At 33.6% G+C, this 72,089-nt stretch overlaps 6 protein-coding genes across 8 annotated transcripts in view; 3 read left to right on the forward strand and 3 right to left on the reverse strand.

The window, feature by feature from the left end:
* Nucleotides 1-981, forward strand: part of LOC113734632 (kinesin-like protein KIN-12B) — a 9,784-nt gene extending 8,803 nt beyond the window's left edge. The window contains exon 15 of the mRNA XM_027261244.2: nucleotides 493-981. Within this exon, the coding sequence (XP_027117045.2) occupies nucleotides 493-798 (306 nt within the window). The 3' untranslated portion in view covers nucleotides 799-981. The remainder of the gene's footprint in view (nucleotides 1-492) is intronic.
* Nucleotides 982-6,885: 5,904 nt separating this feature from the next.
* Nucleotides 6,886-9,864, reverse strand: LOC113734633 (transcription factor bHLH78). Its single transcript, XM_027261245.2, has 8 exons — nucleotides 8,774-9,864; nucleotides 8,453-8,689; nucleotides 8,286-8,351; nucleotides 8,097-8,165; nucleotides 7,923-7,994; nucleotides 7,602-7,829; nucleotides 7,429-7,507; nucleotides 6,886-7,312 (listed from the first exon to the last, which is right to left on the reverse strand). The coding sequence occupies exons 1-8, from the start codon at nucleotides 9,713-9,715 to the stop codon at nucleotides 7,275-7,277; spliced, it is 1,731 nt and encodes a 576-aa protein (XP_027117046.2). The 5' UTR covers nucleotides 9,716-9,864; the 3' UTR covers nucleotides 6,886-7,274.
* Nucleotides 9,865-20,162: 10,298 nt separating this feature from the next.
* On the reverse strand, nucleotides 20,163-23,275 carry LOC113734635 (UDP-glucose iridoid glucosyltransferase-like). 2 transcript variants are annotated; one of them, XM_072084731.1, is made up of 3 exons: nucleotides 22,279-23,275; nucleotides 21,545-21,844; nucleotides 20,163-21,282 (listed from the first exon to the last, which is right to left on the reverse strand). In XM_072084731.1, the coding sequence occupies exons 1-3, from the start codon at nucleotides 22,394-22,396 to the stop codon at nucleotides 20,411-20,413; spliced, it is 1,290 nt and encodes a 429-aa protein (XP_071940832.1). In that variant the 5' UTR covers nucleotides 22,397-23,275; the 3' UTR covers nucleotides 20,163-20,410. The 2 variants fall into 2 exon arrangements, with proteins under 2 accessions (XP_071940832.1, XP_027117048.1); XM_027261247.2 differs by having other exon boundaries at nucleotides 21,545-22,175; nucleotides 22,279-22,439.
* A 15,437-nt stretch (nucleotides 23,276-38,712) lies between these two features.
* On the forward strand, nucleotides 38,713-40,769 carry LOC113735600 (geraniol 8-hydroxylase-like). The gene is made up of 2 exons (XM_027262594.2): nucleotides 38,713-39,687; nucleotides 39,950-40,769. Exons 1-2 carry the CDS (start codon nucleotides 38,794-38,796, stop codon nucleotides 40,559-40,561), a joined length of 1,506 nt encoding a protein of 501 aa, XP_027118395.1. The 5' UTR covers nucleotides 38,713-38,793; the 3' UTR covers nucleotides 40,562-40,769.
* Nucleotides 40,770-52,879: 12,110 nt separating this feature from the next.
* Nucleotides 52,880-56,085, reverse strand: LOC113735601 (UDP-glucose iridoid glucosyltransferase-like). The gene is made up of 2 exons (XM_027262595.2): nucleotides 55,418-56,085; nucleotides 52,880-55,246 (listed from the first exon to the last, which is right to left on the reverse strand). The coding sequence occupies exons 1-2, from the start codon at nucleotides 55,908-55,910 to the stop codon at nucleotides 54,375-54,377; spliced, it is 1,365 nt and encodes a 454-aa protein (XP_027118396.1). The 5' UTR covers nucleotides 55,911-56,085; the 3' UTR covers nucleotides 52,880-54,374.
* Nucleotides 56,086-71,238: 15,153 nt separating this feature from the next.
* Nucleotides 71,239-72,089, forward strand: part of LOC113734637 (DNA topoisomerase 3-beta) — a 15,970-nt gene continuing 15,119 nt past the window's right edge. The window contains exons 1-2 of one of the 2 annotated variants that reach the window (XM_027261251.2): nucleotides 71,239-71,372; nucleotides 71,473-71,529. In XM_027261251.2, coding sequence (XP_027117052.1) covers nucleotides 71,352-71,372; nucleotides 71,473-71,529 — 78 coding nt within the window. In that variant the 5' untranslated portion in view covers nucleotides 71,239-71,351. Of the gene's footprint in view, nucleotides 71,373-71,472; nucleotides 71,530-72,089 lie in introns of those variants that run through there. The other variant, XM_027261252.2, reaches the window with a different exon arrangement.

Here is a 72,089-nt window from a genome sequence, read left to right on the forward strand (position 1 = left end):
TGGATGAAATGCCTCTCAGTTTCCCTGGAGGTACCAGAACTTGGCATTGTCAATTGTTGTGATGGCTTAATGTGCACAAGTGTCTGATTTTCAATACCAGTTTAGCAAGGAAAATAATCAGTTGGTAGTTAGTTGTTCATTTTGGGCTTGGAGGTTGTTTTCTGGGGACGAGGGAAGGTTGAATTCGTATACTGTTACATTTTCATCTTACAGGATTGTGACATATTAAGTACCTAAGCTACATAGTGTTTCCTTTTATCATCAGAATCATTACGCATGTTGTTAACTAGACATGTTGATTTCTTTTTTGTGCTGGTAATTGATATTTACCTCCTTTGTTATATTTGTTGGGTGTTTGACCTTACTGATGTTCCCTTCTAGAGAATACTAAGCTAACATGCTGCATGTTTGAGCTCTGAACTTATTATCATTTATTATTTGTGGATTTGATTTACATCCACAATCATTCTAATTAATTTTATGAATGTGCAGAAGCGAGCCACAGAGGCACAGCAAGAAACTGAGAAAGCTTACCAAAAGATAGAAAAATTGATGAGAAAACATGAAGAGGAGATCCGTGTATTCAATCAGTTACTTGCAGATTCTCATCTACCTAAAGAAGCAGTAAAGCCTGTCTATGATGTATCTGAACTGGTAACAGGCGATGCTGGAGAGACACAGAGTACCGGTGAGCAATGGCGTGAGGAGTTTGAACCATATTATAATGCCAAAGAAGAGGAGTTGTCTAAATTAGAACCATCTTCATGGTTCTCTGGGTACGACCGATGCAATATTTAGGCATCTTACCTTTGCAATGCCAATGTTGTATGTAGTAATAATAGCTTTGTTTATACAGATCTTAAAGTGTGTTGTTGATTTACACATGTAATTCAAGTTGTCTCACCAAGTGTGAAGTCAATTACAACTCTGTTGGGAAAGAAGATATAATGATATATTCCATTTCATTCTTTCACTCTTCAACTCTGTAGCCGAACCATTCTTGCTCTTACATTGCGTATGTTCTTAGTGTCACACGACAGAGCGAAGCTAATCAGCAAATGTGTAGCTGCATCTGTGACTTTAAGCCTACATTCAACTTTTTACCATTAGAATCTTTACAAAGTTCAGCTCTCAGTGAAGGTGAAAATGGAGAATTGGAATGCTTCAAACAGAATGCAGTGCTAATACGGACGTGGGAAAGCAAGGCCTTCTGCAATTTTTGTATCGTGGCGATTTCTATAGTAAAAAGGCCTAAGTTCTGAACCAACAAGCTTTGATTGCACTCTAATTATGTGGTCGCTCTTCTCTTACCTATACCAGGGCTTTTTATGATTCCCCATATGAAAGGAAGAATTTTGTAAAGAGATTTGAATGGATAGGGTGGTCCTAGCAGTACAGGTAAGTGGGCCTGTGGAAAGATCTCAAAAGCAAAAACTGAAGTTTGCTAGTAGCTTAGATCATTTATTTGTTTGGTTTATGTGTCAAGAGGATGGGGGGCAATCTTCAAGTGGATGATAGGAGTATTCTTGGCTTCTAAGCGTGAAGAAAAACTATGGAAGCCAAATGCAGACAGGCCACAAGTACTTGTTCACTTCGGCAGCCTCCTGATTGTAGGAGTCTATCATGTCATGACGACCATAAGACAAGAGGCTTGTGGCATTGTCTTCTATGACTAGTATCTCTCCCTACCAGTGGACCATCTGATCAGAGGCAAATTATAACTAAGAGAAGATGGGAAAATGAAGCAGACGAGGGCAATTCAACCCGAGCCATTCAATTCTTGGATGGGAATGAAATATATCCAATTTTCCTTTATTGCAGGAGGACAAGAGAATAACCTGTTATACCCTAATTCAATGGTAGAAATGGTCTTGAAAGTGATATTCTCACAATGCCAACCATTACACTCGAAAGGAAGGAAGAAAAAAAAAAAAGAAAAAAGTGTTTTGTATATAGAGATCTTTGGTGAATCAAATTCTGGCATACCCCACATATGAGTTAGGTGATGCAAATAATGAATGTAACGAATATCTGTCAAGGCGAGGTTCGTCATATTGGTAAGGGCCATTTTCGGTCTACGGAGGTAACCAATTTAATCTTACCAATTCCCTGCATCTGAATATCAAAAAGTTTTGTTCACACTCTTGGAATTTTAATTTTAGACCTTTCAACTTATGATGTACATGCACACAATACAAAAGAAAGAACATTATCGTGTTTATACTATCACGATTGGATACATGACACATGAGCTAATTTCAAATTTTGTACATGTGTTATATATCGAATGCTGATAGTGTGTACACTTACAATGTATATAAAATTAATCGATACAATTTTGTGAAACTACTAATCTGTAGAAAAATTTACTTTGATGGGTTATTCTAATGAAACCCAGAACTTGATTCAAAAAAAAAATTCATAAGAAAGTCATGATCTTTATCTAAATGCCATTCAGAAGATTTGATAAAAGTACATTGCATATTTGCTGTAATTTCAGACTTGTTGTGGGAAAAAAATTTGCATGCCTATTGTATAGTATTAATTAGCTGATGATATCAATAATGAAGACTGAGACTTCTTCCTGCACACAAATGATTCTTGCCAAAGGACAGCAAACTGTACAAGAAAATGATATATAGTATGGTCCAAAATCGTCCTCTTTTGTAGCTTAAATGTGCATTTGCCATGCCTTTGATATTATTTAGCACAAAAATATCATATCCCCTGTTTAGTACTTATAAAATTATCTAATTTTTTAAACGGGCCATGTAATCACTATTTCTAGAGGGTTTGAAGATGTTGGTGAGATTTGAAAGATTTGACAGAATATAGCACAATATTGTATAAACTTGTGTGATAATCACATTACATTACTGATTACACAACACTGTAAGATAATTAAACGCGGTAATTTTATAGTAAAAACAAAATGAAATAACACATCATTGTTGCAAATTCACACACTAGTTAAACATGATGATAAAGGAATTACTGCAGCAAATCACACACTAGTAAAACATGATGATAAAGCAGTTTACTCTCACCAAAACTTCAATTATGGTCTTTTCAAGGCATCTATTTGTTAGTTAGAGGCAGTTAATTATTGTTGAGTGGGGGTTGCATGATCTGATTTGTGAAATCAAAATGATGAATGGTTTTTCACAGCCTGTCTTTCCTCTCATCCTAATCAAAATCATACCAACCAATATATGTTAAGGCCAAGGCTTCTTAAGCTGAAAGAAAAGGACATAAAGTGAAAAGGGTGGGTGTGACATGTACACCAATGTGAAGAAGAGTGACAGGCTGGTAATTGGACCCCCTTCTAATGATAAGTTTATTTTTAACCCCACCAAGAAAACACATTCCATCATGCCCTCTATCAATGTGGACCAATTTTCTTCATAATGTCAGGAGTAAAATCAGGGAAAACCATAAGAAAATACAAGTCCTTGATGTTGAAGTCAAAAATCAACTGTTTTTTGCTCTGTTGATTTGTTGTTAGGTTGACACCCTCAATAAATTTGATAAATTGACTGTAGATTTTCCTATTCTGTTTTTGTTTTCACCAACCATATTGACTTTTTTTTTTTAGGATTCTAAGAGGAGATTCATTACCATACTTGCCATCCTTTTATTGCCTTTTTACCTTGACTTTCTTGTTGATGGGAATCTTGTCTAACCAATCCACCAGACTCTTACAAAAGTTAATAATTACCTGTGGGTTGAGATTAGAAAAACTTTAGGAAAAATTATCAAAGAGTATGAAAGAAAAGAATTCACTTATTCTCTTAGGTTATATAGACATCATACACCAATTACTTCTTTCTGTATAATCTTGGGAACCCCAAAAACAAAAATTTGTTAGTCCAAATTGCTGTATAGCTGTCTTCCATCAGAAATTTCTATGCTGGGCTAAAAACAATCTTTTCAAGGTTTAAAGAGAAAACACATACTAAAAGGAAACTTCTGGTAAATCATTGACAGTTGAGATGTATTTATCAAATGTTTGGACAACTTTCTATCTAATCTGTCCTCAACAAAATTTGGATTATCATTCCACTTGAACAAACAATTACTGATAGTGGGCGTAAGTTTTCATTGTAAATAGCTCTTTCAAAATCGACTTAGCAAAATGGCTTTAAGATACGAAAAATACGTTTGACACTAAGAATAATTTCATGCTCTTGGAAAATTTTTTCACTATTTTTCTTTCGTTCACAGAAATTAGATCATTTAAGGACATTTTTTTATATTTTCTGTAAACACATTTTCTAATCACTTTTTGATCTCATATATCTCAAATCGTTACAGTATATTTTTCTGTAAAAACTTCAAAAAATAGCAATCCAAACGGGATCTCACTTTTTCTCATTTTCAGTTGGTAATGGTAAGAGGGTAGAGAAACAAAAAGGAAAATTGAGTACGTGATTAACCACAAAAAAAAAAACCAATAAAAAAGAGTGAATGGGCTGGAAAAAGATGGGAATAAACGAACACAATAAAATTTCACAGAAAATGTGCAAATTAGTAGACTCTGTTTTTTTGGGGTTTCTTCAAAACATGGTATCCTTTTCTTTTCCTGTGGTACAAAATGCAATTTTCATACAAAATGCAACTTTGTAAGAAGAACATATTCATCAGCCTCCAAAGAAGTCAAGGTAAAGGCTGCACATTATTTTTCTTGTCATTTATAAAAGTTTTTTTTGGTTTCTTTGGCAGCCCCTTAATGGAGGAAAGGTTTTGTCTAATCTTTAAATAGTACCTGTCTCCATCTAAAATCCACTGCTTTATTCTTCTACTTATCCACTGAACTTTCTTTTCCATTACTTTGTAAAGTAGATTGGATTTCAAATGTTCTCTGATTCCTTGGCCAAGTCATAACTTCATTACTGCCAACCTGGATTTACAATGCTCCCATCCATCATTAAGGTTACTTAGGAAAAAATCAACTATCTTTGCTGTCTTGTACCATTTATAATGTTCTTTTATTCTCAGAGGGTGAAAATTCCCCTCCAAGAACTGTCAGAGGTGTGCACTAAATTAACCCCTCAATCATGCAAAATAGAATAATCATGCAGAGCCATCACAAAGAAACAAATGTTCTTGGCATCAATTGTCCCAAGAATGTCAAAAGTGAATGATTGAATTCAAATCTTCTTTTCACCATTTCAGTATCAGTAAAAGATGGGCTTCTTTGTCTTAATTATGGGCACAAACACAAGTCCAAATGGACAAAGTCTCCACAATCAACGAGATTATACGAAAAACCCATGTATGTCTTTTTTTTTCCCCTTTTAACCTTCTCCCCTCACCTAATCCCTCACTGCCTCTAAACCTGACAGTCAAGTTCGAACCCTGATCAGTCAGATGAGACGAAATCCAAGTATGTTAATAGGTGAAAACATTCTAAATTTCTACGAGATCGAGAGTGACTAAAAACTAATTGACAAGTATGGTTAAATTCAAGTACTATTAACTCTTAAATAATTGAGTGTGTTTGGGTACTATTAACTCTTAAATTCAAGTACTATTAGCTCTTAATTAAGTTAGGAAAGTTGAGGGACTAGATAAAGAATAAAGTCTGGTGGGCACATATGAAAATGAATAAAAGCCACAAACTTGTAGGGTACTGGCATATAATTTAGCCTCTCTTCCTTCCAAGATGATACTTGAAAGTTGAGGCCAGTACACTAAAAATCTTCATCAGATTAGACTATAAACAGTGAATTAGAGGGGTTGTCAAAGTGCCTTTTGGGTCCAGCTCAAGTGTAGTACAACTATTACAACTACAAGTACTGTCAACATATACTTAAATCAACCAACTGGACTCAAGTGACAATTTGTCCCCACTAACAGCTGGTTACAAATAAGAATCCAGTCCTCCACAAGTCACGCGATTTAAGGTTTAAATCATATATTATTATGTCCTACAAGCAAAACTTTTCTTGATTAAGACATATGCTGGGGGAAAAAAATATTTAAAGCAATACAGGAATTCCAATCTGCACCTATCACCACTTAATTCATATTGACAATAATGAAATAACGCTTTTATGATGATATCTTTTGTGGTTTATTTCCATTCGAGGATAAGGTCCAAAAAGAAAGCTTTAGGGGTTATTCAAATAGGCTCCAAATGGTCTGTTTTTAGTGTGCCAATTTTTTTTTTTAACTTAATTGTTTGAATGCAAATACTCACACCTATTATCCATTTATATTTAGGCATTTTGCCTAACTTAACTTTAATTTTTTTTTAAAAAGGTAATAATAATGTTCATTTACATATCCTCAAAATTCTTATATATCCCACTAAAAAAAATTAAAAGTTCTTGCACATGTCCTCAAAATTAAATTTTTGTCCCCCTAAGATATTTGAAACCATTTTATGTCCCCTTAAAATGTCAAAAGTTTTCAGTTATATCCTTCTAAATATTATGCTTTTCCCCTGAAGTTCTTTGCAAAATGTAAGGATGCCCCCCATTAAATACAACTTCTTTACTAGTTTTGCCTTCCCAAATTTCAACCTCTAGTTTTGCCCTTGTTGACAAACTAGCAAATAACTCTGTCAATTTGTGATTAATCTCAGTAATTGCTATATTGTCAGTTGGTTAAAAGTAACTGATTACTGCTCCCAAATGGAGGTAATTAGTAGCATTATTCAAAACATGAGCCTTTGTTTAATTGTCTTGCGAAATTGGGAGCAATTAACAAAGCAAAATCAGAATGGGGATTTTCTTTCTTCTTCTTCTTCTTTTTTTTTTAAAAAAAATTGACCCTCTGATGAGACTAGTGATTTTTCAAGACTGAAGAAATAAATGAAGAAATGGAAAAAAAAAAAAAAAAGAGCAACAATCAGGAAGAAGAAAAGGAGGGAATAAATGATACATTACAATAATAAGGTTTTTCAATAAATAAATTAGTCATTAAATTCAGAATGGTAAGAGAACATGTAAAAAAAAGGTTGCAATAATAGGATACATAATCTAGCTCCCCTCTTATCAGCCCTTCAACACAATTCTCACCATGCTACAGCATGTTACACTGGACACTACAGTGCAATTAGTTCTTGAATTTTACAAGGGAATGTAAATATTCTCCAAAAAATATATATCTGCTGAAATAAATAGCCAGGTACAAAATCAGAATGGAGGAGAAAAATTGATTTTCTCTTCAATTGGATCCAATTTGTTTGAACTGCCACATACGCCTATGTACAGAAGCCTCTCTCACTCGGGGCTTCAATTGAAATCAGTAATGCTGATAAATATCTTTCATAGCTCAACCTTCATTTGAGCTGTGGGCATTATACCTGCAATTTAACAAGCCGCAGATTAAGAATTTGCGTTCAAACTATTCAATCTTGACATGACCATGTAAATTTGAGATTTTGTTTCTTAAAGAAAAGCATCAAATCAATTAACTAACCATGAAAATTCTGTGTCTGATTTTGGCCAAAACCCATCTGGACAACAGTATGGAGATCATCCTCCCAGAAAGATGGAATCTGAAAAACATTAAATTGACCAACAATTTTTAGGAATCAAGATCACACATTTCTTCATTCTCTTTGATGATCAAGTGAAGAATTCCTTCATTACCTGAGAAGCTGCTTCACCAAAATTATCCAAAGGTGGCAAATGAATGCCTTGATTTCGACTGATAGCAGCACTCAGATGGTTCATTGAGAAGGGAACATCTTGGCCATTAGGAATGGCTGCACTTGGCAAATTTGTCCCATTTTGAGATTGCATTGGATAAGGGAATCCTGCTGCTGAGGCCTCTGATGAATACATGTTATGAGGTAAAGATCCACGAGGATGTAGGACCTGAAATTGTTATAAGATGAAGATGTTTGAGGCCAGATTCTAAAGTTGAAGTTTACAAATAGAAACTATGTACTCAAAAATTGTACAACTTACATCCTTGGATACAAGTGCTTCTGCATTAAATTCCATTCTTGGATTGATTGTTGCTAATTTCATTGAAAGAAACTGCAAGATCAAAACCAGTTCAACAAGTTAGTAAAATTCAAGAAAGATCTTATTCAGCAAAACTCAGGATTATTTAGTTAGGAATCAGGATATATAATTCACCTCAACTTGGCGTTGCAGAGATTGGACATAGTTTATGATCTCATCAAGCATAACAGCTTTTCCAGTCACCTATAACAGAAGTTCAAGAAACTGTTTAAAATTCTGCACTTTTACTGTTTTTGTCAGAAAAATCTCATGTACAAGTGATTTGTTTCCAGACAGCTGCAAAGTTAGCATCCTCTGAAGTACCTTATTGCAACCAGGCACAAGATCTTGTAAGAGCTTCATTCTTTCACTGATTTTCTCTCTTCTAACCTGCAAGGTTAAGATCCAAAAAGTGATCAGTAAGTTGAGATCTGACAGCAAAAAGATTCGAGTAAAAATGGTTAAAATATCATTATTGGTATAATTCATACTCTTTCAGCTAGGCTATGTGCATCAGTAGCCTGGCCCCTTCTGGCTCTAACATGAATATAGTCCTTAGGGGCCTCTGGTGGCTTAGAATTCTCCTTGTTTTGTTTCTGATTTCCATCCCCTGCAGCTTTGTCAGTGCCATTTGTGTCTGCCATGGCTTTTGTGGCATCTTTTTCATCCGCATTTTCTTCACCTGACTTGCTTCTTTTTGCATTTGATTCATTACTATCAGATGCACCCTGCATTTGATAAACTCTATTTAGTTTCCAAAAGCAAAGTAAAATATACAAAATTGAAGAATTCAGTAAAGAAGCTTTCATTACATTGGCATCTTTGGCAGAGTTGGAGGAAGAGGGTGGTTCTTTTGCTTTCCCCCTAGAAATTGACTTCCTCTTCCTGGAATTGGCATCATTTTGGCCATTGTTGCCAGTTTCCCCAGTTGTGATCTGCTCAGAGACTGAAGAATTCTCCCTGGAATCACCAAATTCTGTGTTTTCAGGTGTCGAAGACCCTGACAATTTACTGAATTTCCTATCAGAAGCTGAGATACCATCCTGCAAAGAGCCATCTTTGCTGTCCTGAACATCCAATTGAGATCCAGAATTAACCTTGAGGGACTGATTACTTGAAACTCTGGAAAGCTTTCCAGAATCCAACTTCTGCACCACTCTGTTTTGCAATTCAGAATCATGCAGTGGTCCAATTTGGCTATTTAGGCCACCTAAACTCTTGTTGGCAAAACAAGAGAATCTTGCAGCCCTCTCAGTAAATCCGGGATCCGTTGGAAATGGTGTAAAACTTGAATGAGAAGGCAAATGGTGGCCAGGAATTGGCAAGTTCCCTCTGATCTGGTGATCCATCATTGACAGATTGAGCTTAGGAGGGGAATTCAGAGGAGTACTATAGCAAGAAGTATTAGTACTATTATTTCCACCTCCCATATAAGACTCAGGTGAAATTTCACCAGAGTTGCAGATGCTGCCTAATCGACCAATTAGTTCTCTCAGCACAACATTCTCGCCTCCATTACTACTGCCAGGAACTCCTCCTCCTCCTCCTCCTCCGGCAGCATTCGACGCAGCTGGAGACGACACCATTGAGCTCAATGCAGACTCAAAGGGATCATTCTGATCCAATGAATTGTCCCAACTGGGATTAAAAAAGCAATTCTGAAACTGCACTTCTGAGCTGCTGCAATTCAGCTCATTGCTGTGAAATCCTCCAATTCCACTCCCATAAGGCATTTGAAGATTCTCCCTCTCCATATCAAGAATCCCAAACAAAGACAATCCAGCAGTTTGTTACTTATTATTAGTACTTCAGTTAAGGAAGAATATAAGGCATAAACTGTGTGAATGTGATGTTTTCTTGGAACGAACAAGGTAACAGAAAGTGATACTAAAGCTGAAGTTGGAAGGAAAAAGTTGACAACTTTGTTCTTTAAATCCACTCAAATGAGAAAAAGAGTAGTAGTAGATGGTTAATATGTGCTGATCAGAGAGCAAAAAGCAGGGGAGAGAAAGCAAGAGAGAAAAGGGAGAGATTAATGGAGGAAAGTGAACGGGAAGCGAGAAAGAAAGATAAAGAAAAGATTTGTCTGTTTGACCTTTCTTATTTTAAGAACTAATTAAAAAAAAATCCTACAATTAATGCATTTATGTGTTCTGTACAAAGTATTCAAAAGAAAAAAAAAAATCTCCTCCGAAGACCTCCGTAATGGGCGGTGGGGGTGGTGTAATATTACTGTAATGCCGGGCCGTAAATGTCAAACTAGCTGATGTTTCCTCCGTTGTGGTGATGAAAGTTCTGTATTTTCTTGAGTCACAAATCACAATGCCTTAAAACCTAAATAGCGGCCATGCCATGAGGGTAAGGGAGCACATTTTCTTCCTTTTCGGCCCGGTTGTGTTTCTGGGAGGGCTGCATGCATCTAGAATTAATTCACGTTCTCAATTCATGAAATCTACTGAAGTTGCGTGTATCTAAAACTCCACTTATCTACTCAGGTTGCATGTATCTAGAACTAACTCATGTTCTCAATTCATGAAATTCTGTTCATCTACGACCATCAGTAGTAACAAGACATAAATTTAAAATCTCGAGATATAAATTTAATTATTTATCCTGCCCACGGTCAATAGTAGTAGTAGCAAGACTTAAATTTAAAGTCCCTTTGATGTAAACTTTTTTCTATTTTTTGTCTGTGCACAGGCAACATTAGTAGCAAAATTTAAAATCAAGATCTCTGATGTAAATAACTTAGTTCTTTATCGTGTTAACGAACAACGGTATCAGAAAGACTCGAATTTAAGATCTCTTGACGTATACTTACTTCTTTATCCTTTCTGTCTGCCTATGTTATATCATATATGAGTTTGTTTGTTTTGTCTGGTTTATTAGGGTTTTTCCTTTCTTCATTTTTTGTTATATATGAGAGGAAAGTGACAGGAAAGATCATTTGAGCCTCTTTTTGAATTTTTTTTTGGTTGTTTTTTCTTTTGTTTTGGAGGTGGTTTTGTAAATCATTACTTGCTTTGCTTTATACTAACACACTGCTATGTTACACTGCCACAGTTCTCAGTAAGATTGGTGTAATCAATGATTAGTGCACAGTTAATTAGGATGATTAGTGTAAAGAAGTGTTTGATTAATGGTTTAACAATAGGGTTTTGTTGTTTTTTTGACCAAAAAAAAAAAAAAATAGGGTTTTGTTGTTTGTTCTTGTGTTTGTATCTGTGACAGAAACATAGTGTGAGAGTGAGTTGTGTCTGTGTCTGTCCCCACCAGCTTTTGGAAGTATAGATGCAGTGTGGAGAAAGTGAAAGTGCATATTTAAATAAACTCTTTTTTTTTATTTTTGCCCATTTTAACTTATTGTTTGTTTCATACTTTGTGGCCTTCCTTTTTTTTTTTTTTCTTCTTAGACTATTAAAAGAACTCCAAAAAAAAAAAAAAAAAAAAAACAGTGATCTGAGATGGCCATATTATATAATGGGGTAATGAGAAAAAAGGAATCTAGAGGGTCTCAAAGGCCCCACAATTACTAAAAAATAGATAATGGCAGAAATGTGATTCTTCTAAACAAGTTGTAGGATACAGCTATTGTTAGGAATGTGCAGTTGATAATATTAAAGAGTTCAGAAATGTAATTGTCATTCTTACGTTCCTGCTCATGTCAGATGCATTGGCATTTTCTTGATATCACTTCCATTCTTTTACTGCCCTTTTTAAGTAGTAGTAGAAAATGCAGACAAACGAAAGAAGGTTATTTAATGAGCAAAACTACAAGATCAATTAGGGGTATGTTTACCATCAAATAATAATACCCAAAGATTAAGATAGAAATTTGATTTTTTTCCCCCCGAAAGGATTAAAATCTAGATTGGACCAATCGGATCAGTTCGGTAAAAAAAAAAAAAAAAAAAAGGGACTAACTCTACTTTGCATCCGAAATTTCAATTTTAGACACTTTGTACCATAAATTTTGAAATTTATCGGATCTAAGTCTAATTAATGACAACGTTAGCAAGTTAACAGTATAGAAGACCCTACGAATCAATAATAATTTGTTGAAAGTAGTCAAAGGAGCAAATGCATAGCAGATAGAACAAAATGATATTTTGTAATTAATTTATACGGTCTTTTATTTCATTGATTTTACTAATAATATTAGTAATTGAGATTATATAAATTAATGATAACATGCTGAAAGTGATCAAAAGGAATCGCAATTAGAACAAAATGATATATTGTCATTACTTTACAGCGTCCTTTGTCTCGTTAATTTTGCTAACATTATCTTCGATTAAATTTAAAAAGGACAAACTTGAAGCTTAGGTGCAAACGGTCTAAAATTAAGAATTTAGGACGTAAAATGTCTAAATCAAAATTTAAAATATAAGTGAAAAAATGATACAAGTTTAGAGGTGCAAAATGAAATTAGTCTGAAAAAGAAATCACCAGACCGGTTTGACCCACCGATTTGAGTGAAAAGCAAAGAACACTCGGATAGTTTAATTTATTAGAGTTGTCAAGCAACACGAAAGACCGGATGAGAAGCACTACAATAGCTAGCTGGTGACAGTAGTAGAAGTAATGAATATAAAAGCACAACTCTTATATGTCTGCATGTAAATAAGACTTTTTACAAAAATTCCACAATGAAATTTTAGTTGAAAAATTTGCAATCTATTTACACCTGTACTCAACTGCAAAGGCCCCTCATCCAGGAAAGATCAACGCTTCTTCAAGAAATTCTGAGTAATAACATTTGTGTCGGGTCAGCAAGTCAGTCGGCAAGCTCAAGAAATTGAAGCCAAAACGTTGATTTATGATTTGATTTTTACGCGGATTGATCAGATGTATGTAGCTGTTCTACATTATATAATGAATGAATCAGGAGGGAATGCTATTCAAGCCATTCTCGACTTTGAAAAAAAAAAGATTGGAGCCATTTTAACAATTTCTGGGCATTTTGGATCTTTCTGCAACAGTTTTGATGGTTGGAAAAACACAAAAAATATTATACTTGTAAATTTTAGAATTTAAAATTAGTGTCATTCTTTCTGTTATTGTAAAGATAAAGTGCACTTGGTTTTCTTGATTTTGAGTTAGTGCCATTTTAGTTCTTTTGACGTTTGTGATTTTAGCATAATTTGAAGTCAAAAAAATGTACGCATCGCTCCCATTTTAGCCAATTTGACCCACAACGGATCTTCTGTTCTACTCTCTGTGCTACTCGATCTCTATTCCACTTTTTATTCTATTGTTATTTTTTCTTCATAAACATCATATTTTAGTTCTTTTTTATTTCCTTAAAATCGAATAACTATTAACTGAATAATACAAAAAATTTAACTAAGTAATGTTAAGAATTTGTCACACAAGTGCCAAATAGCTGCCTTTTTATTGTGCACAATTTACTATTTGCACACTCGAATTTATTGTTTATTTAAATTTAAATATTTTCTCAAATTAATTGTAATTTTTTTTTCCTTTCACTCAATCTAACTTTATCTTTTCAAATTTCAACACACTAACACTTGGTGCCCTTTAGCCCGGTCGGTGCCTATTCGGCTAGACAAATCCAATTTCAATACGTGGTGGATACCAAGTGAATTGAAGTGGAAAGCTTTGAAAGTACAAAAGCATCCACAATTAACAACCTGTTCTTTTTCCTCTCTCTATTTCATTGAAAAGTTAAAAGTATCAGCTGTAAGGTTGTTATGTTTCACGCTTTCAGAATAAAGCTTCCATGTAAATTGAAATTGATAAATGTGATCACTTAATTTGGAGTGGTCTAAAGTCATTAAACTTTAATAATAATATCTAGATTATTACAGAGATTAAAAGAAGTATTAATACAGAGATTAATATCTTTTAATCCAAGTAAGACTCTTAATGAAGTTTTAGATGTCTGACCTTAATGAATTCTTAGCTAACTTGGTCAATTATTCTGTTTTACTTAATTAATCTCCGATCCAAAGGGAAAAAAATAATTAAAGAAAGACCAGGAACTTGCTTTTATTTTTCATGCTAAGATGTGTACTCTTCAACAAGACAGTCAATTCCAACAAATACAACTAATTTAGGTCCGATATATATTAAATATCACATGCATCAGTCCTTTATTTATTAACAAAGTTTTGCAAACCAAAATTGACCCTACAGAATCAGGAATAAATCTCCGTACAATAATTACGTTTCAATTTTGCCTTAATATCTTATGATTTTCTTCTAAATATATATAAAAAAGAAACTTTATACTCAAGCTAGCAAAACAATTTAAGAACTTGGGTAATAATTTTAGAAAAGCTATTGAGTTTGAACATTCACCTAGGTTAAATCTAAAGAAATTAGTTGTGGCAAGTTTCTTTGTTAGGTTGATTAAGAAAATACAAGAGGCCGAGACAGCCAAAGACAATTGTTCAATGGAAATTTAAATCTGAAAATAGCAATGTTTCTCTACATTGAGCCATCATGGCACTGGATAAAATATTAAAAAAAGAAATAAAATTTCTATAAAATTTCAAAATTATCATTCACTCCTCGATTAAGCCTGCTAAGTTCATTGTTCCACACAGTTTTTTCATTTACTTTCATTTACCAACAAAAAATTTGGAGCCATTTTCTAGAAAAAAATTTTTTTTTTTTTTTTGCAGAAAAAGTGACCCGATATAAAATATAAGAGCCCAATACCATATTGGAAATTGGACATTATAAGACGTTACGTACATTTTTTTTTAAATAGGAGGGTCTGAATCCAAGATCACAATTCCTCTCATCTTATCATTCAATTTAACTCTCCACCTACGTTATATGCGCGCTTATGACTTCTTTATCCGAAAATCCAAATTCCACACCTCTAGCCTAATTACTATTTATAATAGCAACCCTACTAAATTCCGCTTCTACTTTAGATGGATGATTTCTTTTGTTACATCTTTATATGCTTAGATGTAAATTACCTTTGTCTACTAGCATAAACTCATAGGAATTCAGAGCAAAATCGAGTAAAGCACCTACACTTCTTGTTAAACTCAGAAATTTATTTAATACTTCTGAAATTTTACCCAAGTTTTTCTACTTTTGGCAAATCTATACAAAGAGAAGGAAAGCAAAATAGACCACCAAAAAAAAAGGCAAAAAAAAAAAAACTACAAAATTAAGATGGAAGAATTTGGAGCTATTTGCAATAGGAACAAAACATTCAGTCCAAGAAATAATTTATGCCAAAGAAATGCATGCATGCATGTAGGCATACATAGATGAGTCCAAATTCCCCAAATATAATAAAGGCACGATCTAACAAACCTCCTAAATATCACTCTACTCCCATCTCTTTCCCCTGTTGACTAGCTAGCCAGCCACCCTCTTCCACCGCCCTCTATCCACTGGTCCATTGCCCCCTCCCTCAATGCATAGAATATCCAAATTTGAATAAGCATCATTGGTCGCCTGTATAGTGTGTGTACTGTGTGTGTATAAAACTCCAATGTAATGTAATAATGAAGAAGTACACAGAAAGAACTGGCAAATGGTTTTCATGCATCCTTGATTTAATTTATTTATTCACTTCAATTTCAAGCTTCAAAGATGCTTCTGTCTATGTCGGCAGCGGAGGCCATTTATATCTCTCCCACGGTAGAGAAGGAATGAACAAGTTTTAAAGGATTTTTTCATTTCTTCGAAGATATATATTGAAAGTTATGAGGAATTCTTTTTGGCCTAGATGTATATATATTTGCTTATGAAGTAAGTGAGTTTATTCATTTATTTTTGGTAAATAAGTAGATTTTTCTTGCATGGGAATTGATGCCTTGGTTGAGTAAATATCAACTTAGGCCATATTCAAACACAAATTATAAAGCAATCTATTGATATTAGGTCAATGAGAAACTTAATTTGAAGGGAAAAGGAAAAAAAAAAAAAAAAAAGCAGAGAGAAACGTGAAATAAAAACTTCAATTTAACTCTCAAAATTTCCATTCTTCAAAAGAATAGGGGTTCCTGTGGTTTCATATATATGGATTTGTCACTTTTCATGTTGTTTGCAATTATCATCTTAGATGAATTACAATGCCGAAAATAAGAGAAAAGCAATATATCTACCTAATTTGACAAATGAAAAAGCAATATATTTTTAGTTTTTTTTCTCCAAAAAAGAAAATGAGAAAGAAAACTTCGTTTGTTACCAAACCCTACCTAATTCAAGTCCTCAATAAATACCACACATCTACAGAGCTAACGTGACCATCAATCATTGAAACACACCAACATATGCAACTTCCTATATTTGACCAAATAAATAAAATCTAAATGGACAAGTGTAGCCTTCTCATTGGTCAAACTGCACAAAAACCGAGGTAAATATATTTTTCCACTATTTAACAATTTATTGGAGAGTTGGTAACTGACACTTAAAGTTCTTTTAACATTTTTCCATTAGATTATACTAAAATTAAAATCTGCAAAAAAAGAAGGGTGGAAGTCTCTTCCAATCAAAGCCTTGAAGGAATCAAAGACAGCAGGAGCTTAATGATTAAGGTTAATAATTAACCAATTTTTTTAATGTAATATAATTTAACTTAAGCGACAAATGTGTCAGGCTTAAATGAATGTTTATTTAAAAATCCATAATTAAATTTTGATAGATGAATGTATTTGATGAAGAACTTGAAAATTTACTTATATATATACCAGGGTTAAGGGTTAGTTTTAAAATGCATTAATTTCTTACCGTCCGAAAATGAAAATGGATGGAGGGAATCTGAGGTTTCTTGGAAGGAATATTTCAATTTGAGATGTCTTTCCAAAATGCCAAAGTGGAAAAGGCCTCAACCACAAGCTATAGAAAAGCTATATAAGTTTTCTTTATCGACTTAGATAATTACTGGCAAAGTGAACTTATAGGTTTTCTACTATCTAACCAAGTGTGTGGAAAGATACATCACAACTCACAAGTCCAAAAGAAAGAGTTCAATGAATGTTTATGTGTCCGAATTTCGAGATTTGTAAATTAATCAGTAGAAAAAAAAAATTAAGCTCTAATCAAATCCATGAGATTTGTAAATGTTCAGACAACTTTACAAAAAATCGATTTTTTTTTTTAAAATTTGAAAACTTTTTTGGTGGATAATTTATCTTGCTGCACGATTTAATGTGAAGTGGTAATCTCATCAGAATTGGAACTTCTCGTAATTGCTAAATTATGTTGCGATTTGATGAAATGCTTTTGTATGTACTTTCTATATGATAAAAGAGTTTGTAATTAATTTCTTCAACTCAATATACGTAGTTATGTTAATAAAAGCAAATAGGTATGCAAATATTTGATATTCTAAAATTTTAAAAAAAACTCAGTGTACATATAGTTTTCTACATATCTGACATTCTAAAATTAAAAACTAATTAAAGACTAAGGCCTTAATTATTTGAATTGTCATTTTTTTAAAAAAATCTTTACCTTTTTCATAAACACATTTCGTTGTCATTTTTTTATCTCACGCATATCAAACGGTTATAGTACATTTTTTACAAAATATTCAGAAAATAATAATCCAAATGGGATCTAAATCCTCTAATGTAAATATTAGAATCGATTTTATGTGAAAAATTACAAGCCTTGAACCCAAAAAAAAAAAAAAAAAAAGACAACACAAACACTTGGGATTCAATTTATAATTCGAAATTGTAAGTACACACATTTAAATATCAATTGTGGCCCACTCTTGAGTCTTGACCATGAACTGCTAGGGACAAACCTTACACTAACCCAATCAGCCCCAGCGATATTAGGCTATTACACAAAACCAAGCTACAAGTAGGCCCATATGGGCGAGCTACGTCTATTTCTTCATCTACAAAAGCCTTGCCATGCATTTGGAGCAATTTCTTCTTTGGTTGATTGAGACTAATACACTATGATTAGCAAATAATGAACTTTCTTATAAGGGAACAAAAAATTAATAATAATTGAGCGTAGGACATGGCACAACTAGGCAATAACTACACGCCCTCTTTCTTCATTAGCAAAAATAACACTACTTTTTCTTTGAATAGCAGAGAAATATATTCGTAACTCGATCATTTTTCTACGAATACACTAATTACTCTGTAAAACTCTGTAATCCTAATTAGTTTAACTTACGTTGCACAAGTTGCCTTGAAAATTTGCTCTTGGTAGAGATAAAAATAAACTAGTGGACTTTATGTTGTTACAACACTTTTTTTTTAAAAAAAAAAATTATCCAAAAAACCGACTAAAATCATGCCATTGTTTAATCTCAATAATGTAGCACCTTGAAATTTGAGCTAAGTTATTTCTTCTTGTGGTCAATGCAATTTTCTATTGTTTGTTTTGAGAGAAGTAAAGTGGAGACATGGATTGTGTAGCACTACAAAGGTAAGGGATAAAATAAGGGTTGAAAAGAAGCCTATGAATAGGAAGGAGTGTGGGGGGGGAATATTCTTGGGCTCTAGACAAGTAGTTGACGATACTTTCTGACAATTAAGGATTAACCGGCAAACTTCCCTGCTTTTACGGGTAGTAACAATTTTTAATTACCAATACACCTCAAAAGTCACCCTAAATTATTATTCCAAATGTGTGAATTCCCAACTACTAAGTTTTCCATTTCTTTGACTTTAGTATTTGTTAATTGGTCTATTTAGTGCACCTAGATACTTGTAGAATTTGTGTCATCTATCCTTCTTCTCCTATCTATCCTTTTCTTTTTTCCCTTGGCGGTTTCTTTTTTTTTTTTTTACAAAAAAGTATATTATCAATCTCTTTCATTCTAGTAATTCTTAGCTGTCTTTTGGTGCATTATAATCCAAAATTCCACTGAAAATGAGGTGGATAAATCTAAGCACTTGTAGTATAACAAATTAATAAGAGAAAAAGAGAGACAATCAATATAGGTAGAAAAAATTTAATATAAGTGGCCACAGCTTATTTAAAAATTATCCCACCTCAATGAGTATTTATGATGTCATGTTTTCGGTCAAAGAAATTAAAATCAATCTTATAAGTAGTTATTAAGAAAAATATGGGCCCTTCTCGTTTTAGTTGTGGTGCATAAATAAACTCATCGTACAAGATGTTGAAGCAGGCTGATCCATGAAAAAGAAATAAAAACACTTTTGGACTCAATTTGTTTCTTCTAACATCCAAAGCAAGTCAATGGCCCAAACTTCCGCGCCTTCACAATTTCGTTCTCCTAAGCTCGCCGTATAGACTTGGCTCAAACATTCTGTTTGGATTCTCAAAGGACGCTTAAACCTGACCTTGGCCCATGTCCTCTCTCTCTCTCTCTCTCTCTCTCTCTCTATATATATATATATATATACACACATGTATATATAAAGCTTAATTTGTTTCTAATGGAGGTTACTTTTGCTGGGGAAAAGCAAGGATCTGGTTAGAATTAGATCAATCAAGTTAATCAACGACGGAGCTATCGAGAGACAATTGGCCGAGGGGACCTTGAGTCTAAGGGAATAGATTGTAGGTAGGTACAAATAGGCAAATGTGATGTGACAATGATCAAATAGTATTAATTTTTTCTTTTTCTTTTCTTTGGTATGAAAAATTTTTAGTGGATTCTGTTTCAATCACCACCACGAGTTAAAAAAATTTTCGGAACTATAAGTCGCTTATAAGGCTTAAGATTCTCAACGATTTAGTGAACTCAAAATTTATGACTTGATGTTGCAAGTAAAAAGTAGTTATAAATCTGATCTAAATATGAGCTTAAATATAGTATTTTTCATTTTAAAGAGACAAAGTTATGGTTTAAATCAGCAAAACAATTCAATATTTTAATTACCTTAAAGACGTTGAAATCCACATTGTACATTTTATTTCTCTTATAAATTTTGCATAAACTGGTAAATAAAATTTAAAGATTATGGGAATTGATCAGCCTAGTTCATTGGTGAGATGAAGGAGTTGTTATCTCCTAAATAATAGTATGGACAATGCCAAAAAAAAAAAAAAATTGAACACTCAAGTCGATGAAAAGGAGACTAAATTTTGGAAAAACTGAGGCATCCATTTTTGAAACTTCACGTTCTAACGCTCGTTTTCATTTTTGATTTCTTAAATCTCTTTTATAGGTTAACATACTAATGATGCGACAATTATCTTGCTATTCAATATTCAGTTTTATATTTATCAATTTAATTTTATATTTTGATAACAAGACAGAAGTTTATCAAAATTGCTCGAAACAGTCCAGCACAAATTGTTTAGCAAACTCAAGGAGGGAGTTTGAAACAGATTCAAATCAGTAAATAATTTTGGCATCTGATGCCATCCAGGTGCAATACAGATTCTAATCCAAAATATGAATCTGTAAAATGTTGGCTCCATGTCAAACCGATGAAAATCCCCAATTCCATCAAGAAATGTAATGTAGGCTTAAATCTTTATTAGCTTCCACTGCCCTGATATGAAAATCAGAGGGATGATATGAACTGCACTAACTCATTCAAAGAATTGTAAGAAGAACCACCTTCCTTGATGCAATGTTTGATCTGTTCCTTGAGAGCAATCACTTTCTGCCTCATTCTTGAGCCTTCTTCTTCAACTAGGATTCTTCTTATAGCTTTTGCAACATTTGTTCTCTGCACCACTTCATCCAGTTCTATGCCTATGCCCCATTCATGAGTCAGGTATCTTGCATTCACCGTTTGGTCGACAAAATATGGCTTGCATATCATTGGTACTCCTTCGCTTATACTTTCCAAAGTCGAATTCCAGCCACAGTGGCTCCAAAATCCCCCAACAGCAGGGTGTGCTAAGACATCCTTTTGGGGTGCCCATTTCACTATGCAGCCTCTGTTACCAGTAAGCTCTTGAAAACCCTCGGGCAAATGTGCATCTGAGCCACCACCTAAGCCAGGCCGGATAACCCAGAGGAACGGTTGATCACTGTTAGCTAGACCCCATGCCATCTCTGTTAATTCATTCTGATCCATTCTCGCGATGCTTCCCAAGCTTACATAAATCACTGAGTTTGGAGCCTTCTTTTCAAGCCATTCAATGCAGGTGTTGTCATCCTTGCTTACTAAATTTATTGGTTTTGCAAGAGCCATCTTGTGCAAAGGGCCTAATGTGAAAAGTGGAACACTGTAATGCTCCTGAAGCTGTCTCAATGAGGAATACTCAAGGCAGTCCATGGTGTTCTGAATGATGGCACTAGAAGTTCTTATGTTGCATACAACTGCAACCAGTTGTAATAAATTCTCTAAGTTACCCATGCTGGCAGTTGGTAGATCCTTGAACCTTAAAGGATGAAGTCCTGGAACCAACTCGTTCGATGTAGAATCTGTGATAAAGATTAGTCTTATTCTGATTCAATAATGCATCTTATAAATAGAATTTGTCAAGAAAAAGCTGCTATTAACTTTGATGAATTCATTGATCTGGAGGCTAGGCCTAAGAAAAGATCATATCAAATGTAAGACATAATATAGACTAGTGATGTAACATTGTTATATGCATACAGATCTATGTAGCATAATGTGTTTACTTTCAGTACTACATTGGAATCCCCGATAGCTTTCAGAAACTTTTTAGGTGTTGCATACCTTGCAAGCAGTTAAAGCCCTCTGCTTTAAGCCTGGGAAGTTTGCACAAAGCAAGCAATGCAGCAGCATTGCTGGTCCTAAAAATGATGCTAGGAAGACTCATTTGATTCGCCACTGTTTCTGCAAAATGCATGAGAAAATCATAGATGATGCACACAACCTGATCATGTTGTTTCTCCTCCTGCTGCTGCTGCATCATTTGACTTAAGCATTCCCTGAAAGGTTCTCTACAATTTGTGTTGATAGCAGATGCTAAACGTACAAGATTGGAAGGCGAGACATCCCAGCTCGATATACCATCTGAAATCGGCACAAATTGAAAATCAGGATGGTTGGCAGGATCGGGAAAGTTGAATTTGGTGTGCACAATTGTGATTGAGAAACCCCTGGAATGAAGGATGTTGGCCAGATCAAGCAGTGGATTCAAGTGCCCTTGCAGTGGGTATGCAACTAGCACCACGCGGCGACATCTTTCTGCTTGTAGCTTCTCCATATTCCGGATCTGTTTCTTCTTTCTAGATGGATGTTCACTGACTTGCTCAGTTTCGTATGCTTAAAATTTCACCACAGCTTGTAAAAGATGACAATATTCCAACTGCAGCCTTGCTGGTCCTTGTTAATGCTGCACTAGCTTTTGAACAACAACAAAGTAATTCTTTCTGTGTCTTCTTATTCTTCTGGATCCAGATGAAATATTACAAGACAATATGCAACTTAGGGATTGGATTATTTACCTGGCAATTTTCTAGATCCACAAGTTGAGTGTCTGGATGAGACTAGCATCCACAATCTCCTTGATGCTCTGAAACATGATCTGGTTGGCTTTTCATGTTTTCTATTAGTAGTTCTCATTTCAGGATTTTTTAAGTCTTCCACAGTGATTAGCACCCTTTTTGGACTTGACTTTAGGAAACAACAGTTCAAGAAACGGAGCCATATATAATTCACAAACTGTTGTCCAAATTCAATGGATTTGCACAATGTTGCTGATCATTAAATTTAAGATTGCTGGTCAGAATTGGTAAGCTTGTTGTCAGTTAGCTAGTGGAAAATTTTTGTCCTCTTTTCTTGGTTCGCATAATCAAAATTGTGACCGTTATTTTGGTGGCTTTCTACTTTTACATTATCTGTAGCTGTCATTTTCCTGAACAAGTCAATTTTATAGTAATCTAATAGAGAAGCCCGCGCTGGGTTGGTCTGCTGGTGGAAGGAGGCTCCTTAGCTGAGTTCCACCTGGGTTCGATCCCAGGCAGCATCCCAGCTGTTAAATTCTTCAGCATCGGTCGGGCCCGCTCTGCTGGGGCGCTGTGGGACTAGTCGGGTGTAGGCCCGGATACCCCAGTGATGACAAAAAAAAAAAAAAAAAAAATAATAGAGAAGGAAAAAAAGACTAAATTTCTTGATAGTATTGCCTCTGGATAAGGATTAGGTGAGTTTTTCATCTGCTTACCATTCAACTCTTTCTTTGCCTTTTCTGATTAAAATAGGGTTTTTTTTTGAAGGAATGATTAAAATAGGGTTGATAGCAGATTATGATTCTGCGTGTCACGTAGATTAATGTGTATGGACATTGGTAGACTAAACAAAGAAGAGCAAAGCTTACATTATTTTAATTTATTTTGTCTTTTCCATTTTGGAAAGAATCACTGTAATGCTTCAGCAACGACAACACTAACAAACAAATTCGATATAAATACAGGCAAAATGGACCATACCCACATGAGAATGACAACTAGTTTGACAAATTTTCAGCTCATAGGTCACTTCTTTAAGTGGTTGAACCATTGATCTTACAGCTTCACAAATTTTATCAGCAATCAGGTGGTTTTCTTCTATTTGTTTTTTATTGAAAAATATGTGAAATTTCTTCTTCCAAATACTTTATTGTGACCACCAGTAAAGGTAGCTAGCTAATATGCTCAAATCACCTTGAAGATCAGATTCAACTCAGGTGTAGCAGAAGCAATCTGTAATGACCGTACTTAATTACTCTAGAAAGGATTGCTCCATAGAAAGTATTAAGGGGGCCATGCTTGGATTGCTTGTTTCCGTCGGAAAATATTGTTGTTTTCCGTGATCACATTTCCCTATCACCTTTTTTCCTCATATATATCAAATCGCTACAGTAATTATTTCATGAAAAATGACGGAAAATGCAATCCAAACACACCTATAGGGCGGTAATAGTTTACTACCCTGTATTTTTAAAATATACATTATACCCCCAAAATGAATTATGTTTTGTACTTTTAATTTTGACCAGCCTATGTGCCTCTTTTTCTTTCCAAATTATCCCCAAGTTTCCTAAAATCTGAATAGTCAACTTTTATATTGTATTTTCCTGTTATGTATTCACCATAATATTCTGCTGTTACATGTTATGGTGTTAGATTATAGTATAAATTAAATTAAAAAAAACTCTCCTAACTACCGCCTTATCTTGCCAAGAAAGGGCACATTATTTTTATCACACCAGAATGCTATTTTGTTAATTTTAAATTGCAATATATACATACATATTAGTGCTATAATACATTTTATATAAGACGGGGGCAGGACGCGAGTGGAGTCCTATTTAAACCGACGCAAAATTATACATAAATCTACACAATAACTTAATTAAACTACTGTCCAACATTACATCATGTAGTAGTAGAATATTTTGATGAATATCTAATAAGAAAATGCAACAATCTAAAAGTTAACCATTGAGAAAATAAGAAGATTGGGGCTTATTTGGAAAGAAAAATATGTATATGGATTTGCCAAAATTAAAAGTATAAAGCAAAATGCATATTTCCGAAGTTCAAGGTGGTAAAGTGTTACCATCCCATAGGTTCGGGGGGCAAAGTGTTATTAACCCAACTATTAATTTGTCTAAAAAATGTTTAAGTAGAGAAGGAACAAAAGGACTGATCCTAAATAGAATCATCGTTTATCCTCCTGTTGATCACTCAAAGAACAAGAGCATTACTCTCCATAATCTGGTTAGTTTGCAAAGAATTTTCTTGAACTAGACTACAGAATATCAAGCAAAGATGTCAGGCTAGCTGTGAAACTTGACTTTGGCAAGTATTTTCTTGAACTAGACTACAGAATATAAAGGGCCTTTAGTTTGGTTAAAATCCCATGTGCAGACGCCAGTGCTTGAGCTAATAGGCAGTCCAAACTCCGAAGTTAATCCCAACTGAGAAGCCACATTTATGGGCTTGACAAGTTTATAAAAATTTGAGTTTTTACTCATAATTGCTCCCACCCCCACCTTCCGGCCTACTTCCCAAAAAAAAAAAAAAAAAATGGAGATACCCTTTTCCCTCGACATTGGCCCCTATGTTTTAACAAAATCACATTCTCTCACACATTGGCCGCACGACGTTGGAAATTTTTTATGTGTTGCATACCTTGCAAGGAGTTATAGGCTTATAGCCCTCAGCTTTAAGCCCTGGGAATGATGCAAGGAACTGGGAAGACTCATTTGATTCGCCACTGTTTCTGCAAAATGCATTAGAAAATCATAGATGATGCACACAACCTGATCACTTTGTTTCTCCTCCTGCTGCTGCTGCTGCATCATTTGACTTGAGCATTCCCTGAATGATTCTTTGCAGTTTGTGTTGATAGTAGATGCTAGACCTACAAGATTCTTTGGGGAGACATCCCAGCTGGAACTGGGTATGGAACTATCACCACACGACGACATCTTTCTACTTGTAGCTTCTCCATATCGCTCTCTGCTTCTTCTTCCTAGATAGCCTGGAAGTTCACTAATTTGTTAGTTTTAAATACTCGAAAAAAACAATGGAGCTTGTAAAAGAAGTCAAAATTTCAGCAGCTGCCATGCTGGTTAATGCTCTATTTGCATTGGGGCGATAACATAGTAATGCTTTCTTTGTCCTCTTATTCTTGTAGATAGATCCAGACGATTTATTATAACAGGATATAGAACTTCTAGGATTACTTAATTACCTGGAATTTGCTAGATCCGCAAATTGATTACCTGCATCATAATAGCATCAATAATCTCTTTGATGCTCTGAAATATGCTCGGGCGGGCTTTTCATGTTTTGTATTAGTAGTTCTCCTTTGAGGGTACTTGTTAGATTTCAGCAGTGATTAGCACTCCTTAATTTCATGCTCTGGTAGGCATTTCAGCCGTGATTAGCACTCTTTTTTGGACTTTTGGAAAGAATAGTTCAAGTTGTTATCCAAATTTAATGGACTTGATCTATGTTGCTAATCACAGATTTTAGGATTACTGGTCAGAATTGGTAACCCTGTTTATCTGTTCGCTCGGGGAAGCTTATCGTGTTCTTTTCTTGGCTGCATACTCAAAACTAAGACAATTATTTCTTCATGTATATTATCTGTAGCTATCATTTGCTGAACTAGTCAATTTTACAGTAATCTAACAGAGAAGGAAACAAGAGACTTTCTTGGCAGTATCACCTCCGGATAAGGATAAGGAGAGTTTTTATACGTTTATCATTCAACTCTTTCTTTGTCTTTTTGATTAGGGCAAATTACACTTTATCCCCTATAATTTAGTATTTTTTACGTAACTCCCATGATTTCAAAAGCAATACATAACCCCCTCATTATTTGGATTAAAGTGTCAAAATGACGGAAATAGTCATTCGTAACGGAACTTTTGAAAATGTCGAAATTACCCTTATAATGACACACTAACCCCGTATGATTTTATGTTTTACTATATAACTCCCTTACGATTTAATGCTTTACCATATCACTCCCTTATGATTTTCAAAATATACACATAACTCCCCCTTGGTTAATAAATAATTTTCAACTTTACATAGAGGTATTTTTTTACATTTTAGGTGACTCTGTTATGAATGATCATTTCCATCAATTTGATACTTTAATCCAAATCATGAGGGGATTATGTATAATTTTTAAAATCATAGAGGAATTATGTAAAAAACACTAAACCACAGGGAGATAAAGTGTAATTTGCCCCTCTGATTAAAAAGGGTTTCATAAAAGCTTATCATTCTGCATGACTGCTAAAATTAATGTGCATGAAAATTGGTAGATCAAATAAAGAATGATCTAGGCTTACATTATGTTAATTTATCTTGTGTCTTTTCTTTGTTCGAAAAATCACTAAAGTGATTCAACAAAAAATAACATAATGACAAACAAACTCAATATGGTTATTGCAAAAAAAGGACTAAACGCAAATAACAAAATTGACGACTAGTTTAACATATTTGGAGCTCATATCCACATCCTAAAATGCTTGGTTGCACTCTTGATTTGACATCTTCACGAAAATTATATAGTAATTAGTGATTTTTTTAATTGTATTTTCACGAAAGGTTTGTGATTTTTCTCCCTCTGAGTACAAAATTTTTTGTGACAACTAAAGGTAGTCAAAATTGAGAAGAAAAGGAACAAAAGAAAGATTCAACCTAAACAGAAAAAGAGTATTCTCTTGTTCATCACTCAAAGAAAAAGAGTATTGCTCTCTCAATAATCTGGTTAATTTACAAACAATTTACACCTTGTAGTCTATGTTCAAGCAAAGATGTCATGCGTGCTGTCAAACTAAAATTGGCAATATTTTCTTGAATAAGACTCGTGAATTTCAAGGAAATTAGTTTGGTTAAATTTCAATGTAGACGCCTAGGCTTGAGCTATTGGGCACTTCAAAGTCAATCCAGGTATTTATCTCAATTCATCCTATTCACCATATCCAGGATGTGATATGGTTCGGCAGAATGGACGGATATGGACAGTTCAAAGAAGATTTTATTATTGAACATCCATTTTTTAATTTATTTCATCTATTTCATGCTCGAAACAGAGGAAGATGAACCTCACACCATGATTTTAAATTAGAAGAGACTAGAGAGATTTTAAGAAATTATTAATTCAATCAGATTTTATTAATTGGTCTCACCTACATCTAGAAAGAGAAAGAGGGATAAAGCGAGACTTAAACAAGTGGATTTCAGGTATAGTCTTGATTCTAGCTAAAATAATTTGAGTTCATTTACTTCCAGATTCTTTAATTTCATCTGCTTGAAAATCTGATCATGAGGAAAAAGCAGAAAAAATAAAGGATAAATTACATTTTACCCCCCTGTGGTTTACCCTTTTTTTACATAACCCCCCTATGGTTTCAAAAGCTATACATAACCCCCTCATGGTTTGGATTAAAGTGTCAAAGTAACGAAAATAGTCACTCGTAATGGAACTTCTAAAAATTTTACCATATAATCCCCGTATAATTTTTATATTTTACCATATAATCCCCCTATGATTTAATATTTTACCATATAACCCCCTTATGATTTTTAAAATATACACATAACCCCTCTTAGTTAATACATAAATTTCAACTTTACATAAGGGTATTTTTGACATTTTAGATGACGCCGTTACGAGTGACTATTTCCATTAGGGTTAATCATATTTTATCCCATTAAAGAATATTCCATTTCTCAATTTACCCCCTAACCTTTAATTTTAATCACTTAACCCCCTTTAGGACAAAATTGCCCTTGCATTATTTTGACTTTTCATTTACCTTGTTTTCCTTTTTTTTATTTCTTTTTTCTCTTTATTTTTTATTTAATTCTTCCTCTTTCCCACAAACATTTTCACCGTAATGATTGAAATTAAAAAAGAGGAATTGTAGAGATCTATCTTCTCCTTAAATAATTAAAAAAATATTCAAATCACATTCCTAAAATACAATTTTTTTAGCCTTTCAATTCTTTTAATTTTGGGTTTTCCTCTTTCCTTTCTAGTTTCTCATTTTATTCCCAAGAAAATATCTTAAGATGAAATTGTGACCTGATTAATAATCATCAATTGAAATTTGTGACACGTGGCATCACACAAAAAATCAAAATTAATTTTTTATGTCTTTTAAACCGTCACCTAGAAATATGCAATTACAAACTCAAAACAAAAATTTTCGTTGAAATGGAATTTTCTATTGGGAAGGATGAAAGAAAGAAGAAAGAGAAAAAGAAAAAAAAGAAAGGAAAATAATTTCATCTTATGATATTTTCTTGTGAATAAAATGAGAAACTAGAAAGGAAAGAGGAAAATGCAAAATTAAAAGAACTGAAAGGCTAAAAACATTTTATTTTAGGAAAGTGATTTGAATATTTTTTTTAATCATTTAAGGAGAAGATAGATCTCTACAATTCCTTTTTTTTAATTTCAATCATTAAGGTGAAGATTTTTGTGGGAAAGAGGAAGAATTAAATAAAGAAGAAAGAGAAAAAGAAATAAAAGAAAGGAAAACAAGGTAAATGAAAAGTCAAAATAATGCAAGGGCAATTTTGTCCTAAAGGGGGTTAAGTGAACAAAATTAAAGGTTAGGGGGTAAACTGAGAAATGAGATATTTTTTAAAGGGATAAAATGTGATCAACCCTTTCCATTACTTTGACACTTTAATCCAAACCATAAAGGGGGTTATATATAGCTTTTGAAACCATAGAGGGATTATGTGAAAAATGCTAAATCACAGGGGGGTAAAGTGAAATTTTCCCAAAAATAAATGCCCGCTTTTCTATAGTAGCCGTTTTTTAGGGTTAATCACATTTTATCCCCTTAAAAGATACCCCATTTCTCAGTTTACCCCCTAACCTTTAATTTTGCTCACTTAACACCCTTTAGGACAAAATTGCCCTTGCATTATTTTGACTTTTCATTTACCTTGTTTTCCTTTCTTTTATTTCTTTTTCTCTTTCTTCTTTATTTAATTCTTCCTCTTTCCCACAAAAATCTTTACCTTAATGATTGAAATTAAAAAAGAGGAATTGCAGAGATCTATCTTCTCCTTAAAAAATTAAAAAAATATTCAAATCACTTTCCTAAAATATAATTTTTTTAGCCTTTCAATTCTTTTAATTTTGGGTTTGCCTCTTTCCTTTATAGTTTCTTATTTTATTCTCAAGAAAATATCTTAAGATGAAATTGTGACCTGATTAATAATCATCAATTGAAATTTGTAACCCGTGGCATCATACAAAAAATCAAAATTAGTTTTTGATGTCTTTTAAACCTTCACCCAAAAATATGCAATTATAAACTCAAAACAAAAATTTTCGTTGACATGGAATTTCTATTGGGAAGGATGAAAGAAAGAAGAAAGAGAAAAAGAAATAAAAGAAAGGAAAACAATTTCATCTTATGATATTTTCTTGAAAATAAAATGAGAAACTAGAAAGGAAAGAGGAAAACCCAAAATTAAAAGAATTGAAAGGCTAAAAAAATTGTATTTTAGGAAAGTGATTTGAATATTTTTTTAATCATTTAAGAAGAAAATAGATCTTTGCAATTCCTCTTTTTTAATTTCAATCATTAAGGTGAAATTTTTTGTGGGAAAGAGGAAGAATTAAATAAAGAAGAAAGAGAAAAAGAAACAAAAGAAAGGAAAACAAGGTAACTAAAAAGTCAAAGTAATACAAGGGCAATTTTGTCCTAAAGGGAGTTAAGTGAGCAAAATTAAAGGTTAAGGGGTAAACTGAGAAATGAGGTATTCTTTAAGGGGATAAAATGTGATTAACCCCCGTTTTTTATAGCTTCTGGAGTACTGGTACGGGAACACGTGCGTTGCAGTTGTTGGTCATGTTTGTATGAATTTGTTTCTTTTTAAGAATGTACATTCTTCTATAATGACCTAAGAAATTGAAGGGCCTCAGAATCTAATAAGTTTAAAAAGAATAATACCTCTATGGATTTAGACCACGTGTACTTGATGTCATTTATTATTATATCTTCAGCCTTTCTACATATTTTTTGGAATATAAACTCTTAGGAATTGGTGCATTTTTTGATTTTCGATCCTGAAAAAGATTCTGTAAATTATCAGAAATGTACAGGAAAAGTATTAATAACTTTGAAGAAGATGAAAGTTGTGAACCAGTATTTCAGTACAATTTTTATATCATTCGGCTATCTTTCCCTATATCTTTTGAGCTCACATTCTATATTTCTTCTCCTCTAAATTCCCTTACTCTTCGATTGCTTTAGAGACATTCTTTTTATCGTATGACCCCAATTAATGCATTGATTGAGTCAGTTTCTCTGGGTAGTATAAACAACCCATCTTTTAGATATCAAAATTGACTACATTATTTTATTGGGCATTCAACTATGGTTTTGCTTCACAAATTTGTTTGCAATTTTATTTAAGAAAAGAGCATTTATTTTTTTTTCTCTTGTTTAATTTCCTTCCTTTTTTTAGAAAATCATTTGAAACGTCACTCACATTTTGCGAAATAACTTTTTTCATCCTTACTTTTAAAAGTGTAAAATAACTTTTTTCGTCCTTATTTTTAAAAGTGTAATTTTACGTCCTTTACAAATTCACATTGGATCACGTGATCATTTTTAAGCGGTAAAATTATCGAATCATATTTTATATAATCCGATCTATAGTCCCTCACATTTTACAAAATAAAATTTTCATTTTTCACATTTCCCAAAATGAATTTTTTCATCATTTATTGATCATGTGTATGAATAATTTTTTGTTTAAACCAATGTATATGTCCTTTTGATTTCACCTGAACAGTACGAATAGCATGTAATATCTCTATTTGATTTCACCTACAACTACAATTAATTTGTTCAAGTGAATCAAATAAAGATATATTATAGGGTAAATAACTCTTGTGGTAAATCTAATATATAGAAAAGTCCTTTGTGATTTCAAAACGTACAAAATGACATCTCATACTTTAAACTAAATTATAAAAGTAACGGAATCCTTTAAAATTAACGAAAATGACTTATTGGAACTTAAAAATAAATTTTTTATACCTAATTTTTAACAAATATACCTATTATATCCTTTAACCCCCAATTCTCCCTCTCTAGAGAATGAAACAAATGATTTTGTTAAATTGCCTTTTTCTTAGTTATATTAGGGCATTTTTATCATTTCATCCGTCCCCGTTAATTTTAACAGATTCCACCACCTTTACAATTTAATTCAAAACATGAAGTGTCGTGTTGTACGTTTTAAAATCACGAGAGGTTTTTCTATATATTAGGTTTTATCACAAGGGCTTTTTTTTTTTTTACCTTATATTATATGTTATTCATATTGTTTAGATGAAATCAAATAGACATATGCATCGATTTTCAAAAACAAGAAAAAACTAATTGTACACATAATTAATAAAGGATGAAAAAATTCATTTTGTGAAATGTGAGAGACTATGGATCGGATTATGTGAAATGTGATTTGACAACTTTTTCCCTAAAAAATAATCATGTGCAAGGCGCAAGATGGATTCCGTAAAAAATTAGTAGGAAATCTAGGAAGGGACCAAATTGATCAGTGTGAATTTGTAAGGGATGTAAAATTACAATTTTAAAAGTAAGGGACAAAAAAGTCATTTTACAAATATATGAGAAATGTTTTAAACGATTTTTCCCACTTTGAAAAATTAACATTCACATAACTTACTCCAAATCTAATATTTCATAAGGAAAATTTGTAATTTTATTACAAATCAAATATTGCATGAGGAAATTAAAAACAGATTCTTTGTTACTAATTCAAATCCACATGACAAATTAATATGTTATTTTTACATGAAAATTTTTGTAATTAATATCTATAACAATAAATACTATTTTCATACACCAATATAAGAAATTGATATTGATAATGCCAAAAATGAAGCTCTTAGAGAAACAAAAGGGAATTGAGAGAGAGTCAAAACCCAAAATTTGTAATTAGACGATCAATTGAGACAACTATTACCAATTTTAAATCATACATTCCACAGGTTATTATTGATATCAAACAAAATAAGTTTCAATGCTTTTCCTAAACTTTGAAATCTTTGTGAAGAAATAATAATAAGGTACATGCAAGGTTGTAGGAAAATAACATAAAAGTATGCATCTTTATGAAATTTCATCTATTTATTATTTTCTTGTTTGTAATTATTTTGTTGGATATTTGAATAATTTGAACCATAATCTTGTCTAACAATATAAGAAAGTTATCTTTGTAAGCAAATCATTGGAGATTAATAAAGAAGGAAAAAATGATTGAATTTACTTTTAACCTATGTTTCTAAGATATTTATTTTTAGTTTGGTCTTCCTAATCTTGAGTAATGCTAACCTCTGTCTCGAATAAAAGAAGAAGAAAAATCAAAATCCAAAACCTTTTAGTTCTTCATGTATAGAGATAGACGAACATTGTTAATGCCCACCATTGGTTTAAGTTGGGAGTAGTTCTTCGTTTTCAATATCAAGGGGATAATATCAATATAGAAACCATGCTTGAGAGTTGAGATTGTTTCATTTTATACAAAATATTTCATAAATAAGCCTACTGGTTACTTATCTTTATTATGTTAGGTTATTCAAGGTTTTGGCAATTGATATAGTTTATTGTAAAACCACTATCAATATTAAAAGGTGCACCAATGACATGCCCTAGATAGGGTAATCTTCCCCTTTTTCTAAACATTTTCCTTTTACCCAAAAAAAAATAGAGAATATAAAATAATGAAATACAAGGTTGAAATAAGTTGGTCATTATTGTCTATGAAACAATGGAAAATGAAGAGCAATTTTGATTTGGGTATATACTATTTTTAATTTTTTCCAACAATGCCCTTATCATAAAATAATGAAGATTATGTTGTGTCTCCAAATTTGATGTCCTTCTAATGTTATTGAGGATTTTTGTGTAATATCAATGTTGAAGTTCTATATTAGAAAACATTTCAGGTAGGGATGGCAATGGGGGCGGACACCCGCGGGGGGTCATTGGAGCGGGGGCGGGGGGGAACTTTTTCCCCCCATTTAGCCCTACCCCCCGCCCCGCTACCCGTTTGAAAAACATATATATATATATATGCGTACATAATTATATATATATAATGATATTATCAATTATACTACTAATTATACATGTCTATTAATAAAAATTATTAATTATTTATACTAAATTTATTAATACATTTATGTTAAATTCCTAACTACACTTAATATAATAACACTTTTTTCTAAAAAAAACACAATAATAATTTAGTGATTGTATTTGTATCAAAAGTGAAAACTTGATTATTTTAGTTATATTTGTTTTATCATATTAGATTGTATTCAGATAACCTTTGTTTAATTATTTTTATGAGTTTCAATTGTGAAGTTACAATGAATAATAATTTGGTGATGTGTTGATATTTTAGTACTTGATTATTTGCTCAAATTTAATTATAATGAAATTATATAATAAAATTTTTTAACCCCACGGGTGCCTCCGCGGGGGAAACGGGGCAGGGCGGGGAAGCCCGGGGCGGGGGGAATTAAAATGCAACAGGGCGGGGGTTGGGGGAGGTGTCCCCCCCCACCCCCGCCCCATTGCCACCCCTAATTTCAGGGTTATTATCACTTTACTCCCTTAACGTTTGGTGTTATTATCAATTTCCTCCTTAACGTTACCTTTTAGTTACTTTACCTTCAAAACTAACGGTCAAATTTAATGGAGTTTGTTAATCAAAGTGAAAAGGCATGTTTATCCCTTCAAATTATTATCACTTTATCCCCATAAACTGTAATATCATTATCAATTTACCCCTAGAGTTATTTTTTTAGGCAATTTATCCCACCATTAATATCAAGCTAAAGAATTTTAGAAGAAATTACCCTCCTGTTTGTATAATAAAAACAATAAAAATTTAGAGTTGCTCTTCTTCTTTTTGTATCAATAAAAAATGTCAAAGTGTTAATCTCTTTCTTCTTGACAATCTTATTAATATTAAAAAAAATAAAAAGATGGGGATGGGGAGGGGAGGGAGGGGGGAGAGAGAAAGAGCTTAATTCTTTTTTCAAATAATACAAATAAGAAAGAACTAAATACTTTTATTATTTTAAAATCATTTCACTTTTCTATTTACCACCAAATTTCAATTCTAATTCCGACAACCTTAAACTAATACGATAATGTTAAACTATTCTTTATATTTTTCTTTGCAAAATCTAATTTTCTATCTCCTTCTTTCCTATTTCCTTTTCTTTTCCTAGTATTAATAAGTGTGAAAAAAGAAATTTGAGAAAATTCTTTTATTTTTATGTTTTTGGATCTTTTAAAGTGAAAAAAAGGAAGAATAACCATTCCAACCTTTTTATTTTTAATTATATAAAAAAAGGTAAATATATTTAAAAAATTTTGACCATACTAGTTAGATTAACGATGAGATAAAATGCCTAAAAAATAATGTTAGAAATTAAAGCGATTGTATCACTGTAATTTGAAGGGATAAAGTGCTAATAACAATGTGATAATGCTATAGAATAAGGGGTATATTTGATCAAAATTTCTTAACATGTTCAGTTGAATTACTTATGGGGGTGAAGTGATTAAAATATAATGTTAGGAAATAAACTGATAGTAGTGATATAGTTTAAGGGGGTAAAGTGATAATAACCCAACATTTTATGACACTAAACTATGTTATAACTAATCAAGGAATATTGAATAATATTAATCAAACATAAATTTACTTTAACAATTAAAATAACAACTGTTTAATATTTAATTGATGAATGACCATAACAGTTTATCATAAGTGTATTATAATATACCATTTACTGTACCAAAAAAATTTAAGGAAACAAGAGCAAATTCTACTCTATTTACCAAGAGCTGCAGTAGCAAAAACTTTTGTTCAGCATTGAATAGTATTGATGAAGATGGAGCACAAGATTCGCTCCACTTTAACCTTTGATATTCTAAATCTAAACGTTGAACTCATAAGTTAAAGCTTGGAAAAAAAAATGAAATAGCCTAAATAGGATAAGTTTAACCTAAAAGGATGGTAAAATTTTTATATACAATGTCAAAGTAAGATAAAAAGATGAATGAGATAAAAAAAAAAGGCATGCTCTCTATTTATTGCCAAATGGTGGGAACGTCTGAATAAGATAAACCAATATTTTGCTAAAAAGAATACCACAAGAGAGAAATAAATATTTATACCATAAGGTTTTTTTTAGAAGAGTTAAAAAAAAGAGTTAATTTACTTACTAAGAACCATTTGTAATGAATTTGCCAAATTATCTAGTACATAACAAGGAAAGCAATTGAGAAAAAGGCGGGGCTAAACATGCGAATGGCTAATGGCCTTGAATACTTTGCTAAGTTGTCCTTACACAAACTTCCCACTAATTTCTCTAGCTATTTAGCATTTATATTATCTAGTACTAATTTTCGTAGTTGCACCTTTCCTTTTGCTACTAATAAATTACTTTACTATTGGATAAACAAAACGTTAAAGTCACTCTAATGGAGTTCTATTCCTAAAATATGATGTCAAAATCGGTATTACATAAATAACCTCAAAAGATATTGAATAGGAATCCATAAAAAAGGTACAACTAGGTCAAGAAAATATGTAATACGAGTATTATTGGAAAGAGAAAACTAAATCACTAAATCATTGAGAAATCTACTTTGCCACGTCCTGGATCTTTATGTTTTAATTCTTTTCTTCCCAAAAAAAAAAAAAAAAGGTAACTAACGGCTGGTGACATTCGTAAGTTTCCTTTTTAGGATGAAATTTCCTATGACTTGATGCCTAGAGAGAAGGATTATAAGATAGGTGAGAATCTCTAATGGCCCCTCTTAGCTTCAATTTAAATAGGATTCTCCAAAGGAATAACTCGTTTTCGTGCAGAGAATTTCTAATATAAATTTCCCTACTGTAACAAAGGCTCCTTTAGCTAAGACATTTAGAATCCGTTTAGATTGCTATTTTCTAGAGTTTTGTAAAAAAAAAAATAATACTGTAACGATTTGATATATACAAGATAATAATATGATTGAAAACTATTTTCAGGAAAAATATAAAAAGTTTTTGAAAAAATGGCAATCCAAACAATGCCTTAGTTTCTTGTCCTAAAGACCCTTACTATATTATGCGAACACTCTTAGTTATACCTGACAATTGGTCGCGGATTGATATTGGATTTGTACTTAAATGGGTAATATCTAACCCGCCCAACTTTAAATTCGATTGATTTTGGATTAGGTCATATTGGGTCGTCTCAAACCCATGATCCAAATATGATTCAACATATTAATTATTACATTGTAATTCATAAATTCTCTCTTATACATTTACACATGCAAAAAGATTTTTTTTTTCACATACATAAACACATCACATAAGTAAATATATTTTCACACACACAAACACACACTCACTTCTTAAACTCTTTGAAAACACATCATAAATAGATTAATATTTTATATTGCTTGTATTGCGAATTTTAGATAATAAATTGTATACTATTAGCTAAAAAAATTTGTTTACTTTATACTTTTTAATACTACTAATTGATTGAAACTTATTTTTGTCACAACTTATTTAAAACTTTTACTATTCATATCTACTTTATTGTAAGTTGTAATATTCTATGTATTTAAATTATTGAATGCTAGATTATATTATACTTTGAAAATGTGATTAAGAGACATAAAATTTGTTATGTTATAATATTAATGAGAAATTATTAACAATGAAATAAAACAAGTTAGAGAGAAGTACAAGAATGCAATTAAAACAAATTTAAAACTCTATTCTAGGTACACGAAATAGTAACAAACAGAAGCAAGTAACAATCGGAGAACAACAACAAAAAAAAGGGAGAGAAAAACAATATACTCTTAAAATACATAATAAATTATTATAAATGTTGAACAAGTTTAACTACTATTGCAAAAAGTAAAATAAGTCTGAGTTCTAAAAAATTCAATATTATTTAATTAATTTAAATATTTAATTTTTTATTATCAAACATCTCTCAACATATTAAAATCCGAATCTATTATAACAAGGCCTTGGTCAATCATCTGCTTTCAGTCAACTCAACAGTACCCGCTCAATAAAAAACTGGAGACCTGACATATTTGCCAGCTTGTTTCTATCATTCACAAAACGATGCCACATTGCCACGGGAACAGAATCCCCCAACCAAACCCAGTGATCTACACAGCCGCATAACTAACCAAAGAAACAAACATGTCACTCGCAGTGGCATACAACAATGATACTACTTATAAAACAGCACTCGCAGTGGCGTACATATGAAAAATGTTATAATACTATGAAACATTATTGTTGTCTTAAAAAATAAAATCACAACATGACAAATACAACTCTAACCTATACATTAACTATCAACTCTAACCTATACACTGGCACTTCATTCAATCACTCCCAAACAAGACTTGCCTCAAAAATGCCTTTTAAAACATTTGGAGCTCCTGGCCAAGTTCTCCAATTGTCACTTGGAATTTAGGCAGAGAAATTAAGTGTAATATTGCCGCATGTGTTCGGTCTATCCGAATATCTTTTATCAGACCCCTCCTTATCTTTTGAAGAAATGACGATGTTTGTAAATATATCAATCACCCTATTGTGCTGAAGACTATGTACAATTCTCCCTAATGAGGTTTCTATCATCTTCAACACCTGACCTCCCCCGGCCCAGCAAAAGAAAAAAATCCCTTGACACCTTTTTACTACTCTAGAGCTGAACACCACAATCTACACACTACACACAGTACTGCTAATGAAACTTATAACATGCTTTGTTCGGTTTGCCAGAACTCAGAAGGAAAGATGCCAGATAGATATAGAGACATAGGCTAATGTGCTACATTGCAAATTCTGGGTACAGGAGTAAGAGCAAATTTTTTTTTTTTTTTGTGGGGGTTCAAACAATTGATTATACACTCATTCTTTCAATGGATAAAATTGACTGTAAATTTTGAAGTGCATTATTAATTTTGTTATTTTTTTTGTGTGCATTTTACAGATATATGCACTGAAAAGAGTGTTGTACAATCATCTTAAAAGTATGTCACCAATTATTTAAGCCCTTATATTATATGCAAGTTATGTAACTTCATGTATTTTAAGTTTTGCATCCTTGTTCTATAGTACATAGTTGTTGGTATCATTCGTATTGCTTTGCTGTTCCCCAGCTAATAAAACAGCCATCACCCTCCTAACTTGCTAAACTTCTCTAATTTTGTCTTCGTCCGGTCTTAGAAAGCATCCTTCAGACCCAGAAATGAGGCAAGCAAGCACGCGGTGGTTGGATCAGGCCCCTCTTTCTTTGAGGAAAAAATAACCAATCAACACTTCATGTCATCTTTTATTTAAGGCCTTGGTTTGACACCCAACTAGCATAACCAAATATTCCTGTTAGTATCCTCAAAGTTGGCCATGGAGATTAAGAGTTTACTTCTCCTGTCACCTCTCTTGTTCTGCATTACCTCCATCTTGCTTTACATGGCAAAACGATCAATCAACAACCAGAAGAGGCTTCCTCCGGGCCCCAAAGGCCTCCCAATTATTGGGAATCTCCTCAAATTAGGTGACAGACCCCACGAGTCCTTAACCAAGTTAGCCAAGATTCACGGTCCACTCATGACAATCAAACTTGGCTGTGTCACAACTGTAGTTGCATCTTCGACTGAGATGGCTAGAGAAATTCTCCAAAAGAATGATCAAGCTTTCTGGATGAGGCCAATCGTGGATGCAGCAACTGCAGAAACTGATTACCAACGTTCCATAATTTGGATTTCTCAAGGTGCACAATGGCAAAAGCTACGGAAGCTTTTGAACAGTCGAGTTTTTACCTCACAAAGATTGGATGCATTGCAAGAATTACGGTGCCAAATGATGGAAAACATGCTTAAACGTGTCTTCGAAGCTCGAGAAGCTGGAGAAGCTATTTATATTGGGAGATTAGTGTTCGGTACAACTTTGAGCTTATTGTCCAACATGATATTTTCAGCTGACATACTTGATCCAAATTCAAAAGAAGTTAAAGAACTAAAAGATTTGATTCTGAGGATTTTGGAGCTTGTTGGCAAACCAAATCTCGCTGATTTTTTTCCTATTCTGAAGCCATTTGATCCTCAGGGAATTAGAAGAGATATTAAGCCTGCTTATGATGGTTTGCACTCGCTAATTGAGAACAATATTGATCGCCGGATGAAACAAAGGGCTTCTGGCATAGAAAGATCAGGAGATTTCTTGGACGCTCTTCTTGATCATAGTGAACAATATGGCCCGGATGAACTGGATCTCCCCGAAGTTAGACTACTGCTCATGGTAATTAGTGATGCATTCATCCACTACTCTTTTTTTTTTCCTTTTTTTTATTTGATCTTCTTTGACAAGATTAGTAACTTAAATTGCACCTTGCATTCATCTACTAGCCTTTTTTGTTACCCTGAATGCATAATTCTTATCTATGTATCTGTCACTATGAGATATGACATTAGATATATTTGACGTTGACTTTCCTATGTAATCCATACATTTCCCTATTATTATTCTGTGAATATTGACAATATTTCTGTGCAACCAACAGGATTTGTTTATAGGAGGTACAGATGCCACTACTGCCACAATCGAATGGGCAATGGCAGAGCTTCTTCACAACCCAGAGAAAATGGCAAAAGTAAAGCAAGAACTTGTAGAAAATGTTGGCTCAGGGTTTAGTGTCAAGGAGGCAGACATCATGCAACTTCCTTATCTAGATGCAGTCCTAAAAGAAACAATGAGACTCCATCCCACAACACCACTTCTCATCCATTCTGCCGAGACAGACGTGCAACTTTGTGGTTTCATCATTCCAAAACATACTCAAGTAATGGTGAATGCATGGTCGATCACGAGGGATGCAGCTTACTGGAAAGATCCCACCATATTTCTACCAGAAAGGTTTCTGAATTCAGACATTGATTTCAGGGGAAGGGATTTATCCCTCATCCCTTTTGGCTCTGGAAGGCGAATTTGCCCTGGATTGCCGCTGGCAGTGAGAATGGTGAAATTGTTGTTGGCTACTCTTGTACATAATTCTGATTGGAAACTGCCTAATGGTATGGAACCAAAAGATATGGACATGAAAGATAAGTTTGGGCTTTCACTTGAGAAAGCTGAACCTCTTGCTGCTATTCCAGTGAGAGTTTCAAATTGTTGAAGTTTTCTTTATCGGATTGTTGGGGAATCCCGTATATCTCAGTGTCCGAGTCGATGTCCTTTCAAACGTACGTGTTGAAGTTGATCATAGATCAATTTGTTGCTAAGCAAGCTAGCTTTGTATCTTTTAATGGCTAACGAGAGCCTTATGTGAATAAAATGATCAATGTTGATTTCTGTTCAGGGAAAAGATAGATCGTTGCTATTTATCTTCTAGCTTTATTTCAGCAATGGATAATATTTTTAAACTCGGATTGGTGAACGAACTTGTAGAATGTCCGATTCGAATTATTTTCTGTCCAACCGGTTCAATCGGCCGGTTCAATCGGCCGGCTCAAAGGTTCTCTGATTTATTAATTATTTTAAATATAAAAAATTAAGAACTATATGCAATACAGAAAGAAATTCTTAAAATAGTGGAAGATTTCAAAGAAACAAGGAAGCTGCTATTCATCTCAAAAACGAAAGAGAAAAAGTTCATTGTATAATAGCTAAAAAATTGAGGAGTTATAAAAATTTTTAAAAAATTCGTCGATACCACAAATTGAACAATAATCTGGTGTCTAAATTTTTCAAACTTGTGCTCAAAACGACAAGATAGTCACTCCAAAAAAAAAAAAGAAAAAAATGGAAGAGAACAAAGCTCTAAAGTACCAATTTTCATCAACATCTTCTTTTCCATTTTCAATCATGTCTTTATCATCGTCTACAAGCCTTCTATGCTAAAAAATTTTTTTTTCAGATCTATATTTTTGTATATTTTAACACCACATAAATATAAAATATAGGAATATTTAGAAGAAAAGAAAATAAAGGTAGAAGATGATCATTGTAGGTGGCACGGTTGTTAGGTGGCTTTGAATGGCTTCTATGTTGTGGGTGGTCTGAGTGAGCATGGAGAGGGACGGGCATGGACGAAATGATGAGATTTGAGGGTTTTGCTGCTTTTTTGTTGTTGATTTGGGTTTTTTATTTTTGGCCCACAAAGTTAAATATTGAAGCTGTTAATTTGTATTTTGGGCTTTGGTAGCCCAATAGCACAAATGCAATAGCCCAATATTCACAAAATGAAGAATTAGATGGGTTCAAATAAAAAATCACATAACGCTGGATCTGATCAATTTAACCGATTTCATACGATTCACCGGTTTTTTACTAGTTCTTACCTTTTTTTTGTTATTTCCGGCTATCTGGATGAATCAGACTGAAGGCTGAAGCCCTAGTAAGTCCGCGGTTGAACTAGTAGAACTGACTGATCTAGTTTGGTTCTAAAAACACCTGCCAATGGGAGTTGGCATTTTCTTACGAAAGCAAGAAATTTGTTAGACAAACCTAAGTTTCGAGAATACCTTCAAAAGCCGACAACTTTTGAAGGCTCTCAGGAGACTTATCTACCCAAACCCCAACCCCCCAGCACCGATGTAGGATAGAAACCCCGACTAGGGCCAAGCCCCGTGGGCAGCCGCTACTACAAAGGGAGTTGGCGAATGATAGACTTTTTATGCAAATCAATAAATAATTAATAATTTACTTTCACAATTTACATAAGAGTGCATTTGAAATTTCCACGATTCATGCACCCACGTAAAAAAAGTTATGGTTGTACTAGAGTTTTTGTTTTTCTTTTGCCGCTGCTTTCTTTTTAGCGTAAAATATGAAAAATTCCCCTTGTGGTATAGGGTTGCCCTCTTTTTCTTTTTTTTTTTTTTTTTTTGAGGGGCTCTCATTGTTTAAAACACCTGCACAACTTCCTTATACTTTGGACTTTTCTGGAATATGGATAGATATCATTCAACTTGACAGAATTTGGTGTACACTCGCCAAACACGCGCAGTGCAAGAGTGGTACAATCAAGGGTGAATTGATGGCTCTGTTTGGATTCAGACTTTTTTGAAAAAAACAATTTTTTCATCTACAATACTATAATAATACACAAATAAAAACAACTCCAAAAACACCATATCCATATAATATATCAAAAACAACTCTAAATATACAAAAAAATATACAACTACCCATCACTCTCCACCACCACGACCAGCACCTTACCGCCACCACCCTTACACCCACGACTCTCTATCCTCTCTCCTCCCTCTCTTCGCCCACTCCAATTCCTCCCTCTCTCCTCCTCTTTTTTTTCTCCTCCTCTCTCTCCTCCTCTTTCCTCCTTTCTTCTTTCCCTTTCCCTGCCCCCCAATTTCCTTTCCCTCGACTGACCGTAACCTTCTTAGTCACGATCAAATCTTCTCGCGACCAGAAGCTGCAACCAAGACGGTCGTGGTTGTGGCAAAAGTCGCAGCCACCACCCACGGGTGGGAAAGGGGTTTGGGGTTGGGGGGAAGGAGGTAAGGGGGTAGGGGTGTGCAAAACCGAAAAATTTCGATTTACCGATCAAATTTGAATTGAATTCAGAATTTTCGAAATCGGTAATTCGGAATTCAGCACTGAAATAGGAATTTTCGATTTCAAATTATGCGAATTTCGTTCAAATTCGGTAATGGAGTTTTTGAAATCGGAAATAGAAATCAGATTTTTCGATTTCAATTTCGTTTTATAATATATATATATTAATATTTATTTATTTATATATATAATATTTTTTATTTCAATTTTGTTTTATAATATGTATATTAATATATATATATTAATATGTCTATTTCAATTATGTATATTAATATGTATATTATATATATTATATCAATTGAAATAAATATATATATTTATATATAAATATTAATATTTTGTTTAAAATATATTTATATATATTTATAAATATATATAAATATACTTATTTCAATTTTGTTTGATAATATGTATATTAATATAATTATATTAATATATTTATAATATGTATATTAATATATATTTATATGTATAATATAAATATATATTAATAGAATTTATAAATATAATATGTATATTAATATATATTTAATATACATATATAAATATATATATAATTATAAATACATATATTAATACATATTATAAAATAAAATTGAAATAAAAAATATTATATATATAAATAAATAAATATTAATATATGCAAACAGAGCCAGTATTTTTTATAATATATTTATATATAATAATATTTTTTATAATATATGCAATATAAAATTTATATTATATAACAATACATCTAACCAAATAAAATTATAAAGGGAGAAAAGGTTTCCGAATTAGGTGAATTCGGAATTCGGTTATAAAGGGAGAAAAGGTTTCCGAATTCGGTGAATTCGGAATTTACCGAATTCCGAATTGAATTCAGAATCGAAATCGAAATCAGAATTGGTGAATTCGAAATCGAAATCGATCGGTAATTCCTATGTCAAATTTCGAAAAATTCTGAATTCAAACTTCCGAATTACCGAATTCGAATTCGATGCACACCCCTAGAAGGGGGGAGAAGGAGAAGGAAAAGGAATGAAGGAGGAGGAGGAAGAGGAAGAGGAGGAGGGGGAGGAAAAGGGAGGGATAGGGGTGGATCGTGTAAAATTAAAAAAAAATCCCAAAAAATTTGTAAATTATAAAAATACTCAAAAATATTTTTTAAAAATATCTCTAAAAACAATCCAAAAAAAATCTATAGTAAAAGTTTTTCGTATACACAGCTACAGTAAAGTTTTTAAAAAACACCTCAAAAAATAGTTAATCCAAACAGAGTCGATAATTTTGTATTTCTCTTTTTCTTTTCCTTTTTTCATTTCTTCTTTTTTCCCTCCTTCCTTTGTTTCTTTTTTTTTTTTTTTAAACTTTTATCTCTTTGCTTTTTTTTTTTCTTTTTCTTTCTGGTGAATAGGGGTCGCTTGATGCAACCAAACCCCGCCACCACCCTCTATTGCCGTTCATCCCATGTCTGCCCTTCAAAGCCCACCATCATTGAAGATGAAGAGCAATTTTGATTTGGGTATATAATGTTTTTAATTTTTTTTTCAACAATGTCCTTTTCATAAACTAATTAAGATTATAGAGTGTCTCCAAATTTGATGCACTTCTAACATTATTGAGGATTTCTATGTAATATCAATATTGAATTTCTATATTAGAAAATTATTTTAGGGCACTAAGTATCTCATAACCAATCGAGGAATATTGTATAACATTAATCAAATATAGATTTACTTTAACAATTAAATAACAAGTGTTTAATGTTTAATTGATGAACGACCATAAAAGTTTATAAGTGCATCCTAATATACCATTTACTATACTAAATAAATTTAAGGGAAAAAAAAAAGCAAATACTCTATTTGCCAAGAGCGGCAGTAGCAAAAACTCTTGTTCAACATTGAATAGTATCAATGAAGATGGAGCACAAGATTTGCTCCACTTTAAACTTTTGATGTCCTAAACCTAAATGTTGAACTCGTAAGTTGAAGTTTGGAAAAAATAAAATAGCCTAAGCAGGAAAAGTTTAATCTGAAAATGATAGAAGTTTTATACATAGTGTTGAAGTAAGATTAAAAGGTGATGGAAATTAAAAAGGCCTGCTCTCTCTTTGTTGCCAAATAGCGGCAATGTCTGAACAAGATAAACCAACATTTTGCTTAAAACAATTTCCACAGAAAAGAAATATATATATATATTTATGCTATACAGTTTCTTTTCAAAAGAATTATTAAAAAAAGAGTCAATTTACTTACTAAAAACCATCTGTAAAGAATTTTTCAAATTATCTGGCACATTTTAAGGAAAGCAATTGAGAAAAATGAGAGGCTAAATGTGTGAATGGCAAATGCCCCCCGATACTTTGCTAAGTTATCTTTTTGCAAATGTTCCTCTAACACTAATTTTCATAGTTGCATCTTTCTTTTCACTACTAATAAATTATTTTACTATTGGGTAAACAAAACATTAAATTTTTCAGAAGGCATCCATGTGCAATTCCGTTCTAAATCAAATTTGGAAATTCACTCTAAAGATATTGAACAGGCATCCATAAGAAAAATGTTCCACTGAACAGGCATTTATATTAGCTAGCACTAATTTTCACAGTTTCACCTTTTCTTTTACTACTAATAGATTATTTTTCTAGTGGATAAACAAAACACCATCACTATTGATATGATAGACTAGTCAAAGGTGATTAATCGGTAAATCCATGGAAAATCTGTCGTTACCATTAACTCATTCTGATTGGCCGTAGCAAACACCATGTATGAGTATTACTAAATGTGAAATTTGTAGTAAGGATTGAAACCAATTTACTAAACACCCTAGGCTCAGGCTGTGCTTCTTTGAAACCATATATATATATATATATACCCCATATAATGAGCCAGATAACTCTTAATTTAGGCACTTTTTACTTAAATGTCTCAATTCGAAAACAAAATTAAAGAGGTGTAGTTTTTGGTGGGATTAAGTGCCAGTTGGATGGTGGCCACTCTAGAATCCAATATGATGAAAATTAAAAATAGTATGGACAATGCCAAAAAGAAAATTAAAAATAAAAAGATTGAATACCCAAGCCGATGGAAAGGACTCTAAATTTTGGAACTGAATTTCTTGAAACTGAGGCACCCATTTTTTATTCTTCAAGCTCTAAACTTCTTTTTCTTTTTGGATTTCTTATCCTCTATTATAGGTTAAGCAACGGTTGACATACTAATGATGTGACAATTATATTGCTATTTAATATTTAGTTTATATTTATCAATTTATATTTATATTCTGATAACGGGACAGAAATTTATTGAAATTGCTAGAGATGGTCCAGTACAAATTGATCAATAAACTGAAGAAGGGAGTTCGATAGAGATTCTAACCAGTAATTAATTTTGGCATCTTATGCCAATTCATGTGCAATACAGAATCCAATATGCTGCTAATCCAAAACTCGATAAATCTGTAAAATGTTGGCTCCCTGCCAAGCCAATGAAAGTCCCCTTCCCATCAAGAAATGTAAAGTAGGCTTAAATCTTTATTAGCTACCACTGCCCTGGTTTGAAAATCAGAGGGATGATATGAACTGCACTAACTTATTCAAAGAATTGTAAGAAGAACCACCTTCCTTGATGCAATGTTTGATCTGTTCCTTGAGAGCAATCACTTTCTGCCTCATTCTTGAGCCTTCTTCTTCAACTAGGATTCTTCTTATAGCTTTTGCAATATCTGTTCTCTGCATCACTTCATCCAGTTCTATGCCTATGCCCCATTCATGGCTCAGGTATCTTGCATTCATCTTTTGGTCGACATAATATGGCTTGCAAATCATTGATAAATCAAATCCTGTCTCACACCCTATCCCACTTCTTTTAATCTTGCCAAGTGTCCCTTGATAAACCAAACTCTCAAACAACCCAACCCAAAACCGATTAAAATAAAAACTGCCCCACAAAATCACAATTATCAATTAAAAAAAGCCCTAAAACTCAGTGCACAACGGAAGTCCTCTCGTCATCATCTTCACCATTGAAACAGACCCACTTGACCGGAAGGTTGTGCAATAGTGTGGCAGTTTTGAATTGAATGCGCACGAGAGGAAAGGCGGCCTTTGACAAAACACCTACACCTCACTTCCGTGTTGCGTCTGCAAGAGTGTAGGAATCCAAAGGTGAACCTGCACTTCCGTTGCAAACCCACCAAGAAGACTTTTCCCGCACAAACATGGAAGCACAAACACTCCGCTTCTGGAAATTTTGAGTCCTGGGTAATGGGTACTTCCGCTCGAGAGATGAAGTTTTATTTTTGGATGCTATGTTAACTTAGCTTTTGTTGTTTGCGTACTGGCTCATTGACAAAAATTAAACTTACCGATTATGGTTTATGGTGTATTATCATAAACTCTATAACCACTTATGCCATTTATGGTGTTAGCTCATCATGGTTATTACCGATGTTTGGTTCTTAAAGTACGGCTCTCAATTATCTCATTTGTCTCCACACTTTCCAGAGTTGTTATCGTAATCACTGAGGATTGAATAAATAGTTATCCTCTCAATAGCTACTATAGGTTTTTGAGGATGAAGACACAAAGGGAACTCCAAGCTTATAGTTGCAAATTTTGGGCAAGTTATACATTAAGAAATACTGTAAGAATTTTGTTCAGGTTGTATTGCTAGGTAGAACTATTTTTTTTATTAGGATTGGTTTTAATTTTCCTCTTTTATTTTGACAAAAATAGTACCAAATGGATGAAAGGGTGTTTTCATGAATTCATGGCCAATTGAAATCTGTCTAATTGCTGGAGTTTGGTGAATTGAGGTTGATTGTAAAGATATAAATTATTGTGCATGTTAATCTTTGGCTTTTGTTGTCTACGTGCGTTGATCTATGGGGGAGAGCGATTTATTAACGGATGGTTTTTCTGATTGGATTTTCTCTTTTATTTGTTCTTGAATTTTGATATATATTCCTTTGGGTTGGATTAATCTTAGTGCTATTTTTTTTTTTTTTTGCATTTTCATTTGAGTTGAATATTATTGCAAAACAGTTTCCATTTGCTTTTGTTTGTCTTCTCTGATGCTTAGCTATGAGCCTATGGCTACTTAGTCCAAAATTAACTGCTCGTTTGGTTGTGATTGTTAGTTGTGTTTTGCTTGAAGAGTAAAGTCCATGATCCCAAGTACCGTGTAGTATTTTTATTGCTGCCATTATCCACTCAACTTCTCCGTAGAAGTACACATAATATGGTGCATGTCCAGTCGAAAAAGCTTCTTAAGTGCATAGTTCCTCGAATGAGTATCATTGGGCATGTGGCAATTAAGAATTTCCTCATTTGAAGTGACTTGTTCTTTTTCCAATTAACATTTTTTGTGGTCCATGTAATCTAGCGGAGCATTGGACAACATCTTCTATTAACCAGAGCTGAGGAGGAAATCAACATGCCGTTTCTTTCAATTATCGTGGGAATTGTGTGCGCTTGGAAGTATTCTTCCACGTGATTCTATTTTGTCAGCCATCATATCCATCTTCGCGTTCTAAGGGACACTTCTCGTGTAGTTGCTGCTGCTCCGGCTCGGGTACGTCATCAATTGATATGAATCTATTTCTATTGACTATCTATTTTATAGTTGCTGCTACTCTGGCTCGGGTACGTTATTAATTGATGTGAATCTATTTCTATTGACTATCTATTTTTAACAGGTTTCATTAGATAATGGATAACACGCTTGCGTAGGAGACCATTTTGGATAGATTAAAAATATCTTTGTTGCTCGTATGAAAAGACTAGTTATTATTGCGAAGGTAGATTTTTGGCCACTACAACATCCTTATATTTGTACAATCAATTGCCCCTGACATTGATGCTAAGATACATAAATTTATGTTCATTTTGCACAGTCTGTGTTTGCAAAGATATGGAGAATGATTTGCCAACTCATGAAGTCCAATCATGTCGTAAATTGGACTTTGAAGATGTTGACTTGCAGGAGATAAATAATAATGCCTTACCTCTTTGTATTACTGATGGCAATCAAGGAAATCAAATTTTTCTTCCTTTGGCTATACCAGATGACATGGTCCCGAAACTTGGCATGGAATTCGATACTGAAGTAGCAGCTAGAAATTTTTACCAAAAATATGCCAAAGTATCTGGTTTTGGAACTCGACTAAGTAAGGGACATAAAGACAAAAATGGTGATATTATGTTGGACAGGGTTTTTTGCTGCTCCCGTGAAGGAAAAAGGCCAAAAGACAAACGTAATATGATTGTTAAGTGTCCTCGTCCAGAAACAAGATGTGATTGTGGTGCAAGGATGAAAATCAGTTGTAGACAAGCTGGAAAATACCGTGTTGTGCTTTTTGTTGCTGAACATAATCATGAGCTATCAACTCCGAGCAAAACTCATTTATTTAGATCTCATAGACACATGACAATGGCACATGAAGCTGAAATAGATATGGTCCGAAGTTGCGGAATTGCACCAAAACAATCAATTGAACTGATGTCGAAACAAGTTGGTGGACGAGAAAATCTTGGATTCATTCGAGATGATTTAAAAAACTACTTACGATCCAAAAGATCGAAACCAATGATGCAAGGTGACACAGGAGGAGTCCTAGAGTACTTACAAAGGATGCAATTAGAGGATCCAAATTTTTATTATGCCATTCAAGTAGATGAAGATGACTTGATAACTAAAACAGGAAATGTATGTGTTTCCAGTGAAAGTAGCCAGGAAATGGGGTCAAAGGCAAAATTAAGTTTTCGTTACAAAGAGTTATCCTATCTATATATGCAGCTAATGACAAAAGCTTCTGAATGTGATGAAGCTTATAAAATTGCTAAAGAAGGATTTTGGAAAATGTTAGAACAAATGGATGCATGTTGCCAAGGGAAAAAGAAAATGAAAGAGGTGTGTATTGAAGAGAGGGAAAGCGTGTATCAAGATGTTGATACTAATCCATCTGAAATCGACTATAGTAAAATAAAAGGCATCAAAGTGAAAGAAAGAGTCACTTACAAGTTGAGCAAGAGACCAAAAAGTGCACTAGAAATGGCTACTAAGAAACGCAAGTACAGGGTGAAAGAGAAGTCTTCATCAAAAAGATTACAGGTTTGACAATTTATTTAGTTTATGTGAATAATGCTATTTTATTGTTTGACTATTACTTTTTTTTTTTTGGTTCCTTAGTTCGACGATGAATCATGAGCATGGAAATAGTATTAGGATCCTTATTTATTATTTGGATAACAATGATTGTAGGAATCTGGAAATAATGTTGTTCATTCAAGTATGGATTCTTCTACAATTCAAGGTTTTGTTCGAGAATTACCACCGCAACAAGTTTAGTTATTCGTCATTTTTGTCTTGTACAGTATAGTAGATATGTAATTCACTCTAAATTTTTATTTGAATATTTTATTGTTTAGATGACTAAACTACATTGAAGATATATTTTGTCAATGATATTTTTAATTTGTGGTTGTCTCTCTCTTTAATTATATCAGGAATTTGGAATTCCAATAGAAGACATTTGCAATAGGCAAAATACTAAGAACATGACACAATTATTACAAGTAAGTGAATAGTATGCTTTTTGTAGATATTATGTCAACCATTAGTTGCATGTTGTTTCTTATTTATCTTAATTTTTTCCAAGTATTTTAGTTTTGCAAGTTGATAGATTATTGTCTGTATGTGTGATCTTTTATATCTTATTTTTTGGGCAGACGTTGGACCCTAACTTCTACCAAGGCTATGATTTGATGTCTTCAACTTCAATAGCACACCAACATGCATCAATAAGTTTTGTCCAAGTAAGAAAAATTTTTGATTAATTACTTAATCTTATATATATTAGTTTGATAATTTACATTTATAATTCAATATATTTGCTAACTTAGCATTTGTTTTTGTAGGCACAAGAACTTGACAATAATGATGATATTGATCAACAAGTTGCTACAGATGAAATTGAAAATGGGAAATTTGAATAAAGATGCTTCCGAAGAAATGGAGGACGAGACTATGGGATTGCGTTCATGGATTAGTTAGGCCTTTCAGTGGAATAATACTTTGTGCTTATACTTAGATTGATTTTGATATTTGTATTTAAATTTCTGTTAATAAACGTTCTTTTGACTAAACTGTAGAAGATGAGATATATTAGTTGATGCAACAAGTCAAGAGATTGCCAAAGAAATTATACAAATCTCAAGGTCATCCTTTTTCTTCTGTTTTTGTGGTTGCATTTCATCTTTCTGTAGCGGTTCTGTTACTTAAAACAATAGGTAGCTCTCTACATTAAGCAGGGTCAGAAATTTCCTAATCCTTTCTCATGCCGTTCTTAATTGGTCTATAGGATAAACAGCACATTTACCTGCTAAGAAAATGGATGATCTCGTGGGATTTCGTGGCTTGCGCTTCTATTTGTTAATGGATTTGAATAGCATAAAGTTTCTGTAGTGATGCTTATACATTCAGCACCCGATATATGTATGCATGTATAGTATCTTGAATCTCAAAGTGGGGTACTGTGTTGGACGTTTGTTTCTGATTCTTGTAATTGCATATGTTTGCAGCTGGCAACTAGCTCTATGATTAGACATTTTTGATAAATCTGCTTAAGCTTGCCCCACAGTTACAAATTCTGATTCAGCAATGTTTTAACTTATGCCTGCTTTGTGAATGGGGAATCTTTGTGTTCAGACTTCCACTTTTGACTTGCCTTATAAAGAATTGAGGTGAATAAAATTTTTTACTTACAAAATTTACTTGATTCTGACATCTGAGCTCATAAAAAACTGATGAAATTTTTCCTGTGCGTGTACACAAAGCGGATATCCTAAGAATTTTGAGTTTTAAACCTAACTTCAAAGAGGCACTTTAAATATTAATTTGACCAATCTGTCCAACTTATTTGATCTGCTTGTAGCATAGGTTAGTGATATATATGCTGAAGGTGCTTTTTACGGTTCCAGGGACCATCCCTCTCGGATACATACCAAGATATTATACTTGGCTTTTGAACCTTAGGTTGATTCACCTTCTAAACTTGGGAGGATGTGGCTTTTGCAATTTCCCTGGTTGCAATTTCAATTTCAATTTTCAAACCTTCTTAATCAACCTTGCTCAAACTTATCTTTGTTACAAAATTCATGCTTAGACAAGTACAAATCAGGATTCTGAAAATGTACTGCAATGGACCAGGGCAAACTTCAATGTTCAGCTATGCCAAAACGGTAATCATTGGCCTTCCCTCCAGCTATGCCAAAAAGGAAGATGATGAAGATACAATTACTGATAATACCTGCTCAAGCTTAGGAATTACTTGTGATGGCCTTCCCTCCAGTCTTACCAATGTAGATAAGAAAAATCCAATGAAAATGGGAGAGAAAAGAAACTGCAATACACAAGCTTTGTGAGACAAAAGACTGATGAGGTAAAAGTATTGTCATCAAATGATAGCTTAAACATGCCATCACATGGGTCCTGCAAAACTCAATTAATCACCTGATCAAGAAAAAGGCGCAAGAAAGCACCAGATGATCCAGGGATTGTGACCAATTTGCTCAAGTACAGGTACCTAATTGTATCACGAGGCATTAATAAGACAATTAAGGGGGTAAAATGAGAGTCACCTTAAATAACCAACTCATTTTACTGAATGTGATTGAAATAGTGAACTAAGGAAATGCCTCAGCATGTCATTGACTGAGAAACAGTTACCTTTTACTAGACAATTAACGAAACCAAAAGAGTAAATCAGCTAGGAAAACAGATATATGGCAGCACACTACAATGACCTCTTATTTCTATTAGATTATCATGGTCCTAAATAGATTTTAGAAATCCAGCAAGCTACTTCAGTATAGTTTCATAGACATGTTTCCTCTCCATAGAGCCGTGGTAGACACATATACAAGGACTTGACTCTCAAAAAGAGGAAGTAATTTAGTTTATTGAGCTGAATAAAAACTTTAGTCTGGTCAATGCCAGTTACCCAAGTACATCTCTTTCCCTTTTTACTACAGATATCATTACCAAAAATCTCCAGCACTTTCAGAAAGGCAAAATGCAACTGTCAAATGCAACTCAAAGCAGAACTTGATTGGTATTTGTCTTGTTGGCTCCATCCTGCCCTTTTTTCCCTTCATGCTTAACATCATACTTGCAATTGTTCAGTTATTTTATGATGACAAGAATTCCAGAACTCAAAAAACTTTGAACATCAATGGATAAACACCTGGACTCTCACCAGTCAGCTGACAAATCAGAAGATGAGTAATAGACAAGATTTCATAAGGGGGCTATCAGTGAATTCCACGGAAAAGTTGATTCATGACGCTTAGGCATTTGATCGAACAGGTGGTGAGCTTCGTCCAATTGCCCATTGAGAGCACATACTCTGATGACTTTTGACTCAAACAACCCATATTTTCACCTCCATCTTTCTCGACCAAGCAGTATAACACACCTCTGGAGCGGTATAACCCATCTTTTTCACCTTCACCTTCATCTCTCGAGCGGAAGTACCCATTACCCAGGACTCCAAATTTCCAGAAGCGGAGTGTTTGTGCATCCGTGTTTGTGCGGGAAAAGTCTTCTTGGTGGGTTTGCAACGGAAGTGCAGGTTCACCTTTGGATTCCTACACTCTTGCAGACGCAACACGGAAGTGAGGTGCAGGTGTTTTGTCAAAGGCCGCCTTTCCTCTCGTGCGCATTCAATTCAAAACTGCCACAGTATTGCACAACCTTCCGGTCAAGTGGGTCTGTTTCAATGGCGAAGATGATGACGAGAGGACTTCCGTTGTGCACTGAGTTTTAGGGCTTTTTTTAATTGATAATTGTGATTTTGTGGGGCAGTTTTTATTTTAATCGATTTTGGTTGCAGAGAATTAAGGTTTTTTGCCCGGTTAATCAATTAATCAATTTAACATGGTTCGGGTTGGGTTGTTTGAGAGTTTGGTTTATCAAGGAACACTCGGTAAAATTAGAAGAAGTGGGATAGGATGTGAGACAGGGTTTAGGACAGAAGATCCGTTGTACTATTATAGGTTAAGCAACGGTTGACATACTAATGATGTAACAATTATATTGCTATTTAATATTTAGTTTTAAATTTATCAGTTTAAATTTATATTTTGATAACGGGACAGAAATTTATTGAAATTGCTTGAGATAGTCCAGTACAAATTGCTTAATAAACTGAAGAAGGGATTTCGACAGAGGTTCTAACCAGTAATTAATTTTGGCATCTGATGCCAATACATGTGCAATAGAGAATCCAATATGCTGCTAATCCAAAACTCGACAAATCTGTAAAATGTTGGCTCCCAGCCAAACCAATGAAAATCCCCTTCCCATCAAGAAATGCAAAGTAGGCTTAAATCTTTATTAGCTACCACTGCCCTGGTATGAAAATCAGAGGGATGATATGAACTGCACTAACTTATTCAAAGAATTGTAAGAAGAACCACCTTCCTTGATGCAATGTTTGATCTGTTCCTTGAGAGCAATCACTTTCTGCCTCATTCTTGAGCCTTCTTCTTCAACTAGGATTCTTCTTATAGCTTTTGCAATATCTGTTCTCTGCATCACTTCATCCAGTTCTATGCCTATGCCCCATTCATGGCTCAGGTATCTTGCATTCATCTTTTGGTCGACAAAATATGGCTTGCAAATCATTGGTACTCCTTCGCTTATACTTTCCAAAGTTGAATTCCAACCACAGTGGCTCAAAAATCCCCCTACAGCAGGGTGTGCTAAGACATCCTTTTGGGGTGCCCATTTCACTATGCAGCCTCTGTCACCGGTAAGCTCTTGAAACGCCTCGGGCAAATGTGCTTCTGAGCCACTGCCTAAGCCAGGCCGGATAACCCAGAGGAACGGTTGATCACTGTTAGCTAGACCCCATGCCATCTCTGTTAGTTCTTTCTGATCCAATGTTGCGATACTTCCCAAGCTTACATAAATCACTGAATGTGGAGCTTGCTTTTCAAGCCATTCAATGCAGTTGTTGTCATCCTTGATGACTAAATTGCTTGATTTTGCAAGAGCCATCTTGTGCATAGGGCCTAACGTGAAAAATGGAACATTGTAATGCTCCTGAAGCTGTGTCAATGAGGAATGCTCAAGGCAGTCCGTGGTGTTCCAAATGATGGCACTAGAAGTTCTTGTGTTGCATACAACTGCAATCAATTGTAAAAAGTTATCTAAGCTGCCCATGCTGGCAGTTGGTAGATCCTTGAACCTTAATGGATGAAGTCCTGGAACCAACTCGTCTGATGTAGAATCTGTGACAAAGAGATCATGTCAAATATGATATGATAGAGACTAGTAATATGACATTGCTATCTCTGTTCAGAATTATCTAGCATAATTTGTTTACTGTTAGTACTACATTGGAAACATCAATAAATGTTGCATTCATCCTTAAATTGAGTAATTTATTTGGTATTGCATACCTTGCAAGCAGTCATAGCCCTCCGCTCTAAGCCTGGGAAGTTTGCAGAAGGCTAGCAATGCGGCAGCATTGCTTGTTCTTTGAATGATACTAGGAAGACTCATTTGATTCGCCACAGTTTCTGCAAAATGCATGAGAAAATCATAGATGATGCACGCAACCTGATCATTTTGTTTCTCTTCCTGCTGCTGCTGCATCATTTGAGTTAAGCATTTCCTGAATGAATCTTTACAATTTGTGTTGATAGTGGATGCTAAACGAACAAGATTGGAAGCGGAGATATCCCAGTTGGATATACCATCTGAAATTGGCACGTATTGAAAATCTGGATGGTCCGCAGGATTGGGAAAGTTGAATTTGGTATGCACAATTGTGATTGAGAAGCCCCTGGAATGAAGGATGTTGGCTAGATCAAGCATTGGATTCAAGTGCCCTTGGAGTGGGAATGGAACTAGCACCACGCGACGGCATTTTTTTGCATGTAGCTTCTCCATATCCGTGACCTGTTTCTTCTTTCTAGATGGAAGTTCTCTGACTTGCTTAGTTTCAAATACTTAAAATTTCACTTTTGGAAGATGAAGACAATGGGTGCTAATGGTAGCCTTTTGAAGAAAGAAGGGAACCAAATCATTGGGTTTACTATTATGTTGGCAGAGAATCCAGCAATCATTCCAGTTGCATTGTTTCAGACCATTTGGAGCTCTTGAAAAAAGAAGGTCATATTTTATTTGAATTGGATTATCATTAAAGAAAAAAAGAATTGGAAAATCATCTTCTAGATCTCATCACAAAAATTTAATCCTAGCCTTTGTGATTGTCCTACACGATTGCAGATTATTATTATTATTATTATTGAATTTGTAATGGTACCATTTGGCAATTGAGCTTGATTTTAAAAATATTAGGAACTATAAAGCAGATGGTCACATCAGATTAGTTGTCTAGAAAGCTTGGAACCCTTGGCTTGTGTCTTGCATCCAATGTGGATGATACAAGATTCCCCATTGAGTGGGCTGGCCGGCCTCCATTTTGATGTTTTTTAGGTGGAAATTGCTTCCCATCAATGATATAAATTGGAAATTGATGAAGTTTGTCATGTTTTATTTGGTACGAAGTCCTTATGATTTAAAAAAAAAAAAAAAAGATAGAGAGAGAGATAGGATTAATTCCAAAAAGGATGCAATTACCTTAGATTCATATCTTTCTTCTTGTCTTCAATTGTTTTCGTCAGGTATAGTTGGGATATGGCCATATGGCATTGCCATTTACAAGCCAACTACAAGTCAAGAAAATGAATCAGGATCATGAGGACAAGAAGCCCGGAACAATCATTCAAGCAAACTGCTTTTAAAATCAAATGCAAGTTTTGAACTAAGAAAACAATCTAATTGATCTGAATATCCAGTTCTGCAAGGTTGATTTTATTTCTCAACAAGCTAGGATTTATTTTAAAAAAAAAAAAAAGTGATTAAATGTGGCCAAATGCTGAACAAATCCTCTTCACTTGTGCGATCGTCTCGTGTTCTAGGCTTCTAGCTTTGAGTCTTTGAGCATACATGTTGGGATTTTTGACATTTGTCAAATGAACAATTTTTGTTTCAACAACTGTAACCATACAAAACTTCATGGAATTCATGCACACTTTTAAATAGTCACTGTAATGATTCAGCAGCAAGGATAATAACAAAGTCAACATGGATATTGCAAAAATGGACTAAACCCAGATTACAATGACAACTAGTTCGACAAATTTTCGGCTCATCATCCACGTCTTAAAAATAGTGACCTATTGATCCTACAGCTTCAAAGATGTTAATAGGAACCTTTTTTTTTTTTTTTTTTAAACGGTAGGCTTTGTGAATTTTCTTCCTCTAACAAAATTTACCGTGAATATTAAAGGTAGCTAATTTTGTCAAATCACCTTCAATATCTACTTTAAATCAAGCGTAGCAGATGCAAAATTATCAATAACAAACCATACATGGTACTACAATCAGTCTCAATAATTGAGATGAGAAGGAACGAAAGAATGATTGACCCTAAATGGATTCATTATTTATCCTCTTTCTCATCAATCAAAGAACAAGAGCATTTCTCTCAATATTCTGGTTAATATGCAAACAGTTTGCAAACAATTTTCTGTTTAAGCAAAGATGTCACGCTAGAGAGCTATGAAACTTAATCTCAGCAACATCTTCTTGAAGTAGACTGGAGAATATCAAGGGGCACTAGTTTGGTTAAATCTCATATGCAGACGTTCAAAGTTAATCTTCAATCAGGTTTATCAATGGTCAGTTGTGCTTCTTGTCTCTTAGAAGTTAATCTACCTCAGTCGACAGCCAAACAGAGGAAGACCAAAAAGGCAGACTTAAACAAATGGATTTGTGGTATGGTCTTGATTCTAACTAAGATTTTTTGAGTTCATTTACTGGCAGATTCCTTTCAATTACTTGAAAATCAGATCAGCTGAAAGCAGAAAAAAAAAATCCCTGCTAGTATTTAGAAGAACAATGAGGATTTTTCATTACCTAGACTACCTAGAATCCAGACCCTTAGTGCAGAGTTAACATTTCTTAGGACTACAGAACGTTGGAGATATAACTATGAGGATGTAAAATTGGATAGTCTTCTGGATCAACTTAAGTATGAGTTTGAACAATTTGTCTTGCGCAGAATGAAGGCGATGAAATACTTGGCTTACTAGTGTTGAAACAATTGCTTAGCTGTCAAAGAAATTTATGAACATCAATTTCAATGCACTTCTTAATCCAATTCCAAGATGAGTGCTGAAATCATGGTAGAGCTCTTGCACTCTTTCCTGAAGAATCCAAAGGGTCTTCTGTACTGAAAATTTGACCCGAATGCTCTAATGAATGAACAGATTTGAAGTATAATGCACATGGAAATTTCTGCAGTAAAACACCAGCAAACAGTAATGCACATAGAAAGAACAAAATCCTCAGGATACATATTAGAACTGTGGCTATTGAAGTAGGATGTGTCATTTCCACATTTTCTACAAATACAATGCAACAACAAACAGAAACTATTGAGATGAATTTCTCCCTCTTGGAATTTTTCAGAGAGCTTGAATTCATAAGGCAATGCTCAAGGAGATTAATTAGTTGTAAATATCAGTCTTCACAGCCAGACTTTCCACTTCATTAATATGCACTACTCGAGTCTCCACTTCATCGAAAAATTTAAGAAGATATTTCTCAATGGACACTCATTAATATGCACTTCACATTATTTAGTCACTTTGCCAATTTAATTTCACAAATGCAAAAAAAAAAAAAAAAAAAGCTTTTCCCTTCGCATTCAGCATTAGTTCAATGATCATTTTCATGGGTTCTGCTACAAATGATCATTTTTGTCATTTTAACACTTTAATTCAAATAATGAGAGGGTTATACATAACTTTTGAAATAATATAGGAGTTATGTAAAAAATCGTTAAACTACAACGCGATAAACTGCATGTTGCCCTTGATTAAATGTAAGGTGGGGACCAACTTATTTTTGCTTGTTTGTTTGAAAAAAAAAACTTATTTTTGTTTGCAAACATTTAAATTTTTAAAATAAAAATATATGTTATGGGAAAGCAGTGTAAAATTTTAATAACGGGTCTCCCCTCCCCCTGCCCCAAATTTTTCTATATGCCAGGACATATGGTAGAAAAAGTCATTCCAAAAGACAAAAGTCAATATATGTGTGACAGTTTTCTTACTTACTAACTTTTAGTTAATTGAACTATTGGAGTACATTATGAATGTGATTGTGCATGAGATTACAATGTAAAATTGCAATGCACGATTTTTAACACATTGTATTGGCTAATTTTTCAACTTTTAACCTACGTGAAATTATGGTAGACAAAACTCTTGTTCCATTGGTTCCCTAAAATCGTTGCTAAACTCAATATGTTTGTGTAAGTCACGTAAAGCAAGTAGGTAATTCGGGATTGTTAATTTATGTACAACTCCAAAACCACAACTACTTTACGAGTAATAAAGTGTCTTCATCACTTTATTATCTACCCTGTTGGCTACAACCCAAAAAAAGTTTCTTTGAGTAATCAATCAGCTCGTTTAACTGGAAGTGGCTGGATTGGGATACACTAGTACGAGATCCAGTCAATGAAATGATAATTCTGTAATTAATCTCAAATTATTACTGCTCAGATTTTTTTAATTAAGTCAAGTAGCAGCTTTACAATATGAGATCATGAGATATTGAGATCCCTCTCACATGGATAGACCTGACTAATTAGAATTAGTGCAGCATTAATGCTGTTGTCTTAGCCTTATTTATTGTTTAACAGAATGTTCAACTCTCTGTTCATGGGTACGAATTGATTCAGCTACATGTGCGTATATGTGTATTGGTTTGGTCAGATCATTTAACTGAGGGAAAATTGGTGAAGATCATTTAACTCTCAGTTCATGGGTAGTCACTTTGCAAATTCTATTTCACATTTTCAGAAGAGTTGACACTTTGCGCCTTTAATTAACGTTGGTCCCGTCCATGGGGCTCGATTAGATAAATTCTTTTTTAAGAAAGCAAGAGCTGGATTAACATATGAGTGATACCTAGAATTTTCATGCCTACCAATTTTTTGAAGCGATTGGTGTACCCTATGAATGTGATTTTGTACGAAATTACCGCTACAACATCTGGAATTGGCATTTTGTGACACAAGTTATGGGCTACTTTTCCAACTTTGGATCTACTGGAAATTTAATGTTAGGCGTAATTCTTGAATCATTAATCTTCAATATAACTAACTGGTAATAATTATTAATTCAATTAGGTTATATGGTGAAATACATTAAAATTAAAGGGTTTTTCTCATGGGTACACTCATTAACATGCTTAATTCGTACCCAACCTATCATGTGAATGCATACACTAACAATTATTACCCTCTCTTACAGTTTTTTTTTTTCAGTAACGGTAGTTTTTGTATTGATAGACAAAAGGATATACACTTATATGAGCAAAGGCTCAAGTAATACTATACAAGAGTGTTAGATACACTGAGGATTGATCCATTCCTCATCTTGAAATATGCCTAAGGCATAACCACTAATCAAATCACATCTGGAATCTAATCTCCTATCTAAACAAAAGGAGCATTTCTGAAATAAAGCTCTTAGATTGTTAATATCATCAGTCAAAGTAGCCAGTTTGATATCCTTGGCTATTCCTTCCGTTAACCCTTTCAACAGCTGAGAGCTGGGCATGTAGACTGTAATTTTCTGCCATTGTTGTTGTCTGGCCTTTATAATGGCCATCTTCACAGCTTCAGCAATATTCTGCAACTGATTCCTTGCTTTCCTGTCAATAAGTGCCCAGGCTGCCACCAGCTGGTGGTTGAAGTTAGTTGCTATAATCCCTGTGCCAATTCTATTAGTTGGTTCTTGCACATGAGTTGAGATTCTGATTTGCATTTCATCACATCCTCCCTCCTCTGGTTCTTCTTCCTCTTTATCTCTTTCAGCACCCTCAGGGGTCATGTTCTCCTTACTCCAAGCTGTTGCTTGCTTGTGCCATTCTTGTTGAGCCTTTTTAACTGTTTTCCAAGGATGTTTACGTTTTGCATTAAACTTCCATTCATTTCTCCTCTTCCATATTTGCCATAGGATGTTCACAGTTAGCTCTATATGTTCCCTGCCCTCTGTCCTACATGTGGCATCCAGCATAGCAGTCCACCAAGTTATGAAGTTTCCTGTCTGTTCAGTTAAACCATCCCACTGTACTCGTGCCATCTTCCAGACCTCTTGAGCTCTGCTGCAATGACAGGTCTATCCATGTGAGAGGGATCTCATGATCTCATATTGTAAAGCTGCTACTTTCTCCTCAAGTAGCAGCTTTACAATATGAGATCATGAGATCCTCCTCAAGTAGCAGCTTTACAATATGAGATCATGAGATCCCTCTCACATGGATAGACCTGACTAATTAGAATTAGTGCAGCATTAATGCTGTTTTCTTAGACTTATTTATTGTTTAACAGAATTTTCAACTCTCAGTTCATGGCTACGAATTCATTCGGCTACATGTGTGTATAAATGTATTGGTTTGGTCAGATCATTTAACCGAGGGGAAAATGGTGAAGATGATTGAACAGGCATTAACCATACACATGGTGTTTAAAAAATCTTTAAAATGGGAACTTGTTTAATGTAATACTACCATCGATCCAGGTAGGGGTGGCAATGGGGCGGGGGACACCTCCCCCAACCCCCGCCCGGTTGCATTTTAATTCCCCCCGCCCCCGCCCCGTCCCCCGCCCTCGGCTTCCCCCACCCCGCCCCGCTTCCCCTGTGGGGGAAATACTAAAATTAAATTTTATTATATAATTTCATTATAATTAAATTTGAGCAAATAATCAAGTACTAAAATATTAACACATCACCAAATTATTATTCATTATAACTTCACAATTGAAACTCATAAAAATAATTAAACAAAGGTTATTTGAATACAATCTAATATGATAAAACAAATATAACTAAAATAATCAAGTTTTCACTTTTGATACAAATACAATCACTAAATTATTATTGTGTTTTTTTTAGAAAAAAGTGTTATTGTATTAAGTGTAGTTAGGAATTTAACATAAATGTATTAATAAATTTAGTATAAATAATTAATAATTTTTATTAATAGACATGTATAATTAGTAGTATAATTGAAAATATCATTATATATATATAATTATGTACATATATATATATATATATATATATATATATATATAGTTTTTCAAACGGGTGGCAGGGCAGGGGTGGGGCGGGGGAGTATACCCCCGCCCCGTTTCTAAACGGGGGGGGGGGGGAATTCCCCCTCCCCCCGCCCCCGGCCCACCCCCGCCCCAATGACCCCCCGCTGGCCGGGTGCCTGGGGGTGCCCGCCCCCGTTGCCATCCCTAGATCCAGAATCTGGCTAACGGGTATCCACCCAAATCACAACAGAACATGAATCTGGCTGGTCAGATTTTTTTTTTTTTTTTTGGATCCCAAATAGAATGCTGATGCTTGCATAATATTTATCCAAATGACTTCAACCTAAAACCAAGTAAAAATGTTTTTCAACAAAAATTATCGAATAGTCTGGCTCCTTTAAAAATGTAAAAGGATTTTTCTGAGGAATAGTTAATTACTAATATTATCACTATAATTATTGGCTCCCTATTGTAGTCACTTTGCAAATTCTATTACCTATTTTCAAGAAAGTTGACACTTTGCGCTTTAATTAACATTGGTCCCGTCCATGGGGCTATATTAGATAAATTTTTTTTTAAAGAAGCAAGAGCTGGATTAACATATGAGTGACACCTAGAAATTTTTTTTTTTTTTGGTCATACAGGGGAATCCCAGCATTTTTGTCGGACTAATCCTTTGAGGCTGTACAGAGCCCCGCCCAAGGATGCACAGCAATTCAACACAACAAGGTTCGAACTGGTGACCTACGGAATACCTAGAACTTTTATGCCTACCAATTTTTTGAAGCGATTGGTGTACCCTATGAATGTGATTTTGTACGAAATTACCGCTACAACATCTGGAATTGGCATTTTGTGACACAAGTTATGGGCTACTTTTCCAACTTTGGATCTACTGGAAATTTAATGTTAGGCGTAATTCTTGAATCATTAATCTTCAATATAACTAACTGGTAATAATTATTAATTCAATTAGGTTATATGGTGAAATACATTAAAATTAAAGGGTTTTTCTCATGGGTACACTCATTAACATGCTTAATTCGTACCCAATCTATCATGTGAATGTATACACTAACAATTACTACCCTCTCTTATAGTTATACACACTCTTTTTCGATAGAAAAAATCGTTCATTCAATAAATTTGTATTAATGGTAGAAAATACATCAAACAAACATGACACGGAAACATATAGATATGAAATCAATAGATACGACAGATCTAAGAAATTAATACAAATAAAAATAATATTGATACTCCTACATATCTTCTTTCTGAATGAATCATTGTAACCTAATACATCTATGCATATTTTCTGACGGTTAGATCTAATTAAAACCGATTCAACTCCAAAGAGAAATTTAGATTTGACAATAATAGAGAAATTGCATATCTCCTATACATACAAAACTTGAAATTTCCCAAAAAAATAAAGACCAAAATTTTTAAAAAAAAACTCTCATAAGGAAAAACCCAGAAGACAATAAAACTCTCATTAGAATAATCTAGGAGAGAAAAAATTCTCATTAGGTGATTTTAGAAGAGAATTTATTCAAACAAAAGAAAAACTAAAAACTAAAGAAATGGCTCCCTTTCATGGAGAAAGATCAAATTTGGTCTCTCTCCCATGGGAAATATGAAGGAGATTTTGACGGGAAAAGTTCTAGAAAAAAGGAGGAGAAAAGAGTTCTAGAGAGAAGGAGACTTTCTCTATTAACTTTACTTTTTCATAAATTTTACATCTAAACTACATCATTGAATGCTCGTTAGACAAACCCCAAATTGAGTACTATGAGTAAATTCCTCCACATAAAATAAATTTTATATTACAGCTTTTTAACAACAAATAATAGTAATTATCTTATTCATTTATTGTCTGTCGAATTACAGACGCAAATTATAGGCTAATTTCTTAGAATATTTGTATTAAAAAAAAACAACCGCCAAATGCACCTCTGACACGGGGTATTTCTCATTCTATAGTTGCCGTGCTGAGTCAGCACGGCAGCATAATTAAAAATATCCCCGCAATCTCACTGCAGACGTCTGCAAAAATTTCAGTAAGGCGGCAGTTGTCAGTCGCAGACATGCTGACTGGGCACGTCTGCGGCCGACACAAATCAATGGCCCCCACCCTGGCGCTTTAGCGCAGCGAGCCGGACTCCGTACACTGTTCATGAATTTGAATTTCAAATTCACGTACGGAACTGCTGTAACATGCTTGGAGATGAGGAAAAATATAGTCGAAGCGGGAAAAGAAACTGTTGCTGATTGACATAAAGGTGAAATGCGATATAAATTGCAATGCATACCAGACGGGATGTCACATTCCTTCCGGTAGAAAAAATGGGAAGTTGAGGAACGAAGAGATATGCTGGTCCTGGCACTCCCCTCAGACCAATCACTCGAAGAAGGAGGCTGACTGATTTGTGTCGGCTGCAGATGTGCCCAATCAGCACGTCTGCCGTCTGACATTTGCTGACATTTGAAAGTAATGGCAGTCTGTTTGTGTCAGACGTAGATGTGCCCAGTCAGCACGTCTGCGTATGACATTTGAAAAAAAAATAGTTGATGCATTGCCATTTAGAACGTCACATAAGCGGGGGGATGGAAATAACCTTCATTGTTAAAAATGGAAAGCATCCGCAGGAAAAATTGCTGCCTCCACCTCCCGACATGCCACTTTGCCAATGTTGCTTAGACAAAATATTACAAGTCTTGGAATACTACGGTTTGCAGCGGCTCTAAAGTCAGCTTGTCAGTGAGACACAAAAATAATGTAAACCATGAATGATACAAAGAATCCGGTTTCCAACTACGGTTTCTTTCTTTAGTATTTGCGAGTAATCTTAAGTAGATGGTGTGACTTCAGTCTCGTGAATAATAGTTTTTGGCACCTTCAAGAATGATACAAAAAAAAAAAAGAAATAAATCCATGCATCAAATGTAGGATGTAATATGTTACTAAAGAAAAAAATGCTTAATACGTTATTTTAGTTCCTTTTTTTTTTGTTTATGTTTGATTACATTTTGAATGAAATCAAGTTTACACTTTATTGTGTAATTCATTGTGTTTCAATTACGGTGGTAATTATTAATACAAAAGAACCTTCAGTTATCTTTAGTTATATTTGTATAACGATGACAATAAGTATAAAACAAAAAACTTCCTAACTAAAACTCTTTATCCACCCAGAGTTGGTAAAAAAAATATTAATACTATTGAAATAGATTGATACTGACAAATACAAAGAAAATATGAATCAAAATCAAAGAAAACAAAAACTACAAATCAACATAAACGAAAAAAAAATTACAAATAGGATTAAAAGAAAAGAATGAAAAGGATAAACCCACCTGCATCTTTGCTGATGAAGTTGCAATTACGAAGATGAACAGCCGATTAGGAATAATTAAGGTGGAATTTTTTTTGTCCCATTATTAACAAAAGTGAACACTCAAAATATTAATACTATTGGCTGCTCCGACGCTCAATGTCTCGGTATATTGTTCTCCTTTAACACTTTTTTTGTATAAAAAGCATAGTATTACTTTTTTACTATAACAAAAATATGAGTATTCAATTATTTTGGTTAAATATTATAGATCAATATTTGATTCGTCAAAGTTTGAGTTATAAATTATTTACAATAGTTCAAAAAATGTTTTAAAATTATATTAGATCCATAGTTTCAATGTAAATAATATTTTCAAAAACCACTTTAAAGAAAAAATTATAAAGTTAACGTGTTAACAATCAATATTTCACAAAATACCTTATTGAAAAGGACATATAAAATTTTGAAAGAATATAATCATGTGCAAAGCACGTGAGGTATTACTAATATAGCAAATCTAAAAATAAATTGATGCAAAAAATCAATGAATATAATAATAACATTGCAACATCAAAACATATTCCATCCATCTTGATTATTAGTAGTACAACCCAATAAATCTGTGCACGTGTTTTACTTGTTAGACGTGATGAAAGAATACAAGACCAAATAGAAACTTAGATCCGATGTAAAAGATGTAATAAATTCCAGTCCAAATATGAGAAATCAGATATTTAAGAAATCTTAGATAAAAAATTAAATATCAAATTTGCATTCAACCAGGATATGTTCAGAATTCTTTCTTGCTAGAAATGGCACAAGACATTCTAGGGTTAAATGCAGAAAACCTCTAGAAACTATAAAACTAGTTGCATTTTACACCATAAACTATTTTAATAGGCACTTTACATCCTTAGTCAAGTAGAAAATAATAAGAAAATTAACTCCATCCAAATAATTGATGAAATGACCAATTTTTCTCCATTAAAAGTTTTTAAGTGACAAAAATACTTTTTTGATAGAAAAAATTGTCACTTTAAATTGATTAATTTTCAGTTCATAATAAAATTCTAATTGAAAACATATAACAAAAGAATATATGATCACTTTGAATGATAATTGAAATAAAAGAAGTAGGAAAAAGAAGAAGAAAAGGAATAAATTCAATACAAGAATCTTAGCAACCCTATTTTACTACATATTTCAAGTTAGTCTAGGTAAGAAAAGATTGTTAGCAAGGAAAAGTAAATAATTTAGGTGTTTCATTGAAATTTCTTAGTCCAATAATTTGTTTACTAAGACGTGGATTTTAATCTTGGTTCAACATTAAAACTTTATTGTAATTATTGTGCTAAATTCATATGAAAATTTTTGGATTCTACTCCAATTTTATTCTCAATAATTTGCCTACGATTTTCACATGACCTTGTCGGCCTTTGTCATGCGCCTGACACCTTTTTTTTTTGGACTGGCTGTCTCACAGACATTCGTTACTTTTTGACCAGCTGACTTTTTAAAAAAAAAAAAAAACCAAATTTATTATGCGGCCGTGCTGAGTCAGCACGGCACGTATAAAATGAGAAACATCCCATTTCAGAGGTACATTTGACGGATTGTTTTTTTTTTTTTACATATAATCTAAGAAATTAGCCCAAATTATACCATATCAATTAGCTCGTCAGCCTGGAAGTAGATTCCCCGAGGATTTGTTAATCTCTTGTTATTGCAGCTCAGGCCTTTAATTGGGTTAGTCAAGAACTTACAATATGAGATATTGAGATCCACTAATTCACATGGGCTGACCTGTCTTAGAAATAATGCAACAACATTAATTATGGTGCTTAATTTCTGAGCCATAATTTCTTGTGTTTAACAGAATATTTAACTCTGAGTTTATGCCTATAAATTCATTCACTCAGCTGCGACAGCGTATTCATATCCCAGCAAATAGATTCAAGTATTGGTTTCTGGTAAGAATAATATCACAATCAGCAAGGGGGAAAAAAATGGTGAAGACTTCATCAGTTCAACCCATTCTGGTCCTGATGCTCTTCGTCTTTGCTATTGGTAGCTTGAACTCTCTCTCTCTCGCTTTCTCTGTGTGTGTGTGTGTGTGGATGGACGTTAATAAGTGAATGATTAATTTGCATGCAGCGGTATCATTGCCTAAGTCACAAGCAACTCAGGCAGTAGAAGCTTTCAAGACAGCAGTCCCAAGAAAACTTCTGCAGTTACCAGGAGGACTTCCCGATACCGATCCTGCCCAGCTACCTGCAGGACTTCCCGTTTCCGATCTTACGAATCTACGACAAGGTAGCTAAAAGTTTAGTATATCATCTCGTTTTAATAGGACATGGCGTGTTTCATGTAGAGGAGGAATCACATTTTGCAAAGTTCGAGACTGACTAGTAGTTGTCCATCAAAACTCATTAAGGTAACGGGAAAAGCAAAGAATGAAAGAAAAGTGAAACGAATTGGTTTTGGATTTATTGCTGGCCCGTTAGACGTATTAGCTCCTCCATTTCCAATTTGGCCTAGACAATGCTTAAGACATGGCATTGGCAAGATGATTAATTAATCGCTGATGAAAAAGAATTATCTTCCATGCATGTATATGTATAATCTTTGAGACTGCATAAGCTCTTTTACGTGAGGGACTGCAAAAAACTGCAGCTGATTTAACGCTACCTGCAGGACTTCCCGTTTCTGATCTGACGAAACAACAACCTGGCGTCCTTCCGCAGCAACCATAAACATTTCAAGATAGCCAAGAAGTAATATGCCAAGCGGGTGTATGTGAGGCTGTTTGAACATGGTCAAGAGCGATTGCCAACCAACATATATGCCTAGCTTGCCTGCCTATGCATTAATTTCCACTTTCATTTTTTTTTAACTTGCCGATATCAGAGCAATTAAGCTTGCTAACTCAAGTACTTGTCGTTTTTCTTTGGTTCTTTTCTTGCTTTCTTTCATGTTGTTTTTTGGTTGAGTTGCTTATGCAAGATTGTGTGTCTTTGTATTCAATGAAGAGAATTTCTTGTTCTTTTTGTCTTTCTATATATGTGTGTTGTATCAATTACTCACATGTACACCCTAAATTTTTTTTTAAAAAAATTCTATTTCCCAGCGAGATAGGGATCTCGCTGCAGAACGTAAGAAGTGGAGAGGAGGTAGGAGGATTAATCGTATACATGTACGCGTTTTTGCACAATAATGTGTGTGTTTTGCAGAAGTAATGAGTATTAATTAATTAATTAATTAATCTAATAATAGGCTAAGCAGCTCTTCTTCAAAAGCCAAATGTATCTGTGTAGCAAAGGCCAACATGATACTTTCTTACTTTAGGCACTATTTGGGTAAGTGTTTTAATCTGAAAAAAAAAGCAAAATTAAAGAGATTTGCGGTTCTTGTTGCGTTTCCGGAAATTGGAATTTTACATTTCCAAAACGTGGCTTTAAAATTTGCAAAACGTTGAGGAATGAAATTTAAAGCCATTTGAGGTCAACTGCGACTTCTCCTATAATTAAGTTCCCACAGCCGTTTTCTCTCTCTATTTTTTTTCCTTTTTTTTATTTTTTTTTATCAAACAATTTTCATAATAAGTGCCACAATAGCTAGCGATTTTAATTATCCGGGACAAAATAAAAATTAAAATACATATTCAAAAAAATTTTAGCCACTATATATATAGCTGCACTGTGCATTCCCCAAATCTTTCGTTTTTCCTTTCTTTTCTTCCATTTAATGAAAACTGTCAAATGATGGGTACTTAGCTTTCTCTTTCGTGTTACCGCATAATCTGCAATTTGCTGCTTTGAGCCACATTTCACTTACACAGCTTTTATCCAATTTATCAACCTCTGCTTTCAAATTTGTCTCAAAAAATATTCTTTTTCCCACAAAGAAATCAAAGTTTGAAAAAGAACCTCGCCATGTACCAACTTTTCCGTATACGCTTTTTATACCCATCATAGGGTGTAAAAACAGTCAGATTCATGCAGAATTGGTAAATCCGAATCCGGTCCAGTTAGTAGGTGTTCTTTCATATCCACATCCTTGTATTCTACGGGACTTAATATGCAGTTTCCGATCTGATTTTTTTCAGATTCCGATCCATGTCATATATATATATATATATATGATTCGTAAAACCAATTCAATACAATTATTTCAACACTTTTAGTATTTCTTTTTTTTTAAAAAAAAAAAAACAAACGTTGCTAATAGCATGCGTACAAATACAATGAGAAAATTTTCAATAATTACTTAATTAATATGGCATTTTTTTCAAAAAAAAAAACACAAATGGTTAGTAACAGTTTATAATGAATGCTTATTACTTCGGTGAAATGGCGGCGTAAACCCTAACTACACAGAAATAATTCTAGGATAAGTGTAACTGAGGATAAAGTTTACGGGAAGTTTAATGCTTTCAACTCTTTATATATTTCTATTTAGGTCCAAAACAAGTCAAAAAATGTAAACTCACATTCTACCCTATTTAGAATATAAAAAATAAATCGGATTTGGGTTGTATTTGGATAAATAGATCTAGAGGGTATTCAGTATCCAAAACAATGAATCGGCTTTGAGCCCGAATGAAGCCCATTTACAGCCCTACAAATTTACTCTACTAGCCTTCCTCATCTCAAGATTGTAACTGCAGATTTAATAGTCTAAACGCCAACGTCACGTGCAATCCACATTCTCAATAGTCAATACTTGGTTTGCCTATAAATTAAGAGGTAGAGTTGCCTCCTTCATTTTTTTTATAGTGTAATTAAGACGACTCAAATTCTGAATCTCTCATTTATACTTTCCCTCTCGCCTCGTTCAATTTCTTTACATTTGTATTGAATTTCCTATCAATAAGCAGTTTTGACAATCATCAACGATAAACTTATTCACTGTATGATCTTTGTTGCATTTGAGAGTAACAACTTCTTAGAAAAATGCTTATATCAGGGACCTATAATATGCTAATAATCACATCAAAATGAAGTATGAGTCCCATCTCTAACACTAACATGTATGGTTGGTAGTACTACCTCTCTTAACTAAAGAGTTCCCCTCCAAATCCACGATCGATAGTTGAGGTACGCAGCACCAAGCTCAATACTAAGTCCAATAAATAAATTATAGGTAACTAAATTAATAAATTTGTTTGATCAAAAATAGAAATAATTATACTATTCAATTGGAATCACTACAAAATATTAATCAAGCAGGTTGAACATAAAGTAAAAAGACAAATCAAAATCTTTACATATTCTGTTGAATTAAAAGGACATAATCAAACATATTCAAATGATCTTTTTCTGTTTGTTTTAGATTGTCAGGATTTTCCAAAATTTGCTGATTTTTGTGTTGAAAAATTTTAAGATTGAGCTTTAAATACTTAAACTTAACAAAGGGCTAAGCTAAAAACTTTTGAAAGAGTACACTGATGACTTTCACAAAATATTTTGAGCCTTACTATTAGTAGTACAAAACTTTTGATTGTCAAAACAAAAGAATTTAGTAAGTTTAGGGGCCGAACTTACACAATGAAGAAACTTTTTTTTCCCGAAAATTGAGGCTTAACTGCTCATTAGGTATTAGTCATGAAAGTGCAAACACCCTTTAAGTTGAGGGGACAAAAGTTTATATTTCTGAAGTTTCAGGCAATAAAACGTGACATCCTCAAGATTTTGGGGTCTAAATGTAATTAATCCAACCCGGGGCTAGCCCACTAGTAATTCCCCATGGAAAATCGACCACCCACAAGCTTTCCTTCCTCCCACGCGGCCCAAAAATAAAAATAAAAACCGAAAAACGAAAAAAAAGAAAAGAAAAGAGAAGTGCTGCGTCAGATTTTGCTTCGTCATGGCGCCCAAAGTTCTGATGGTCAGTAGAATTCTGCCTTCAGTTTTTTCCAGTTGTATATCTACTAATTTTGCCCTAATTTTGAGCTGTTTTATATGAATTTTGGCAATTTTTTTTTCAGGTAGCAGAAAAACCAAGCATAGCTTTGTCAATTGCATCAGTACTCTCTAATGGTCAGGTATGTGTATTCATTTCGTTCTTTTACCAAATTTTTTCCTTAATTAGCGGTTTTTTTTTTTGCATCTATTTTTTTAGCTTGGGTTTTACTTTCGGACTTTTGCATACTGGTTATCTTATTTCTGAGCTGAAACTTATATATCTTGTTATTTTAAGGAATTATTCTATGAAGGGGATAGAAAAATTAATGTGTAAGCCACCTGTGTCCGAAATGTATAAGATATGGCATAAAATGGTCCCACTTTGTTGATATACTGAATTTGGTGTGTAAATTTAGTGTACAAACAATTCTAATCAAGTTGAACACTTCTCAGTGTGCAAGCTTGTTTTTCAGTTTAATGAGCCCAAGAACTTGTTCGAGCATGTTTTTCTAGTTTAATGAGTTTGAAATTGCGTTCAAGCTATGCTTTTTATCTCTTTTTAGTTGAACAGAAACGAGATTTTATCGATCCAAGCTAGAGTAGTTTGAATTGCTTGCACATAAGTTCAAAATTTCTACTTATGGAATTTAAGTTTGAGGCTGCAAATAGCACTAAACTTTATCGATATTTGGCTTTATCA

Source organism: Coffea arabica, chromosome 3e (assembly GCF_036785885.1).
Source record: "Coffea arabica cultivar ET-39 chromosome 3e, Coffea Arabica ET-39 HiFi, whole genome shotgun sequence".
NCBI lineage: Eukaryota > Viridiplantae > Streptophyta > Magnoliopsida > Gentianales > Rubiaceae > Coffea > Coffea arabica.

Coding starts and splice junctions, on each gene's coding strand:
- LOC113735600 (XM_027262594.2), top strand. CDS start 38,794: ATGGAGATTAAGAGTTTACTTCTCCTGTCACCTCTCTTGTTCTGCATT. Junction 39,688..39,949: donor AAGTTAGACTACTGCTCATG/GTAATTAGTGAT, acceptor TGCAACCAACAG/GATTTGTTTATAGGAGGTAC.
- LOC113734635 (XM_027261247.2), bottom strand. CDS start 22,037: ATGGAGAAGCTACAAGCAGAAAGATGTCGCCGCGTGGTGCTAGTTGCA. Junction 21,283..21,544: donor GGGCTTTAACTGCTTGCAAG/GTATGCAACACC, acceptor TCTTTATCACAG/ATTCTACATCGAACGAGTTG.
- LOC113734633 (XM_027261245.2), bottom strand. CDS start 9,715: ATGGAGAGGGAGAATCTTCAAATGCCTTATGGGAGTGGAATTGGAGGA. Junction 8,690..8,773: donor ACTCTGCCAAAGATGCCAAT/GTAATGAAAGCT, acceptor TATCAAATGCAG/GGTGCATCTGATAGTAATGA. Junction 7,313..7,428: donor TCAGACACAGAATTTTCATG/GTTAGTTAATTG, acceptor GTTAAATTGCAG/GTATAATGCCCACAGCTCAA.
- LOC113735601 (XM_027262595.2), bottom strand. CDS start 55,910: ATGGAGAAGCTACATGCAAAAAAATGCCGTCGCGTGGTGCTAGTTCCA. Junction 55,247..55,417: donor GGGCTATGACTGCTTGCAAG/GTATGCAATACC, acceptor TCTTTGTCACAG/ATTCTACATCAGACGAGTTG.